We start from the raw sequence: 51,994 nt of genomic DNA, 5'->3' as shown, positions 1-51,994 counted from the left end.
ATCCCCTCTTTAAGACACTCTTGACCAAGTTTTTGATCACCGGTCTTAATTTTGTAGCTCAGTGTTAATTTCTATTTGCATTTCTATGAGGTGCCTTGGGATGTTTTACCTTGACCATGTGCTGGCCTCATGCAATTTGTATCTTGTTTTCTGTGAAGAAAGTATTTTCCAAGAGACTTTAGGAACAATTAATTTATTTCGGACAAAAACAGAAAATGCTGGAAGCACTCACAGGTCAAGCAGCATCTGTGGAAAGAGAAGTATTTTCCAGTTGAAGATCCTTTATCAGAACAGTTGGATGGATGGGAGGATGCACTGCACGTGAGAGCACAAAACTGTAAAGGGGTTATGTAATGAATAGGGGAAGTCAGAGAAACAGGAAGACTGTGGTATCAACTTAACTTAAATACAAAACAATAATTGTAAAGGTGTAAATAACATACATGCCACTACTTGCAACTATCAAGTGGCATAATCAAATCACTGGATCTTCAATTAGAAGAGTATTAGTAAAATCACCTAAATGGAAAAATTTTTACTCCCTAACATAATTAAAAAGTTTCTAATTTATTGCGTGAGGAATGAAATCCTTCCCCATGGATCTCTCTCATATTCCAGCCTGCCACTGTGCTAAAGGTACACATGGTATCTTAAGGGAATGGAAAAAGAAATCCGGGCTACCATTTTAAATTAAACTGGAGAAGTAAGGCAAGAGGGCCCAAGTTCAAACTAGAACAAAGTTAAATTTAACATTGGCAGCTGGAAGTTCTTCACACGTGGGATAATCAAAACATGAAATAAGCTGTCAAATGAAACTGTGGAGATGCAAAATTTAGAATCTCTGAGTAAATCAATGTTGTAATTGGGGAGGTGAGGGGTGGGTGGTGGAGAGCTGTAGATTCTGATTGGACAAATGGAATGAGCTGCCAGAGAAAGTGTTTGAGGCGGGTACAATAACAGTAAAAGACATTTGGACAGGTATATGAGTAGGAAAGGTTTAGAGGGATATGGGCCAAACCTGGGCAAATGGGACAAGCTTAGATGGGCATCTTGGTCAGCATAGACGTGTGGGGCCGAAGGGCCTGTTTCTGTGCTGTATAACTCTAAATGAAGTAATATAAGCTAAATTAAAATAAAATAAAAATGAGCTCCTGTACAGTACATTTCTTGCCACACTACATCTGTAACAGAATGGCCCAGGTTAGGTATGTACTTGATCACCTAGTTAATTTTTATCACACCTAATCTTTTGTACTTATAATTTCAAATTTACATGAACCACTATTTTGCTTCTCATGTACATTTTTATTTGAAAGGTAACTAATCACAAAAGAATCTCTGTGGTGTGACTGTTGCAAGGGCTTGATGGTTGAACGATGAAAGACTTGTTGCCACCAGATGACAAAATTTAAGATGACTCCCAACAAGAATTCTTGAACTAGATGCTGTTTTTAATGTAGAATTCTCTGGAAGTGACAGCAGTTGAGACAGAGATGGAAACAAAAGAAACTGCAAGCAGAGGTGATTAATTTTAAAGGAATTGGACCATATGTCTGCACCAGCACTCGGGCACCAGCACTCGGACACCAGCTTCCACCTCTGAAGTTACTCAATCTCTATCTCCCCTTAATTACGACTGAAGCCCCCCGCTCCCCCAACCCCATCCATGCCTTTGTAACCCCTACACATGGTAATACTACTGCACTGCTGGCTGCCCTCCCTAGGAAATCAACCATAAAAATTTCACAGCACAGGAGGCAGACATTCAGCCCATCGTATCACTGCCAATCCAAAAAGACCACCTCACCTTCAATCACAAACTCTACCTCCGCAGGTCATGACCCTTTAAGTGTGTGTCCAGTCAGTTGTTAAATGTGAAGGACTCTGCCTCCACCACCCTTTAATACAGTGAGTTCCAGATCCCAGCACCTGAGTAAAAATGAATCTCATTTCCCCTCTAATCCTTCTAATAATTAGAACATAGAACATTACAGCAGAATACAGGATCTTCGGCCCTCAATGTGCTGACATTTTATCCTGCCCTATGATCTATCTAACCCTTCCCTCCCACATAGCCCTCCATTTCTCTATCATTCATGTGGCTATCTAAGAGTCTCTTAAATGTCCCTAATGTATCTGCCCCCATAACCTCTGCCGGCAGTGTGTTCCACGCACTCGCCACTCTCTTGTGTAAAAAAAATTACCCCTGACATCCCCCTTATACCTTCCTCCAATCACCTTAAAATTATGTCCCCTTGTGTTAGCCATTGTCGCCCTGGGGAAAAGTCTGTCCACTCGATCTATGCCTCTTATCATCATGTACACCTGTATCAAGTCACCTTGCATCCTCCTCCTCTCCAAAGAGAAAAGCCATAGCTCACTCAACCTATCCTCATAAGACATGCTCTCCAATCCAGGCAACATCCTGGTAAATCTCCTCTGCACCCTCTCTAAAGCTTCCACATCCTTCCTATAATGAGGCAACCAGAACTGAACACAATACTCCAAGTGTAGTCTGACCAGAGTTCTATAGAGCTGCAACATCACCTCGCGGCTCTTGAACTCAATACCCTGACTAATGAAGGCCAACACACCATACGCCTTCTTAACAACCCTATCGACCTGCGCAGCAACCTTGAGGGATAATTGTATTAAATTTGTGTCTTGTCCTACTCTCCGTGAACTTGAGGTCATCCAGAATTCTCTACTTCATTCTCACGTCATCTTTATTTTTTGTCCCCTTGTTAACTAATGCATCGCTTTTCAAATGGTCATCAAATCCCATCATGATTGCTACCACTTATTACTATAATCCTCTCCAGCCCTGCAACCCTCTGACCTATTCCTGATCCCCAAATCTAGCTGTGTTCAGTTAAGTGCATATTCCTATATCACTGTAAAAGTAATCTACTGATTGGAACATTCATTGGCTAGCAAGAGCAAAAGGACCATTACTCAATATAAAAACTCTCCAAAGTGCGAATAGTGGGCATATAATCCAGCTGCACTGTGTCAACCAGTGAGCTGAAAGGAAGGAAAAATGGGTCAAATGGCAGGTGTCACAGCATACAGTACACTTAGAGAAAATGTATTCTGCAGTAAAACTCCAATAATCTACTATCTTATTGTTTGGAAACTCTGATGGTTCTGCCTGCTGTCCTGAGGAAGGGTCCTGACCCGAAACATTGACCGCCTGCTTTTCTCCACGGATGCTGCCTGGCCTGCTGAGTTCCTCCGGCATCATCATGTTTTTCATCTCGATTCCAGTATCTGCAGTCCTTTGTTTCTCTTGATGATTTCTGTATTCCCTTTAACTCACCAGAGCCTTGGTTCCTATGTTCTTTTCAAACTCACCGATGCCCCGGTTTCCACATTTCCTTTGACACACTGGGGCCTGGTTCCCACACACCGTCTGGCACACCAGGACCCTGGGTCCTGCGCTCCTAAACTCACCAGCTCCCCAATTTCAGCACTTCCTTTAAACTCACTGGGTTCACTGGGAAATATATTACTGCATAACATCTAAAAGGAAAAGTGACTTAAATGTATGTTAGAGAATTAAGTTAAAATAACATCAATAGTCCAGAAAATCAAGCAACATAAGAGACAGCAGATGGTGAAATCTGGAGCAACAAACAAATTGCTGGAGGAACTCAGCGGTTCAGGCAGCATCGGTGGAGGGAAATGGATGTTCGACGGTTTGGGTCAAGACCCTTTATCTAGACTGAAAGATAGAGGGGAGATAGCCAGTATAAATAGGTGAAGGGAAGAGTTGGTTCTCCTCCTTGCTTTCCAATCAGCTTCCAACATCTGCAGCCCTTTGTCACCTCCACCCATCACCTCACAGCCTCTGTCGCTGGTTCCACTCCCCCCTCCTCCATCTGCCCATCACCTCTCCTCACCTGGATCCACCTATCGCCTGCCTGCTCTTGCCTCACCCCTTTCCCTCACCTCTTTATTCTGGCTATCTCCCCTCTACCTTTCAGATGAGATGGTTTGTCTTGGCCTGAAACACCAACTGTCCATTTCCCTCCACAGATGCTGCCTGACCTGCTGAGTTCCTCCAGCAATTTGTTTCTCAGTCCAGCAATTCTGCTGGTCCAGCACCACCAAAATCCCAAACTGCTGAATTAAAGGAGGTTTACTGTATTTACTCCACATACAAGAACACCGTATACCTTAAAGGTTAACCACCAGGTCGGATCGGTGGTAAAGAAAGCGAATGCTATGTTGGCATTCATTTCGAGAGGTATAGTGTATAAAAGTAAGGAAGTGTTGATGAGGCTCTACGGGGCACTGGTGAGGCCTCATTTGGAATACTGTGTACAGTTTTGGGCCCCTTATCTTAGGAAGGATGTGCTGATGTTGGAGAGGGTTCAGAGGAGATTTACGAGGATGATTCCCAGAATGAAAGGGCTTACATATGATGAGCGTTTGTCGGCTCTTGGACTGTACTCACTGGAGTACAGAAAAATGAGAGGGGACCTCATAGAAACATTTAAAACGTTGAAAGGACTGGACAGAGTAGATGTGGCCAAGCTGTTTCCCTTGGTGGGTGAGTCCAGGACCAGAGGGCACAATCTTAGAATTAGAATCAGGTTTAAAACAGAGATGAGGAGAAATTTCTTTAGCCAGAGGGTAGTGAATTTATGGAATTCCTTGCCACGTACAGCAGTGGAGGCTAGATCATTGGAGGTGTTTAAGGAGCAGATAGATAGATATCTAATTAGTCAAGGTATCAAGGGATATGGGGATAAGGCCAGAAATTGGGGTTAGAATAGTTTTTTTCATTGCCCCCCCCCCATTTCTCATTTCTTTTTCTTTTTTTTCCCCTTTTCTTTGGAGCAGACTCGATGGGCCAAATGGCCTACTTCTTCTCCCTTGTCTTGTGATCTTGTACCAGCACAGTTGGTCCATAGTCTATTTTCTAAATAAAAACTGCATAGACTGCATTGTAGAATATATTACCCCATGATTTATTTTAATGAATTAAGGAGAGAGCTGAGGTTCTGTGAGGAGTCCCAGTGATGCTCCAGGACTCTAAAAATCCTCAAACCAGAACAGGTCACATAGGCCATGAAAGGAGCCACATAAAATGTAGGTTTTAATTTAAATCCCAAGCAGCATTACAATCAAAGTGATTGTCAAAGTAGATCACGTGTAGCTCCAATCTCCTTAAGTGATTAGAAAGTACCAGGAATTTGCGCCTCAGCAACCAGGGAGTGAGTGAAGCAAATGAGCAGATGCATTTTGTTCTGGCTGTGTGGAATCTGCAAATGACATTGAACTGCTGATTATCTGATGGAAGCCATGAAGCATTGAGTTGCTTTGAGGAATTACACATTTTTATTATGGAATACTCCGAACAGGAACTCGAGTACCCTCAGAAGCTGCTGAATTATATGAATGGATTTCTTATATCCAAGGTAAGCAAGGATTTCACAAAGCTGAGGAAGTGAAATCACGTCCTTGGTAACTTTTCAGTTGAAATGCATTTACTGGTCAATCAGACCCAACCCAACATTTTGGCTTTGTGTGACTATTAAATAGGTGATATAAAAATGGCAGTACAGTTTTATATTCTTCTCCCCACAGCTTAGCGTAAAGGTATTACAGCGCCAGCGACCTGGGTTCAATTACAGCTGCTGTCTGTACATTCTCCCTGTGTCTGCCTGGGTTTCCTCCGGGTGCTCTAGTTTCCTCCCACATTCCAAAGACGTACGGGTTAGGAAGATGTGGGCATGAACTCCCACCAGATTCCCATTTTGCATGATGTATTTGAGTCCAAAAATCTATCCATTCCAACCTTAAACATAGTCACCAGACTTACCATGTACCACCAGACTTAAGGGCAGCTTCTACCCCACTGTGATAAGACTATTGAATGGTTCCCTTATACGATGAGATGGACTCTGACCTCACGATCTACCTTGTTGTGACCTTGCACCTTATTGCACTGCACTTTATCTGTAGCTGTGACACTTTACTTTGTACTGTTATTGTTTTTACCTGTACTACATCAATGGACTCTGTGCTAACCCAATGCAATTGCACTGTGTAATGAATTGACCTGTACGATCGGCATGCAAGACAAGTTTTTCACTGTACCTCGGTACAAGTGACAACAATAAACCAATACCAATACCAAGGGCACCAAGTTGGTCTCCTCAGTATGTTCTCCTACCAATTCAATCATTTTTAAATCTATTCTTCTTGTAGCTAAGGAATGTAGCTGCCTTTTCACTTCATCTAGAAACCTCATGATTTTACAGACCTCAATTAAATCTTCCCTCAGCTACCTCTTCTAAAGAAAATAACTACAATCGATCTAATCTTTCCCCATTGCTACAATTTTGCACTTCTGGCAACATCCTTGTAAATCTCTGCATCCTCTCCATTGCAATCACATCCTTGCCCTTATGTGGTGACCAGAAGTGAACACAATATTCAAGCTGTGACCAAACAAGTGCATTGTATGCAATTTTAGCATTCCCTCTCTTGGCAAACAAAGGAAAGTATCCTGTATGAGTTTTTTCTATCCGAACTACTTAATTATCTCTTAGGTTATGTGGACATGGATGAAGTATAGTCACAGAACATATGTGTAAGAAATTAATAAATGTTGACCTTGCCAACAATAACAACATGCAGAAACCTGGACAAGAAGATCTAGTCTCATAGCAGTGTAATCTCCAGGCGTGAGTGACAGGAGAATTATCCAATCATTTTCATTCTAAATAGGATTAATCGTGTCACTCTATGCAGTCATTGGAATTGGTTTATTACCAAGGTACTGTGAAAAATTTGTCTCGCATACGGTTCATACAGGTCAATTCACTACACAGTGCATCAAGGTAGTACAAGGTAAAACAATAACAGAATGCAGAATAAAGTGTAACAGCTACAGAGAAAGTGCAGTGCAGGTAGACAATAAGGTGCAAGGTCATAACGAGGTAGATTGTGAGGTCAAGAGTTCATTATCTTACCAGGGAACCATTCAATAGTGTTAAAACAGCGGGATAGAAGCGGTCCTTGAGCCTGGTGATACATGCTTTCAGGCTTTTGTATCTTCTGCCCGATGGGAGAAGGGAGAAGAGGGAATGTCCGGGATGGGTGGGGTCTTTGATTATGCTGGCTGCTTTACCGAGGCAGCGAGAAGTGTAGACAGAGTCCATGGAGGGGAGGCTGGTTTCCGTGATGTGCTGGGCCGTGTCCACAACTCTGCAGTTTCTTGCGGTTATGGGCAGAGCAGTTGCCGTACCAAGCTGTGATGCATCCAAATAAGATGTTTTCTATGGTACATCGATAAAAATCGCAGAAGGTCTTCTGTGTTCACCATCGAGGGCTGACACTGTCAACAGATTCGGGACAGTTTACCATGCACAATAAAACTCCAATAATCTGGAACTCTTGGGACTTTGGTGGTGATTTTCCAGGACATTTTTAATTCACATTTTTATCAGATGTTCCACAGTAGTGTTAGGCATTTTCCAATGATTACACTTAAAGAGAGCACTGGAAATAGGGCCCTGGTGATTTTAAGGTGAGCATGAGAAACTGTGCCTATTGACTGAAAAGGGAGCATAGAAAATACTGCTGCAGTGAGCTTAAAGGTAGTATTGGAAATAGGGCCCCAGTGAGTTTAAAGGGAGCGTGAAAAATAGGGCCTCAGTGAGTTTAAAGGGAGTTCGAGAAACAGTGCCCATTGAGTGTGAAGGGAGCATGGAAATCAGTGCCTCAGTGAGTTTAAAGGTACCATTGGAAATAGGGCCCCAGTGAGCTTAAAGGGAATATGAGAAATGGGACCCTGGTGAGTTTAAAGGGAGTGCAGGAAACCAAATCCATATCAGAGTCATACAGTACAGACACAGGCCCTTCAGCCCACCACGTCCATGCTGACCATCAAATCCTATCTGTTCTAATCTCATTTACCAACACTTGGGCTGTAGCCTACCATGCCTTGGTGATACAAGTGCTCATCCAGATGCTTCTTAAATATAAAGTCAAATTCAAGTTTATTGTCATGTGCGTAAGTACATAACTGGACAGTTGCAATGAAAAATTTACTTGCAGCAGCATCACAGGCACATAGCATCAGATAAGCAGCATTCACAGGAAAACATAAATTAAACATAAATTATACACAATTTTTACAAGAAAGAACAAAACAGAACTAAGTCCATTTTAGTGCAAAGTGATCAAACTGGTCATGGTGTTGCTAAACTGTAGTGATTAGGGTTGTGCAGGTTGCTTCAAAAACTGAATGGTTGAAGGGAAGTAGCTGTTCTTGAACCTGGTGGTGTGGGACTTCAGGCTTCTGTACCTCCTGCCTGATGGTAGCTGTGAGAAGATGGCATGGCCCGGATGGTGGGGATCTTTGATGATAGGTGTTGCCTTCTTGAGGCAGCTTCTCATGTAGACACTACCGATGGTGGGGAGGGATGCGCCCGCGATGAATTGGGCTGAGTCCACTACTCTCTGCAGCTTCGTACGTTCCTGCGCATTTGAATTGCCATACCAGACCATGCTGAAACCAGTCAAATATAGAATATAAAATAATAAAAATAAATCATGACATGATTCTGGTTGCAGACAATGTTTGCTGCCTGCGAGTTGGGAGTATTTGATCTCCTGCAGGAGGCTGCTGTTCCACTCTCTTCTGATGCCATTGCAGAGCGTCTTAACACCAGTGCTGATGGCATGGAAAGGCTCCTCTCTGCGTGTGTCGGACTTCAACTGCTTGAAGTCAAGGAGCATCAAGGAGAAGGTACTCAAATTATGAATGTTTCTTGGCTACCAAAGTGTTTTGTGTGCGAGTGCGGTAGGAAATTGGTGTAAGCACCTTGTGATGTTTCATTCAGATTACCAAGGCTCCATGTGTTTATTTTAGATTTCATTCTCCTTATTTTTTTTTCTCCTTGGAGCAACGGAGGATGAGGGGGGACCTGATAGAGGTGTATAAGGTGATAAGAGGCATTGATCGTGTGAATAGTCAGAGGCTTTTTCCCAGGACTGAAATGGTGGCCACAAGAGGACATAGGTTTAAGGTGCTGGGGAGTAAGTATAGAGGAGATGTCAGGGGTAAGTTTTTTTACTCAGAGAGTGGTGAGTGCGTGGAACGGGCTGCCGGCAACAGTGGTGGAGGTGGATACAATAGGGTCTTTTAAGAGACTTTTGGACAGGTACATGGAGCTTAGAAAAATAGAGGGCTATGGGTAAGCCTAGTAATTTCTAAGGTAGGAACATGTTTGGCACAGCTTTGTGGGCCGAAGGGCCTGAATTGTGCTGTAGGTTTTCTATGTTCTATGTTATTTGCATTATTTTTAAACCACCTGTTGACTCACACTCATTAACATCTGCCTGTGCTAATTTAATGCACATTCTCTCTTAAGTAAATGGATTAACTTAATTGTTAAAAAGACACAAACATTTTGTACAAATATATCAACATATCCAATTAAAGTAATACCCCGAGGTAAATGAACCAACAAACCTCAGCTTTGCCCCCAAAACTTCTGAGATTCCAATTTTCTCATGCATCATACTTTGAGTACACGTCATAACAATATGTGGCCTTTGAATAAATGGGTATCTTAACACATTATTTATCCCTCAGGCTCTCCTGCTTCTGTGTTATTTCCTTTGTGTCCAGATCAGCTTTGTCCAGATGACAGTGGATCCAAACTTTCTGCAAATCTATCACAGCAATAGTTCCTTCACCAGGAGGAGTGATTGAGGCAGGAAACGGGAGCCCCACCTATACTTGGATCAGCACCAACTCCCTGTCCCGCACAGGAAGCCTGAACGCGACTGTTTTCGTCCCTGCTGGAATTAAAACCTAGTCTGCTGGGTCAGTTCAGTAGAAGGTCTCCAGTCCGAATATCCATGGAAATTTCACATCCAAATTCCGGACGCTCAGGCATTCCAAATTCTCAGAATGGATGAAAATCTACAGGTCAGGCAGCACCTGTGGAAAGAGAAACAAATAATGTTTCAGGTCAAAGTCCCTTTGCCAGAATTGAGAAAGAGAGAAAGCAACCTAGTTTTAAGTTGCATAGAAGGTAGGGGGAGATGGGTGGGTGGACAAAGCAAATATGTCTGCTAGAGGGCATAGTTTTAAGGTGAGAGGGGAGAGATTTAATAGGAACCTGAGGGGCACTTTTATCACCTAGAGGGTGGTCAGTATATGGAATGAGCTGCCAGAGGAAGTGGTTGAGGCAGGTACATTAACAACATTTGAAAGACACTTGGACAGGTACATGGATAGGAAGGATTTAGAGGGATATGGGTCAACTGCGGGCAAATGGGACTAGCTTAGATGGGAACCTTGGTCAGCACAGATGAAATGAACCAAAGGGACTGTTTCCATGCTCCATGACTCTATGATAAGATTAGACCAAGTTTGGTGTGGGGATAAGTAGCAGAGGGTATCTGTTCAATGGGTTAATGGGGTGGTTAGAGAGAATTTTTATTTTTATTTCTGTTTTTATTATCCCAACATGGATCAAGTTTCCAAAGTTTTTAGTTCAATTTACTGTGCACGACTGACCTCTCTGTCATAAGCACAAAGAATTAGGGTTTCACAAAATGTTTTATATTGTTACTATAGATCACTTTTACTTAAAAATCAGAAACTTAGAAATGACATTGAAAACCATGCAAATTATTGGCAAAACTCGTTAATCTATATTCTGAACATTCTGGTACTTCAAATTTTATAGAATCGGAGAGTTTCTTTGGCCCAACTCATCCATGCCAACCAAGTTGTCTTCCTGAGCTAGTCCCATTTGCCTGTGTTGGGCATGTATCCCTCTGAACCTTTCCTATCCATGTACCTGTCCAAATGTCTTTTAACGTTTACCTGCCTCTACCACTTCCACTGGAAGCTCGCTCCATATACCCTCCACCCTCCAATCTTTCCCCCTCACTTAAACCTATACCCTCTAGTTTTAGACTTTCCTATCCTGGGAAAAAGACTGAGGCTATCCACCTTATCTATTTCTCTCTTGATTTTATAAACCTCTATAATGTCACCCCTCAGCTTCCTTCGCTCCAGGGTAAGCAGTCCCAGCCTATTCACTCTGTCATCATAACTCAAGCCCTCTAGTCCCAGCAACATCCTTGTCAATCTTTTCTGGACCGTCTCAAGCTTAATCACATCCTTCCTATAGTGTGGTGACCAGAACTGCACACAATGTTCCAGGTGCGTTCTCACCAATGTCCTATACAGCCATAACATGAGGTCCTAACTCTTATACTCAGTTCCCTGCCTGGTGAAAGCAAGTGTGCCATACGCCTTCTTAACCACTTTGTCTACCTGTATCACCACTTTCAGGAAACATTTTCCTTTATCCCTGGGTCTCTCTGTTCTACAACAGTCCCCAAGGCCCTTTCATTTACTGTGTAAGCCCTGCCCTAGTATAACTTCCCTAAATGCATCGCTTTGCACTTGTCTGAGTTCAATGCCATCTGCCATTCCTTTAGCCACTTTCCCAGTTGACCTAGATCCTGTTGTAACCTTAAACAACTGTCCACCACACCACTAAACTATATTTGGCCCATATCCCTCCAAACCAACTCGTGCCAGCTATATTTTCATTGATATATATGGCAAACAGCAGTGGGCTCAGCACCAACCCCCTATGGCACACCACTAATCACAGGCCTCCAATCTGAGAGACGACCCTCCACTACCACCCTCTGACTCCTTCCACCAAGCCAATTTTGTATCCAAGTGGCTAGCTCACACTGGATCCCATGTGGTCTCACCTTCTGGACCAGTCTGCCATGTGGGACCTTGTCAAAAGTTGCTCCAAGGAACTCTGACTATGATGAACTTACATTGGAAAATTGCAACTGCTAAATAGAAAAGACATTCAAGTTTCTCCTTTGATATACATCACATGACATATGAGCATATGTTTTTTCTTCAATGTTCAGCCTTGTACAGTAATACAGATTTGTCCAGAATCTATTTGACCAAGACAAGTCCCAGGTCTCTGCATCATTCAATGGCATACTATTCACAAACCATCTACCATTGTTTTTCCTACATTACTGATGCCGTCAGGTAAGAAAGCCTTAGGTTTTTAGTTTCTTTGGTAACTTTTCTATTGTATTAGAGTTCATATATAAAGATGCATTAAAACAAGAAGGATTTCAAATGATTGTTGAATATGCAGGAGCTGCCAATCACAGTCAGGCTTGCCAGCATGTTTGTGCCAGATAAGCTAAGGTATTTGCCAACAAGGACAGAGAGTTCTTTATAACACTTCAAGCATCTCATTGTAGCTGGCTCAGAGGTAGGGCTGCCTCATCTCCAATCCAGCGACCTGGGTTTGATCCTGACCTCCAGTGAGGCATTTGTATGTTGACTGCAGGGTGTTTCCTGGTTGCTCAGGTTTCCACCGCCCCCCCCCACCCCTGTTCCCCCCACATCCCAAGGCTGTGCTGGTTGGTAGGTTAATTGGCTGCTGGGTGTTGAGAGAATAGGGAAATGGGAGGGGAGGGAATGGGCATGTGAGAAAGAATTCATTACAGGGGTGGGATAGGCTTGTTGAGATTTCTCTGAGAGACTACATAGATTCAATGGGCCAAATGGTCTCCTTCTTTGCCATAAAGAAATGGAAAATATGACGTGACAATTGAGGAAACCTGGCTTTAAATGTCTGGAAATAAAAAAAAGAACACAAGACCACAACAAAATAGGGGCAGGAGCCACCAACCCCTCAAGCCTGCCCCACTATTCAATATGATCGTGGTTGGTCTATGCTGGCCTCAACTCCTCTTCTTCCCAGTTCCCCATAACACTCAATTTCTCAATCATTCAAATATTTATCTATCTCCATCTTAAATATATCTAATGATCTGGCCTGGAGGGCAGAGAATTCCAGAGATTTACTTTCTTCTGAGAGAAGGAATTTCTACACACCTCAATTTTAAATGACCGGCCCATTATCTTCTAACTATGTCCCTCGTTTATGACTCTCCCATTAGTGAAAACATCTCAGCATCTACCCTGTCAAGCCTTCTTAGGATCTTATGCGTTTCAATAAGGTCAGCCCTCATTCTTCTAAACTCCAGGAAAACAATCGCAAACTGTCTAGCCTCTCTTAATAGGACTGAGGATACACAACAGGTCAGGCAGCAATGGTGGAGAGAGAGAAACAGAATTAATGTTTAAGGTTGAAGACTTATCCTCTACCACTAGCTTCTCAGGAGAGATCTAACACCATTTCTCTTCTTTATGCCACTTCAAACTGACCAGTCTTAATTCTGACTCTAACTGAGTCTTTCTTACTCAGGGCTTGTGTCTGTTATCTATCCTCTGCTATTCAATGTTAAATTTGTCTTTATTTAAATTCTCTTTTAATTTCACATTTAGTCTTCTGCTCAACATTCCCACAACCTGTGAGACTACTCACTTGACGTTCTCCAACAATATTGTGGAATGCTTTGCTGAACTGTCCATGGAGTCATACAGCACGGAAACAGGCCCTTCAGCCCATCTTGGTCCATGCCGGCCAAGATTCCCATCTAAGCTAGTCCTATTTGTCTGCTTTTGCTCCAAATCCCTCTAAATCAACCCTATCCATGTACCTATTAAAATGTCTTTTAAATGTTGTAATTGTTCCTGCCTTACCACTTCCTCTGACAGCTCATTCCATATATGCACCACACTCTGTGTGAAAAACTTACCCCTTAGGTCCTCTTTAAACATTTCCCCTCTCACCTTCAACTTTTGGTAAGACAAGATAAGATATCTTTATTAGTCACATGTACATCGAAACACACAGTGAAATACATCTTTTGAGTAGTGTGTTCTGGGGGCAGCCCGCAAGTGTCGCCACACTTCCGGCACCAACATAGCACGCCCATAACTTCCTAACCCGTACGTCTTTGGAATGTGGGAGGAAACTGGAGCACCCGGAGGAAACCCACGCAGACACACGGGGAGAACGTACAAACTCTTTACAGACAGCGGCAAGAATTGAACCCGGGTCACTGGCGCTGTAATAGCATTGTGCTAACCACTACACTACCGTGCCTGCCCCCGTATGCCCTCTAGTTTTGGACTCCCCTAGCCTGGGAAAAAACTGTGATCACTCACCTTCTCTGTGCCCCTTATACCACTATAAGGTCCCTTCTCAGCCTCCTACACTCCAGGGAAAACAGCTCCATCCCATCCAGTCTCGCCTTATAACTCAAGCCCTCCAGTCCTGACAACATCCTCGTGAATCTTTTCTGCACCCATTCCAGCTTAACGACATTCTTCCTATGGCTAAGCAACCAGATCTGCAGATGATACTCCAATTGTGGTCTCATGTGGTAGTGAAAGCAGTTTCAACAGGAGCTTTCAGAAGGCACTTGAGTTCACACTAAAATTGATATGGAAAATTCTGCAGGGCTACGGCGTGGGGTCAAGGAGGTGACAATGATCGGAGAACTCTTTAAAAACCTGACATGGACCCAATGGGACAGATAGAGTCTTTGCTGGATGATTCTACAAGAGTGCATCCAGCAAGATAGAAAAAGGAGTAGAACCTGGACTTCACCCAAAGAAACTAAGAACCTCTTTAGCTCATGAGAATGCTTATTATAGGTATTGATCCATCATTTCAGTGAGAATTTATCTTTCAATATTCTGCTTCAGGGAAGGGAAAAGCCAATATAAGCGAGCATTTGGTGTCTCCTCAACTGAACTGTTTGAAGCTCTCTACAGGTATGTGTTTACACTGCTGTGCTAGTCTTTGGATTCCTTGACAACTGAATTTTAATACAGTTTCTAGAAAATTGATGGAATATTCCTTTATCTCAATTTTGAGACTGACATGCAATGTTCCTCCTACTGTGTTCATTCATCTAATAAGTACATAACCAAAATGTTCCAGGAAACAACTGTTAGAGGTAGACTGATAATAATCAGCTCCCAAAGCCTTCTTATACATAGAACATGGAATATGGAACAGTATAGCCAAGAAGAGGTTCTTCAGCCCACGATGTCTGTGCTGAATATGATACCAAATTAAACTAAATTCCTTTTGCCTGTACATGATGCATATCACTCCATTCCATGCAGATTTATGTATCTAAAAGCCTCTTAAATGCCACTATCATAGCTGCTTCTACAATTACCCCCGGCAGCCCGTTCCAGGCACCTACCACTCTCGGCACAAAAATTTTGCCCCGCACATCTCCTTTAAACTTCCCCCCACCCTCACCTTAAATGCATGTCCTCTAGTATTTGACATTTATACCCTGGGAGAAAGATTCTGACTGTCTACCCTATCTATGCCTCTCATAATCAAGGACAGCTTCTGTCCCACTGTGATAAGACTATTGAACGGTTCCCTTATACGATGAGACGGACTCTTGACCTCATGATCTACCTCGTTGTGACCTCGCACCTTATTGTCTACCTGCACTGCACTTTCTCTGTAGTTGTGACACTTTACTCTGTACTGTTATTGTTTTTACCTGTATCTCAATGCACTCTGTACTAACTCAATGTAACTGCACTGTGTAATGAATTGACCTGTACGACCGGTATACAAGACAAGCTTTTCACTGTACCTCGGTACAAGTGACAATAATAAACCAATACCAATACCAACTTCTATCAGGTCTCCCCTCAGCCTCCGACATCCCATAGAAAACAAACCAAGTTTGTCCAACCTCTCCTTATAGCTCATACTCTCTAATCCAGGCAGCATCCTGGTAAAACTCATCTGCACCCTTTCCAAAGCCTCCATATCCTTCCTGTAATGGGGTGACCAGAATTGCACACAAGGTAGTTTTGCCACTGTTCAAAGGTAATCAAAAACATGGTGTGTACTGATGGCAGGAATCTATGCGAGCGTTCCATGTTGATACTAAAACTGATCAATTGTTTCACAACATTGTCCAAAACCTCCTCCCACCTCTTCAGAATGATGGATAGAAAACCTTTACAGAGCTGTGTGTCAGTTTTAGCTCAATGGGTTGCACTCCCAACTCTAGGTTGGAAGATTGAACATTCCCAGAATGGGACTTGCGCTAAAAAATCCAGGTTGTGTGTTCCAACGCTGTTCTGAGAGAGTGCAGCATTGTCCTTTTCACAACATGTTAGACTCTCAGATCTTGTTATATTGTCAGCTGGTCTGCTTTAAAAAGGAGGGGAGGAGTTACTCCAAGTGTCCTGATCCATTATCTGGTTATAATCTCATTACTGTGAGCATTTACTATACGCAATCTCCCACTTTCCAACAGTAACTACACTTCAGAAATGGTCATTGCCTTTAAAGGACTTCTGGATGTCCTAAGATCATAAAGGATGCTATAAAATTTTAAATGTTTTTATCCTCTTTTTTTATACCTTCTTGAACTGCCTGAATTAGTGTTGTTATCATCTCCCAGAGCTCGCAAAGCTTGTAATGGGAGGAACAGAAGAAAGGCAATCTAATTCACAACCTGGACCCTCCACTCAGTTGAGTCTTGGCTGATTAGATCCTTCCAGTTTTGTTCCACAGCCCACGGTACCTAATCTAACAAAAGTCTATCAATCTTAGATTTGAAATTTTCAATCGATCAGCAACCTTAACAACCCTCTTGGGAGAGAGTTTCGTCTTTCTGCTGCCCTTTATGTAAGGAAATGCATCTGTGCTGAATGGGAAAAAATCTATCTTAAAGTTTTACTCCCTTATTCTGGATTCCCACACCCATTGGTGTAGGTAGTCTGTGATCATTACCCACCACTATATCTAAAGAAAAATGCAAAATGAATCGCAGTCGCAGTGGACATGAGGTTAGGAGATGAACCATCTCTCAGATGGTTTTATGGCCTTTTCTAGGAACCCAGCCAAAATGACCTTAGCCCATTGATTTTGTTGCTATCTTACAGTCAGGAACTGCATAAGCAAGTCCCAATGGATTAAGTAACACAGTTCTACAGGGTGTGCAAGAATGGGGAGACCTGGGTGTACATGTGCATATAGCTTTGAAGCTGACAGGTCATGTTGAGGGTGTAGGGGAGTCATAAATCGAGGCATAAAGTCAAAAAAAACATTAAATTATATTGCACCAACATAAAACTCTGGTCAGGCTACAACTAAAGTATTGTAGGCAATGCTGGTCCCTAATATTAGGAGGAATATAAAGGTCTAGGAGAGAAAGCTGAGAAAAAAATCTGAGAATGGCTCCACAGATGAGGGATTTCAACCATAAGGTTAGAATGGAGAAGCTGGGATAGTTCTCTTTGGAACAAAATAAATAGAGGAAAATTGCTAGATTCTTACCGGATCATGACTGCTTTAGACTTATAAGACTAATAAGATATAGGAGCAGAATTAGGCCTATTCAGCCATCGAGTCTGCTCTGCCATTCAATCATGGCTGATATCTTTTTTTAACCTCATTCTTCTACCTTTCCCCATAACCCTTAACTCCTTTACCACTCAAGACCCCATCAATCTCTGCCTTAAATACAGCCAATGACTTGGCCTCTACAGCCCTCTGTAGCAATGAATTCCACAGAATTCACCGCCCTCTAGCTGAAGAAATTCCTCCTCATTTCAGCTTTAAGGGACATCCCTTTATTCTGAGGCTGTGCCCTCGGATGCTAGACTCTCCTACTAAGGGAAACATCCTCTCCACGTCCACTCTATCCAGCCCTTTCAGTATCCTGTAGGTTTCAATGAGATTCCCCCCCCCCCCATCCTTCTGAACACACTAAGTACAGGCCCAGAGACATCAAATGCTTCTCATAGGCTAAGCCTTTCACTCCTGGGATCATTCTTGCGAACCTCCTCTGGACCCTCTCCAGGGCCAACACATTTTTCCTTCAAGAGAGGGCCCAAAATTGCTCACAATATTCCACATGCGGTCTGACCAATGCCTTATAGATCCTCAGCAGTACATCCATGCTTTTATGTTCTAGTCCTCTCGAAATGAAAGCTAACATTGCATTTGCCTTCTTTACTACCGACTCAGTCTGCAAGTTAACCTTTAGGGAATACTGAACTAAGACTCCCAAGTCCCTTTGTACCTCTCTTCCCATTTCGAAAATTCTCTACGCCTTTATTCTTCCTACTAAAGTGCATAACCCCACACTTCCCAAAGCTGTATTCCACCTGCCACTTTTCTGCCCACTCTCCTAACTTGTCCAAGTCCTTCCCCTTAAGGGGAGAAAACAGAACTGTTCCCTTTGGAAGGTAATTCACGGATCAGGAAGCACACTTTAAACCCCTCCTCCGTCTGCCTGTCACCTCTCCTCATCTGGATCCACCTGTCGCTGGCCAGCTCTTGCCTCACCCCTTCCCTTCACCTCTTTACACTGGCTGTCTCCTCTCTTTCTTTCAGTCCCGATGAAGGGCTTCAACTCAAAACGTCAATTGTCCATTTCCCTCCACAGATGCAGCCTGAGCCGTTGAGTTCCTCCAGCATCTGTGTGTTGCAGCATACTTTAACTTTGGGCAAAAGATACAAAAGAGATGTTAGGAAAGCATAAGAGAGTAGTTAGGATTTGGAATTTATTGCCTATAAAGATGTCATAACATTAGTGCTTTCAAGAAGGAACTTGACGGGCACTTGAGAGGAAATAATTTGCAAGGAAAATGTTTGGGGAATGATACTGATGGGGTGCTTAAGATTTAGTCGGTCAAGTGACCTCTTTCTGTGCTCCAACATTTCTATGCTTCTGAGAGAACCTTAAATAGCTCTGCAAGAATGTTAGCTTATTCCATTCTTGGACAGTTATTCCTTGTCTGTTATTTTAACTCAGCTGTTAGCCATTTAGTTTAAATGGGTTGATTAAAATTACAATTAAAATAATAGGAAAAATAAATGGCTTGTGAATCGCGTTTAGTTTTCCTAAAGCAACTTGTCAGTAAATTAATACAATGATGCAACAGGTCCGAGGATGAAATGTTGAAGTTTATGCAGCTGATGACTCAACCTGGAATATATGTGGGAAGGATGTGGTAACAGCCTTTGATCTTTCAGCTTTTACAAACATCTTTGATCTTGGAGGTAAGTGACTAATAAGTACCAACTAATAAATACCACATGTGCCTTTCCCAAAATGATTACTGAAAGAAATTATGCAGAGAAATGCCAACTAAATGTTATTTTTATATCCTGTTACTAGACCATGCCCCTCCTACCTATGGGCTTGTTTAGTTCCCAACCTTCTGCTTGTGGCATCAATTAAGAGATTACATTTCCTTTTTGTCACATCCTCAAATGAACATTTTTGATAAAGTTTAACACTACAACTGTCACTTAGAAGTTTTCATCTAAATGTTCATTGAATCCTGGTCCAGCAAAGCCTGACTTCCAATTTTTTTAATCCTGGTGTTCAAGTTCCTCCATGTCACAGCCCCTTTCTATCTCCCGGATATTTCGCGGCCCTTCGAGGTCTCTATTCTCCTCCATTTAAGACTTGAAAAAATAAAAGCAGACGATTGCTAGAGATACTCAAAAGGTCCTGACAGAATCTGTAGAGAAACAAAGTTAGTATTTCAGGTGCAACACACACAAAATGCTGGAGGAACTCAGCAGGTCAGGCAGTGTCCTATGGGAGAAATAAACAGTCGACGTTTTCGGGTCGAGACCCTTCATCAGGACTGGGATTTGTTCATATTTCAGGTGACAAGTTGAGTATCTCCAGCACTTTCTATTTCAATTTAAGGCTTCTAAACCCCTGTTTTCCAATGCCATCTCACCCCTCCTCATTGACAAAATATACTTTGGTCTCTCAGGAATTTCTCTTCTGAATTTTTCCAACTCACTGCCTCTCTCATCCTGAAAACCTGTCCCTTTGATGAAGTCTCTCCTCATGCCTCTTTGCATGAGTCAAGGTTAAATTTATCTGGTAATATTCCTATGAAGTACCTTGGAAACATTTCATCGTTCAGGGTGCTGTTGGTGAGTTTGGACCACTCCATGGTTTTGACATGTCAAAGATTGACAGGTAATATTTATCAAGCATTATATTAGAAATAACATTACACCTTACAAAGTTTGAGAACTCATTTCCACCTTCAAAATGGACAAAGTGCACACTAAGGTAAAAAAGAATCATTTGCGTTAATTTTATTTATTTGATCACAGGACATGACGTGAAATAGTAAAAAACCATCCATTGTCCATCTGTAAATGCCCTCTTGCCTTTTAATGGAGTCATACAGTGTGCAAAGAAGCCCTTAATACCACCAGGTCCTCACTAGCTATCATGTACCCATTTACACTAATCCTACACTGATCCAATTTTATTCTCCCCAATTTCCCATCAGCTTCCCCCAGATCCTATGCTACACTGGGGTAATTTTACATTGGACAATTAATCTGTCCTTGGGATATAGGAGGAAATTGCAGCACCAAAAACTGCACAGAGTCGCAGCAATTATGCGGAAACTCCACACAGACAGCTCAGGAGACCAGAATTGAACCTGGGTTGCTGGAGCTATGAGACAACACCTCTATCAGCTGTGCTAATACATCACTGTGTTTCACAGGACGTTATAGGTCAAGAATCTAGAGCTACATATAGATCAGTGTAAAGACAGCAGATCTAGTTATAAAGATCTAAGATAATATAAAATATCTTTATCAGTCACATGTACATCGAAACACAGTGAAATGCATCTTTTTTGCGTAGGGTGTTCTGGGGACAGCCCACAAGTGTCGCCATGCTTCTGGCGCCAACATAGCATGCCCACAACTTCCTAACCCGTACGTCTTTGGAATATGGGAGGAAACTAGAGCACCTGGAGGAAACCCACGTAGACACGGGGAGAACGTACAAACTCCTTACAGACAGTGGCCAGAATTGAATCCGGGTCGCTGATGCTGTGATAACATTAATGCTAACCACTACACTACTGTGCAATCTAGCATCTAGTCATAAAGGCTCTTGCAAAAATCTGGTATTTTCAGATCACTATTACTGATGTTCACTTCCTATTTTGGTTTATTTAAATGCTTGAATTTAGATTCCCCAGCTATTGTGGTGGAATTTGAACTTTAGATGATTAACTCAGTTTTTGGATACTAGTCCAATAATTTGACCATTTCGGTTTGTAAAATGACATCAAGAAAAAAGGTTAGAATAACAGAATGGGATATTTTGAGAAAGAATTAAAATTTAGACAAATTGCAAAAATGATGAGAAATGTAACAGACTGAAAAGTTCAGTAAAGCACACCAAAGCTTTTATGTTGGACATATTTTGCTGGTTTAAATTTTAATGTCTTGTCATATTGTGGTAACAAAGCAATCCTTTGAATAGTTTGTTCACATAAATATTTTATTAGTGCCAGAGGCCCGATGAACTAATTAAAACCAACCTATGAATTATCCTAAATTCTAAATAGAAAAGTATATTTTCTTTCCTTTTATAGGGTGCACTGGTGCAGCTGGCGAAGGAATGTATCTCTGCATATCCACAGTCAAGAGTAACAATCTACGACCTTCCAAAAGTCCTGGAAATGGCAGGAAAACATTTTGTGTCCCAAGATGAAAAGCAGATTCTATTCCATGAAGGTAATTAGGACCATTGTAATGACTGAATGGCAAAAGGACATCACAGTCATAGAGTCATGGAGTCATACAACACAGAAACAGGCCCTTTAACCCAACTGGGTCCATGCTGACCAAGATGCCCATCTAAGCTGGTCCCATTTGCCTGCGTTTGGCCAATATCCCTCTAAACCTTTCTATCCATGTACCTGTCCAAGTGCCTTTTAAATGGTGTTATGTACCTGCCTCAACCACTTCCTCTGGCAGCTCTTCCATATACTGACCACCCTCTGGGTGAAAAACGGAGACACAAGAAATTCCTGCAGATGCTGAATCTGAAGGAACTCAGCGGGTCAGGCAGCATCCATGGAGGGAAATAAAACAGTCGACATTTTGGGCCGAGACCCTTCATCAGGACTGGAATGGAAGAGGGGCAGAAGCCAGAATAAGAAGGTGGGGGGGGAGGGGGAGGAGCACACGCAGGCAGGGGACAGGTGAGTCCAGGTGACAGGTGAGTTCAGGTAAGAAGGGGGAAGGTAGGTGGGTGGGGAGGTGGGGGAAGATGCAATAAGCTGAGAGGTGATGGGTAGAAGAGACAAAGGGTTGAAGAAGAAGGAATCCGGTAGGAGAGGGCAGTGGACCATGGAATAAGGATGGGGGAGGGGAGGAGAGGAGATGGCAGGTCATCAAGGCAGGGGAAGGGAGCCATAGGAATAAGGGAAGACAAAGGAGTGGGGGGAGGGGGGGGGGTAAGACAAGAAAGGGTGGGGTTACCGAAAGTTAGAGAAATTGATGTTGAGGCCATCAGGTTGGAGACTCCCAAAGCAGAATATGAGGTGTTGTTCTCCAACCTGCATCTGGGCCTCAATGTGGCAGTAGAGGAGACCATGGATACACATGTCAGTGTGTGAGTGGGATGTGGAATTGAAGTGGGTGGCCACCAGGAGTTCCTGGCTGTTGCGGCGGACGGAGTGAAGGTGCTCAACGAAGCGGTCCTTCTTCTTCAGCCCTTTGCCTCTTCTACCTATCGCCTCTCGCTTATTACATCTACCCCCCTACCCCCCCACCTACCTTCCCCCTTTTCACCTAATCTCACCTATCACCTGAACTCACCTATCACCTTCTGCGAATGCTCCTCCCTCCTCCCCCCACCTTCTTATTCTGGCTTACGCCCTCTTCCCTTCCAGTCCTGATGAAGGGTCTCGACCCGAAACGTCGACTGTTTATTTCCCTCCATAGATGCTGCCTGACCTGCTGAGTTCCTCCAACACTTTTTCTGTATTGTTTCCGGGTGAAAAATATAGGTCCCTCGGGAACCTTTAAATCTGTCCCCTCTCACCTTAAACCTATGCCCTCTAGTTCTTGATTCACGAACCCTGGGAAAAAGACTTTGTGCCTTCACCCTATCTATGCCCCTCACGATTTTTTTACACCACCCCTTAGTCTCCTACGGTCCGATGAATGAAGCCCCAGCCTGCTCAGCCTCTCTCCATAACTCAATGCATTTAGTTTACCTTCTAAATTTTTGATAAACCCTCAGATTCATAGAGTCAAACAGCATGGAAACAGGCCCTTCAGCCCATCATGTGCATGCCGGCCATCAAATATGCATCTATACTAATCCCATTTACCAGCACTTGGTCCACAGCCTTCTATGCCTTGGTGATTCAAGTGCTCGTCTAAATAGTTCTCCAATGTTGTGAGAGTCTCTGCCTCCACCACTGCCTTAGGCAGTGGATTCCAGACTCCAACTATTCTAAGTGTTCTTTCTCAGATCTCCACCATACCTCTTACTATTTACCCTAAACCTGTGCCCTCTAGTTTTAGATAACTCTGCTACTAGGAAAAGTTTCCTACTATCTACCATATCTATGCCCCTTATAATCTTGTATAGCTGTATTAGGGCTCCTCTTCGTCTCCTCCACCCCAGAGCAAACAAACCCAGCCTATGCCTCGTAACTGAGACGCTCCATCCCACACAACACCCTGGTGAATCTCCTCTGCACCCTTTCGTGTAGTGTGGCCACAGAGCGGTACGCATCCAGCTGTGACTGTGGGCAACGTCACACAAGGTAATGAGAGTGGATTACTCTCACCATAGTCACCAATCTCTGTCGCTTAATCTACAGCACTACCAGACGTGAGGTGGGAAAACTGCTGGTAGAGGAAGGCTTTGGAAACCAAAGATCTTAAGTCATGTTCCCCCCAGGCACTGCATTCACCAAATATCTTGTCTCAAATTGCTCTTACATGGAACTCTAAAATGCTGTTTTGGTGATTAATTAAGACTCACAGTCTATGCTTCATTTGTTAACTCCACTACCAAGGTATGTGCATTTCTGGAAAGCAAGCTCTTAGAACATTCACTTTCATTAAAAAGTGAGTGAAACCTAGAATTAGTCTCATAAATGAGTAGAATTCAGGGAGTGGAAGGGAGTGGGGAAGAGAAGGAAAAGGGAAGACAGAGAGATTGGAGATGATTTTTCACTCTTTTCTTCAGTAAAGGAAGTCTTGGGCATTGAGTATAAAGGTTGGGAGATCATGGTGCAGTTGTACAGGATGCTGGCGAGGCCACACTTGGAGTATTCAGTTTCGGTCGCCCTGCTATAGGAAAGATGTTATTAAACTGGAAAGAATGCAAAAAATATTCACAAGGATGTTGCCAGGACTTGAGGGACTGAGTTATAAGGAGAGGTTGGACAGGTTAGGACTTTATTGCTTGGAGCATAGGAGACTGAGAGTTGATCTTATAGAGATGTATAAAATCATGAGGGACATAGAGTGAATGAATTCAGTCTTTTCCCAGAGTTGGGAATCAAGAACTAGAGGGCATAGGTTTAAGGTGAGAGGGGAAAGATTTAATAGGATCTTGAGGGGCAACATTTTTACACAAAGGGTGGTATGTGCGAATTGCCAGAAGAAGTGGTTGAGGCAGGTACAATAACAACATTTAAAAGACAGTTGGACAGAGACATGGATTGGAAAAGTTTATGGGCCAAATGCTGGTAAATGGGACTAGCTTGGATGAGGCATCTTGGTCGGTATGGACCAGTTGGGCCAAAGGGCCTGTTTCCGTGTCTGTATAACTCTATGACTCTGAAATCCAACAACCCCGTCACTCCACGTTCTCGATTTACATCAGACCACAAAATCTTATCTAAGAGGATCTCACCAGTTCTCTCACCTCTGCTTCTCACTTCTCTCATCGCAAACTAGTCCCATTTCTGAGGTCTCTTTCAAACTAGGTATGAATGTACAAGGATGTACATAAAAGACCATTTGGTTCATCAAAATCATTTTGTCTTCTTTTAACATTAACCCTAGTCACTGGGTTCCCCTCTCACTTTAACTTGCCATCCCTAGCCATGCAATCTGCCAGGGTCTCATTTTTCCATGTTAGTTAAACCATTTCAGGAGTTTGCATGGTTAACAATTGCTGTCAATTTTGTAGGAAGCCATATCATATAACATGAGCTTGGGACCTCTTTCTTCTCCATCTTGCTGACCTGTTTTTCCTGACTCAATCTACCAGTTACTTTACAATGATAATACTGTCTGAACTACTTTGGATTCAAGTTTAATCCTATGCATTTGGTAGGAACTGGGCAGATGGGCATTTAAAATTAGCTGGCTAACTTACCTGTCCAGTTACCACTTAAGAAGGTGGCAAATGCAGCAGCCTGAAGCTGGAATGCTGAATCCCCACATGGAAAATCTTGGATTCCCCTGCTCCAGGCTCCTTACCACTCTGTGCATAACTCTATCAGTGCCCCAAATCTATCCGAGTGCCAGCATGCAGATACCAAGGTTTCTCAATGAAATAAAAACAGAAAGTGCAGGAAACCTTCAGCAGGTCAGGCAGCATCTGTGGAGAGAGAAACAAGGTTAATATTTCAGGTTTGAGACCCTGCATCAGAACTCAAGATAATCAGACAATTTTTCAATCAATGTCACCTTGTCTGCTCCCAATATTTAAAGCCTTTATCTCCTTATTCAGATTTACAAGCTAAATCCACTTTCCTTTCCCACATCATTCTCAGGAGATGGCCACTGCAGGCAAAGCTGGCCATTTGCTGCCATAATTAAATTGTCTTTTTTCCCTTTAATACATAGTCCTTAGGACATTTCAAGCTACTCTTGGTAGCAGAAGTGATTAAGGTGAAAAATTCTCTCCTTTTACATTATGTTTGTCAAATGCTGTTCTTGCGAAACATTCTGGATCGAGTTATGATGTAAATATGTACATTGCTGAAACCAAGAAAGAGAAATGACTTGCTCTGGTAAGGTGACCACCGCAGGAAGTCCCGAGTTTTGGGAGTGGACAATGGTGGGGGTGGTATTATTGATTTTGGTGTCATTTGATAAAGACTGGTGCTAAATATTGAGGAATGTTTGCCTCTGGCTACCATTAATAAACAAGTGTAAGAATATTCATTACTAGTTGGAATCTTCTCTATCTATTCAGTTCCATTGGCTTCCTGATTCTAATGTAACCAATCTCTGCAGGTAATTAAAACTGGCACTGGGAGCCATGGATGAGTATAGTCACTGATAATCTGAGGTAGTATAATCCGATCCATATTTCAAGTGACGTCAAATTGTCATGTGCACAAGTACAGTGAGGTACAATACAATGACAAGCTTGCTTGCAGCAACATCACACGCATGTAGATTACAGACACACATGGAGCATAAGTTATACTTAAATTACACAAAGACAGCGAAGAAGACAAAAGAGACTGACAAAACAAGACTTTAAGTGCCAGCAAAAAAAATACAGTTTACATAGAAACATAGAACACTACACCACAATACAGGCCCTTCGGCCCACAATGTTGTGCCAACATTTTATCCTGCTCTAAGATCTCTCTAACCCTTCCCTCCCACATAGCCCTCCATTTCTCTATCATTCATGTGTCTATCTAAGAGTCTCTTAAGTGTCCCTAATGTATCTGCCCCCACAACCTCTGCCGGCAGTGCGTTCCACGCACCCACCACTCTCTGTGTAAAAATAACTTACCCCTGACATCCCCCTTATACCTTCCTCCAATCACCTTAAAATTATGTCCCCTTGTGTTAGCCATTGTCGCCCTGGGAAAAATTCTCTGACTGTCCACTCGATCTATGCCTCTTATCATCTTGTGCACCTCTATCAAATCACCTCTCATCCTCCTTCTCTCCAAAGAGAAAAGCCCTCGCTCACTCAACCTATCCTCATGAGACATGCTCTCCAATCCAGGCAACATCCTGGTAAATCTCCTCTGCACCCTCTCTAAAGCTTCCACATCCTTTCTATAATGAGGTGACCAGAACTGAACACAAACTGAACACAACTGAACACAGTTTCCACCGATCCTCCTCCTTACTGTTACTCAGTAAATCTTTGTTGGGAAATAAATGTATGTTAGGATAGCATTGGTCACACATTGCACAATAAACACTGAAAATTTCCTTGCTGACCCTTCTATGCTCGTTGGCAAATCAATGAGGCTCCGGTTTGGTGGTGAAAGTGGACCTTTACTTGAGAGCTGCTGCTAGGGGAGATACAAAGCATGAACATAATGGGGTTAAAAAGACCATCTGGTCCATTAAAACTGCCCCATGTTAGAGATGTCTGGAGCATTGCAACCAGACTTTTCTGAGTGCCAATTCCAACTAACCCATCACACCTCCTCCATCCTACCACCTCCCACCTCCCCATTAACATGTAATCCTCTGGGATAAGCAAAAATGAAATGAGAAAGAAACATGGCAAACTAAGGAAGAAAATACTCTGGAAAATTCCTCTAGGGAGGACAAAGCCAAATCATTAGATCTCATGAACCTTGTAATCTTGTTGGAACCAAGTGCACAAATGTTAGCGCCTTTAGGAAAGGAGCATAAACTACTGTGGAAGTTTTAGTTCTTTGTTTAACATGGTTCCTCTGTCAACAGATTTCTACCTTAATGCCACACATTCTCTCCAAATACAGGAGACTTCTTCAAAGACCCCATACCTGAAGCAGACCTTTATCTTCTGGCTAGAATACTTCATGACTGGACTGAGGATAAATGCCTGGAGCTTCTCACCAAAGTCAACAAAGCTTGTAAACCAGGTAGGTATTCCAAAAATAAAGGGTTATATGACTTGTCTGAATCCTGAAGAAAATGAACCATTTGTATCTTTGATGCTGCTGTTGAGATTTGATATCCACCACCCTCCCAGTGAACTCTATGACTCTACAACCCCTGCAACACATCTCAGGGAGTGTGCTGGAACTGTTGAACATCTGGTCCAGATGTGCCAGGTTCCTCCTCCAGCTCCTAATGTTACTTTGTTCTGAGTGGAAAATATTGGCTGGGGAGTTGGAGCCAAAGAGAGCAACACAAAAGGCACTGGAGGAACTCAGCGAGTCAGGCAGCATCTATGGAGGGAAATGGGCAGTTGATGTTTCGGGTCGAGACCCTTCATCTGGATTGGAAGAAAGGAGGAGATAGCCAATATAAAATGGTGGAAGGAAGGGGTGGAGAGAGAGCTAGCAGGTGATAGGTGGATCCAGGTGAGGGAGGGTGATAGGCAGATGAGGGCAGGAATGATGTCAGAAGCTGGGAGGTGATAGGTGGAAGTAGCAAAGGGCTGAAGATGATGGAATATGATAGGAGAGATCGGAGGATCTTGGAATAAGCGAAGGGAGGTGGGGAGGGGAACCAGTGGGACAAATGTGTGGGTGACGGGCAGATGGAGAGGGAGAGGGTGGGGGAGAGGAAAGACATTATATAATGGGGTCCAGTTGGATCAGGAGGAGACAGAAAAAGAAAAAAAGAGGCAAAGAGACAGAGGGGGAGCAGTTACCAGAAGTTTGACTCCATTGTGTTTCTATGGAGCTAAAGAGAATTAGTTGCCTAATTCATTGGAAGAACATTAAGCAGCATCCCAAAGATGGGGATAGGGATGGAGATAGCATAGTGATGAAATGACTGAACCAACAACCTCGAGGCCTAGACTAATGGCCCAGGGACATGAGTTCAAATCCAACCATGGCAGCTGGGAAATTTAAATCCAGTTAATTAAATATCGGGATTGAAAAATTCAGGGACTGGATGAAGGGACAGCAAAGGTGCCAAAGTGGTGCAGTAGGTATTCTTGGTTCCTCACAGCTCCAGGGACCCAGTTTGATTCTGACCTTGGGTGGTTTTTGTGTGGAGTTTGCCCATGGTCTCTATGGGTTTCTCCCAGATGCTCTGGTTTCCTCCTACATCCTATCCATGTGCTGGTAAGTTAATTGGCTACAGTTAATCACTTTTTCATGTAAATGGAAAAAGAATCAAAGGGGATGTGGAAGCTTTGGAGAAGGTACAGAAGGATACTGTCTGGATTAGAGGGTATGAGCTATAAGGAGAGGTTGGACAAACTGTGATTCTCTGGAGAGTCAGAGATTGAGGGGAGACCAGACAGAAGTTTATAAGATTATTAGTGGCATAGATAGGGTAGACAGTCAGAATCTTTTTCCCAGAGTAGAAATGTCATGTACTAGAGGACTTGCATTTAAGGTGAGAGGGGGAAAGTTTAAAGGAGATGTGTGGGGCAAGTTCAGAGAGTGGTGGATGCCTGGAGTGGGCTGCCAGGGGTGGTGGTGGAAGCAGATACAATGGTGGCATTTAAAGGCTGTTAGGTATGCATGGAATGGAGGGATGTGGCTTATTGTACAGAAGAGATTTAGTTTAATTTGACATCATGTTCGGCGCAGACATTGTGGGCCGAAGGGCCTGTTCCTGTGCTGTACTGTTGTGTGTCCTATGGGAGTTGATGGGCATGTAAGAGAGGATAGGTTATAGGGGCACAGAGTAAAGGAGAGGTAGAATTGGACTGATGGTATTATTCTGATGGGAGCTAGTATGCACCACAATGGGCTGAATAGCCACCTTCTGTGTAACAGTAATTAATTTTGGTGACCATGTAACTCCTAGATTTCCATAAGAACTTGGCTTGTTCACAATGACCTTGAGGATAGGAAATTCTTATTCAATTTGACATAAATATGTGTTGTAAAATGGTATAGCACGTCACCGGATTCAGGAGTAATTAGAGATAGATATTAGACGTTGGCTTTACTAGTGATGCTCACATCCTGTGAATGAATAAATTAGAAAGAAAGCTCATCTCCCCGCCCTTTCCTGTTTCTAATTAGGTGGCGGAGTGCTGTTGATTGAAGCCTTGTTGAACGAGGATCGGAGAGGCCCCATCACCACTCAGCTGTACTCTCTCATTGTTTGGTACAGACAGAGGGTAAGGAACGAATGGCCTCAGAGTACACCGGCCTTCTGGAGTCTGCCGGATTCAAGAATGTGCAAATCCGAAAGACAGGGAAAACTCTAACGATACCATCCTGGGCAGAAAGTGAACTGTTAAGACTTACTTATCACCCTTCCCAAACATGCTTGTTGAAAAAAATTCTGAAGGGCACAGCTATAACTAGAGAGATGTCCACCTACAAAGTGCTTCTCATTTACCCTGAAATAAAATTCTTTTTAATGTTTACCAGCTAATATACCAATCATTATTCACTGACATATGACTATAAATATATTCATCAAACTATTTCTTCCACAGTTCCATTGGAGATTCATCAGGTCTTCATGACACTTAGAGCCATAGGTCATAGAGATGTACAGCATGGAAAAAAACCCTTTTTGGCCAGACTCATCCATGTTGACCAATACTCTAATTCCCATTTTTTCTGCATTTCGCCCATATCCCCCATTCCTTTGCCTATTCACAAACCTGTCCAATGCTTTTTAAACACCATTAATTTTACCCGCGCTACCAGCTCCTCTGGAAGCTTGTTCCATATACTCACTGCCCTCTGTGTGAAAAAACTTACTCCTCAGATCTCCCTTAAATAGTTCCCTCTCACCTTCAACCTCTGTCCTCTAGTTTTAACACCCCTACCCTTGGAAAAAAGTTTGTTACTTTCTACCTATCTATGCCTTTCATTAATTTTCTAAGCCGCTATAAAGTCACCCCTCAGCCTCCTGCGCTCCAGTGAGAACAATCCCAGCCTATCTAATCTCTCCTTGTAACTAAGGCCCATTCATTCCAGGCAACATCCTGGTGAATCTCTTCTGCACTCATTCTAGTACTACCACATCCTTTCGATAGTGTGGTGACCAGAACCGCACACAATAATCCAGGGTAGCCTAACTAATGTCTTGTATGGCCACTACGTGATATCCCAACGTCTTATACTCAAAACTGCGGCCTATGAAGGCATGTGGGCTAAACGTCTTCTTCACTACCCTATCCACCCGTGTCGCTGTTTTCAGGGAGCTATGAAGTTGTACCCTCTGTACATCAACACTTCTAAGAGACACAAGAGACTCAGATACTGGAATCTGGAGCAACAATCTGGGGAGGGACTCAGTAGGTCCTGACCGTGAGTTCCTCCAGTAGATTGTTGTTTGCAACGCCTCTAAGACTTTTGCTGTTACTATATTTGTCTGATCAATTTTAGACAACCCAAATACATTACCTCACACTGGATTAAATTCCAAGGTGAAAAGGACACACTGCTTTGGATCTATTACCTTTTCCCATTGCAGACAAGCATTCATAACAGTAAAACATCACACCTGCAAGAGATACTCACTGTGTGAAGTATTTTGTGGTGAAGAAAGGAAACTAGGGCAGCAAACTCAAAGGAACGCACCACCTACTCGTTCCTGTGCTGACCTGGAGTACATTGCTGACCCTTCATTATTGATGGTTTAAATCCCAGCATCTTACACAACAAGAGCCTGGGAGTACTTCCATCAGAACTGCACCTCTTCAATAAGATGGCTCATCAACACCTTCTCAAAGGGATGTAAAATAAATGCTGGTCTTGAAAGCAATGCTCAGATTCTGGAAATGATTTTTTTAAATCCAAAGCTTTATTTCTTGTATAACCTTCTCTGTAAAATCACTGTCTATCTCATGGTGAAAGATGAAGCAAATGCATGAGTTTCCCAAGTTTGGGCGACCTTGTAATCACTCTCGGCAAAGACTTGAATGAATAGCAATCAGAGAAGTGTTAACCCTTCAGACAAAGATTACAGCGATTGTTATTCAGCAGCTGTGGCTCGGTGGTACTGCTTGAAGTCTGAGTCAGAGGATTGTAGTTTGAATCCCACCCCAGAGATTTCAGTATAAAGTTATGCTGATGCAGATACTCCTTCGTTGTAACTTAAATAAGACCAACATAATTGGTCTAAAGTTGCAGAATACAACTCTTGGAGTCACCTTTTTTTAACTAATCCCTTTCAAGTGAACACTGCCCTCACCGCCCCCTCCCTGCCACCACCCAGTCTTAATCATGATTTTGATGATCAACTGTCTCCCATTCATGAGCCACCCCCCCCCCCAACGCACATTTTGCACCTTTTACTCCCACTGTCACTTCCCATCCAAGAAACAGTGAAAGGTATAATCCATGCCACTACTTTTGATGGAATCACAGAATCTACAGCACAAGATGAGAATGAAAAGACAACAGCTCAAGAGTCTTGTTTTGCACAGTCTTTCTTTTCTCTTCACACTCTTAAATAATTTAAGTATATTTTATGTTTAATTTATGTTTTTTTGTGTTGTCTGTACTTTTGTGCCTGTAATGCTGCTGCAAGCAAGTTTCTCATTGTACCTGTACCTCTTAGTACTTGTGCAGATGACAATAAATCTGACTTGACCTGACTTGATAGAATGCCCACCTTGGCCATTCTCACCAGTAGGATTTTCTGAAGCATTACCTCACGGATGCTGCCTGACATGCTGAGAATTTTTTGCATTTTCTGTACTTAAATCCATTGTCTTTTCATTCTCATTTTGTGCTGCAAGAATCGGCGATTCCATCAAAATAGGGACATGGATTAAACATTCCACTGTTTCTCTCATCACAGATTCTGCTGAGTATGTCCTGCACCTTCTGTGTTTATCCTGTAGTGCAAACAGAGGATCAAGGCTGATACACAGTGGTTTATGGCCTGTTAATAAAGTCATAGAGTCAAACAACACAATGGGAACTCTGTTTCTGAAATCTAACCCAATAGTATGCAGCACCTCATATTCCGCCTTGGTAGTCTACAACCCAATGTATGAACAATTGAATGTTCAGAGAGAGACTTCCCCTTGTGCTCAACGTTCACTCTACCAGTCTTCACATCCAGCATACTATCCTTCGTCATTTCCGCCAGCTGTAATCTGATACAACCACCTGTCACATCTTCCCTTCCCACACCCTTCTGCTTTCCACAGGGACCACTCTCTCCGTGACTCCCTGGTTTCCCCATCCCGACCACCCGCCCCTCCCCATCCCCTTACCACCCTCCAGGTACCTAAAGAGCCCTTCCAGCTGGGTAAAGATTCAAATGCACCTCCTCCAACCTCGTCTACTGCATTCAGTGCTCTTGATGTGCCTTCCTCTACATTGGCGAGACCTAGTGCAAACTAGGTGACTATTTTGCGGAACATCTGCACTCAGTCCGCAATGACCATTTTGAGCTTGCAGTCACCTGCCATTTCAACTCCCCTTCCCACTCCCACTTCCTATCTGTCCTTGGCCACGTTACTGCACCGGTTAGCACAACACTACTACAGCGCCAGCGACCCAGGTTCAATTCTGGCTCTGTCTGTAAGGAGTTTGTACGTTCTCCCCATGTGTCTGCGTGGGTTTCCTCCGGGTGCTCCGGTTTCCTCCCACATTCCAAAGGCGTATGAGTTAGGAAGTTGTGGGCGTGCTATGTTGGCGCTGGAAGTGTGGCAACACTTGCGGGCTGCCCCCAGAACACTAGATGCAAAAGGTGCATGTCACTGTGTGTTTCGATGTACATGTGACTAATAAAGATATCCTATCCTATCCTAAAAGAACAGTGCCTCATATCACAAGATCACAAGACAAGGGAGCAGAAGCAGGCCATTCGGCCCATCGAGTCTGCTCCAAGGAAAAGGGAAAAAGAAATGGGGTGGGAAAAAAAGAAGAAAAGAAAAAAAAAACTATTCTAATCACATTTTCCAGCCTTATCCCCATATCCCTTGATCCCCTGACTATTTAGATATCTGTCTATTCTGCCTGGGTGGTCTACAACCCAGTGATATGAACATTGAATTTTCCATTTTCAAGTGACCTGCACCCCCTGTGCACCTTTCTCTCTTCTTCTGATCCACCCAGGTTCTCTCACCCCTCTTTGCTCCAAACATCCCCTCCTCAGCCTCCTGTCACCCAGTTTCATTCTCCTCCCCTACCTGGTTCCATCTGACCATCACTCACACACTTTACCTACCGGGTCTGCTATTCCCTGCCCCAACTGGCTCCATTTGCCCTTCATCCCTCCCGCATCTGGTTCCACTTATCACCTTCCAGCCTCTGTCTCTACCTCCACCTGATCTCCCCCCCTCCACCACCCCACCACCCCCAACCTGGCCCCAACTGCCCATCACTCCCTTTCTCACTTGGTTCCATCTTTCCCCTGACAATCCCTGCCCAGGAATAAGAGTTGGGAAGTTGCAACTTTACTAAACATTGGTTAGGTCGCACTTGGAGTATTGGTTGCAATTTTGTTCGCCACAGTATAGGAAGGATGTGACTGTGCTGGAGAGAGTGCAGCGGAGATTCACCGAGATGTTTCCTGGATTGGATGACTTTAGTTATGGGGAGAGATTGGATAGGCTGGGCTTGTTTTCCCTGGAATGAAGAAGGCTGAGGGGTGACCCAATGGTAGTAATATAAGATTATAAGAGGCATAGATGTGTTGGGATGTAGCTGAGTGGGAGTGCACATGCTTCACATGTATGAGGTCCTAGGTTCAATTCCCAGCATCTCCAAGCTGGTGATCGTGAATTTTCTTGTGCTGGTGGCACGGTAGTCTAGCGGTTAGCATAACTCTTTACAGCAACAGCGACCCGGGTTCAATTCCGGCCACTGTCCTATAAGGAGTTTGTACGTTCTCCCCGTGTTTGCGTGGTTTCCCTCCGGGTGCTCGTTTCCTCCCACATTCCAAAGGCATTCAGGTTAGGGTTGTGGCATGCTACGTTGGCACCAGAAGCGTGGCGACACTTGCGGGCTGCCCCCAGAACATTCTCATCAATGCAAAAAGACGCATTTCACTGTGTTTTGATGTACATGTGACTAATAAATAAATATCTTATCTTATTGTAGATAGTTAAAATCTTTTTCCCATGGTAGGTATATCAAAAACAAGAAGACATAGGTTTAAGATGAGAAGAAGGAGTTTTAAAAGGGCTTTGAGGAGTAATTTTTTTACATAAAGAGGGGTTGATAGCTGGAATGCGCTGCCAGAGGAGGTGGTGGAGTTTGGTACAATTACTGTGTTAAGATGCATTCAGAGAGTGAAAAAGGTTATCAAAAATTACAGAGGGATCTTGATCAACTAGGTAAGTGGACCAAGGAATGGCAAACGGCTTTCAATTCGAATAAGTGCAAAGTGTCACATTTTAAGAAGACAAACCAGGGTAGGGCTTATACAATGAATGGTAGCACCTTGGAGAGTATTGTTGAACAGAGGGACCTAGGAGTGCAGGTACATAGTTTGCTGAAAGCAATGTCACAGGTAGACAGGGTGGTAAAGAAGCCATTTAGCACGCTGGCCTTCATCAATCGGGGCATTGAGTATAGGAGTTGGGACATTGTGTTGCAGTTGTACAAGACAAGACTTGGAGTGCTGTGTACAGTTTTGGTCGGTCTGTTATAGGAAGGACATCATTAAACTGGAAAGTGTGCAGAGAAGGTTCACAAGGATGCTGCCAGGATTCGAGGGCCTGAGTTATAGGGAGAAGTTGGGCAGGCTGGGACTTTACTCCTTGGAATGTAGGGTGTTGGGGGTTGACCTTATAGAGGTGTATAAGATCATGAGGCGTAGAGATAGACTGAACACATAGAGTCTTTTCCCAGGGAAGGGATGTAAAACTGGATGTCATAGGTTTGTGAGAGGTGAAAGGAACTTGAGGAGTAACTTCTTCACACAGAGGGTGGTGGGTGTATGGAATGAGCTGCCAGAAAAGGTGGTTTAAACAATATTTAAAAGACATTTGGACAGATACATGGATGGGAAAGATTTAAAGGGATATGGGCCAAACACAGGCAAATGGGACTAGGCTTGGTGGGCACCATGGTTGGCATGGACCAGTTGGGCCAAAGGGCCTGTTTGTACTATATTACTCTACGACTCTCTGTGAGTCTAGACAGATAGTTAAACAGGCAACACATGGTAAGAATCGGACGTATGTGAGCATATGGATTAGTGTAGACAGGCCAAAAAGGTTGGAATAGACAGAGTGGACCTGTTTCTGTGCCGTAGGATTCTTGACACATGATTGCGCTCTCTCATTTTTGAGTTGGAACTGCACATAGATGAATTGCCACTAGAGGGCGGACACAGCTAACTAACCCTATCTGTGAATTCTCCAGAGGGTTGACAGAGGTGGTGGGGGGAATGTCAGACCTTTGCCCATCCTTCAGATTGTCTCCAAAGTCTCCAGTAACAAAAACCTCCAGCTTTATTGTACCTCAATCAAAATTCAAACTCTGGGATACATCTCAGGGCAAATGACTCAAGGCTTAGTCAATAAGGAAGATTTTAAGAAGGAACTTTAAACAGAATCAGAATAGGTTTATTACACTACATATGCTGTGAAATTTGTTGTTTTGTGGCAAGCAGTACAGTGCAAGACATAAAAATTACTCTAAGTTACAAAATAAATAAATAGCGCAAAAGAGGAATAACGCGGTGGTGTTCATGGGTTCATGGACATTCAGAATCTGATGGCGGAGGGGAAGAAGCTGTTCATGAAACATTGAGTGAGGGTCTTCAGCTCCTGTACCTCCTCCCTGATGGCAAGTAACGTGAAGAGGCAATGTCCTGGGTGGTGAGGTGCCTTAGTGATGGAATGCTGCCTTCTTGAGGCACCGCCTCTTGAAGATGTCCTCGATGTTGGGAGGATTTACAAGGATCCTACCGAGATTGGCAGGACTTGAACTATAAGGAGAAGCTGGATAGGCTAGAGATTTTTAAATCTCAAAAAATACAGATTTTAAAGTCCAAAGTTCGATCAGCTATCCCAGCATGTTGAACCCAGGATCTCCCAGTCCGTGTAGCTCGCTGCTTGGTATGTTCAATCGCTATGTCAGCTGTGATCTCTGGTTCTTTTTTTAATATAATGATATACCCTGGGTGCACAGCAACAGATAATTCCTGTATTATTGTTCCACCAGCTCATTTGCTTTCTGAAAGATAAAACAGTACAAGGACAAAATTTACAACAATCTGCCTGCTGCTTAATTACATCTGGAATTTACAATACCGATCAAGGCAAACCAATTTAAGCATGAGAATTCCATAATCTCATTCTCTCCCACGTAGCATCAGATCGTATTTAATACTAGTGTGTAGGGATTAGTAAATTAGTTCTTCCTATCTTCATTGATCTTATCTAACTTATCTCTCAACCAGCGGGAATTCAGACTTCTAGGACTCCTGAGACGATCTGTTTTCAAGAGAAGGATTAGGAAATGGTTGGGATTGAGCATTAACTGTCAAATCTTTCCTCACTCCTTTAACCTCGTAAATATTTTCCTTTTTTGAATCTACTGATAAACAGTTCTTGTCGAGTGAAATAAATTTTACCACCTTTTCTTTAGATGTCATTGGCTACCCATAGAAGACAGAGGGGTGGTGGTATATGGAGCCATTCTGCCTGGAGGTCGGTGACCAGTGGTGTTCCGCAGGGATCTGTTCTGGGGCCCCTGCTCTTTGTGATTTTTATCAATGACTTGGATGAGGATGTGGAAGGGTGGGTTAGTAAGTTTGCTGATGATACAAAGGTTGCTGGTATTGTGGATAGTGTAGAAGGTTGCTGTAGATTATAACAGATATAGATAGAATGCAGAGCTGGGCTGGAGAAGTGGCAGATGGAGTTCAACCTGGATAAGTGTGAAGTGATACACTTTGGGAAATCGAATATAAAGGCAGATTACAAGGTTAATGGCAGGACTCTTAGCAGTGTGGAGGAACAGAGGGATCTTGGGGTCCACATCCATAGATCCCTCAAGGTTGCCACGCACGTCATAGGCTTGTTAAGAAGGCGTGTGGAGTGTTGGCCTTTATTAGTCGGGGCACTGAGTTCAAGATCCGCAAGGTGATGTTGCAGCTCTATAGAACTCTGGTCAGACCACACTTGGAGTATTGTGTTCAGTTCTGGTCACCTCATTATAAGAAGGATGTGGAAGCTTTAGAGAGGGTGCAGAGGAGATTTACCAGGATGTTGCCTGGATTAGAGAGCATGTCTTATGAGATAGGTTGAGCAAGCTAGGGCTTTTCTCTTTGGAGAGGAGGATGAGAGGTGACTTGATAGAGGTTTACAAGATGATAAGAGACATAGATCGAGTGGACAGTCAGAGACTTCTTCCCAGTGAAACAATGGCTAATACGAGGGGGCATAATTTTGAGGTGACTGGAGGAAGGTATAAGGGGATGTCAGGGGTCAGTTTTTTACACAGAGAGTGGTGGGTGAATGGAACGCACTGCCGGCAGAGGTTGTGGGGGCAGATACATTAGGGACATTTAAGAGACTCTTAGATAGATACAAGAATGATAGAAAAATAGGGGGCTATGTGGGAGGGAAGCAGTAGATAGATCTTAGAGCAGGATAAAATGTCGGCACAACATCGTGGGCAGAAGGGCCTGTACTGTTCTGTAGTGTTCTACGTTCTATCTTCTATGTTCTATGTCATTTGTGGTCTTTGAGGTTGTAACCCTACAGGGTTTGATCTTTCCCTCCTTGCTTTAAGATTATAATAACATAAGACAATCTGAAACACAGCAAAGCTACTTAGCAGTACTGTAGACAGTTTACGGACTATGAATTCAGGATATACTTGGTAATGATATACTTGGTACCTTCATTTCCCACACTGAATCAGTTGTGCCCTTGAAATAACACTGTCATTTAGTATAACTACTGAGTTGACTTGGCTCAGTCCGTACTACTCACATAACAGGTCAAAAAGTTGTGGAAACTTAAGTCGAACACCAAGAGCATGTTATCCACGCTGAATCTCCAGTGGAGTGCAGGCTCTCAATCCCAGGTCATTACTAGTTTCTCCATTGAAAGAATGTCTTCCTCACATTCTCCTTAAATCTATGTCTGTAGTCCTTGAATTTGCTGGATTAAGTTCCAAATTTTGTTTGTTGACTCTGCTGTGGATTTACAAAGATGAAAGCAGAAATGTGACAGTGTATGTACTAGGAAAAAATGAACAGGATGGGTGACTTTTCTCTTCAGAAAGCTGAGGGCACTGTGGTGTAGCTGGTACAGCTGCTGCCTCATAGTGCCAGTGACCTGGGTTCAATCTTGATATCGACTGCTGTCTGTGTGGAGTTTGTACATTCTCATTGTCACAGCGTTGTTACATTCCTCTATCAAAAGTAGATCCTTCCTTTAGTTATGGTACCGGATCTGTGCATAATATTCCAGCTGTAGTCTCACAAGTGCCCTTCTGAGTCCAAATACAACAAATTCACTGATTCCTTGCTAGTTGCAGTTGAAAGAACATCTCCAACAGATCAGTCAAACATGATTTCCTTTCATAACACTTTGCTGATTCTTCTAAATCCTTTAATTCCAAATGATCTGTTACCACTTCCCCAATACAATGGATTAGACTCATCGGGTCACAAAGTCATACAACACAGAAACAGGCCCTTCAGCCCACTACGTCCATATTGACCATAAGGTACCCATCCATACTAATCTCATTTACCAGCACATGTGCCTTGGTGATTCAAGTGCTCATCTCAATACTTCATAAATGTTTTCTTGCATTTTTTTCTACTAATGATGTTAGGCTAACTGGTCTTCAGATTCAGATTAGTTTATTACACAAGAACATAAGAAATAGGAGAAGGAATAGGCCATTCAGCCCATCGAGCCTTCTCTGCCATTCAATAAGATCATGGCTGATCTGGCCGTGGACTCAGATCCACCTACCTGCCCTTTCCACATAACCCTTAATTCCCCTACTGTGCAAAAATCTATCTAACTGTGACTCAAATATACTTAATGAGGGAGCCTTTACTGCTTCCCTGGGCAGAGAATTCCATAGATTCACTACTCTCTGGGAGAAGCAGTTTCTCCTCATCTCCATCCTAAATCTACTCCCCAGAATCTTGAGGCTATGTCCCTTAGTTCTAGTCTCACCTACCAGTGGACACAACTTTCCTGCCTCTATCTTATCTATCCCTTTCATAGTTTTATATGTTTCCATAAGATCCCTTCCTATTCATCTGAATTCCAGTGACTATAGTCCCAGGCAACTCAATCTCTCCTCATAGGCTAGCCCCCCTCATCTCTGGAATCAACCTGGTGAACCTCCTCTGCACCGCCTCCAAAGCCAGTATATCTTTCCTCAAGTAAGGAGACCAGAACTGCACGCAGTACTCCAGGTGTGGCCTCACCAGTACCCTGTACAGTTGCAGCATAACCTCCCTGATCTTAAATTCAATCCCTCTAGCAATGAAGGCCAACATTTCATTTGCCTTGTTGATAACCTGTTGCACTGGCAAACCAAGCTTTTGCAATTCATGCACAAGCACTCCCAAGTCCCTCTGCACAACAGCATGCTGCAATCTTTCACCATTTAAATAATAATCTGATCTTCTATTTTTCCTGCAAAATGGATAACCTCACATTTACCAACATTGTACTCCATCTGCCAGACCCTTGCCCACTCACTTAACCTATCAAAATCTCTCTGCAGACTCTCTACATCCTCTGCACAATTTGATTTTCCACTCAATTTAGTGTCATCAGCAAACTTAGATACACTACTGTCCGTCCCCTCTTCCAAATCGTTAATGTATATTGTGAACAGTTGTGGGCCCAGCACCGACCTCTGTGGCACCCAACTCTCCACTGATTGCCAACCAGAGATACATCCATTTATCCCAACTTTCTGCCTTCTACTGGTTAACCAATCCTCTATCCATGTTAATACATTACCCCCAACTCCATGCATCCTTATCTTATGGATAAGTCTTTTATTGTCATATATTGTCATATACACCATGGTGCAATGAAATTCCTTGCTCATGTTTAGCTCACAAAGTAAACAGTATACACAGTAATAACATATACAACACTAAATGCAACAATAGCGGAAAACAGCAGAATGATGCAAAGATAGTGGTGCAATCTGAAGTAGTGCAAAAAGAAATGCTAAAGTGACAGTAACAGAATAACCAGCAGAGGTAAGATAAGATAAAATATAAGATATCTTTATTAGTCACAGGTACATTGAAACACACAATGAAATGCATCTTTTGCTTAGAGTGTTCTGGGGGCAGCCCACAAGTGTCACCAACATAGCATGTCCACAACTTCCTAACCCCTACGTCTTTGGAACGTGGGAGGAAACCAGAGCACCCAGAGGAAACCCACGCAGACACGGGGAGAGAGTCCAAGAATGTGACAACACCACTGGGAAGTGGATGTGAAAGAGGTCACTGGTTCAGAAGTCTGATGGCAGTGGGGAAGAAGCTGTTCTTAAATCTGGGTGTCCTGGATTTCAAGTTCCTGTATCTCCTCCCAGAAGGTAGAAGAGAGAAAAGGGAACAGCCAGAGGTGGCAGGCATCCTTGACGATACTATTAGCCTTCCTGATGTAAAGCACCGTGAAGGTGGACTGGATGGAAGGATGTGACAAGCCTGTGATGGACTGGGCTGTGTTTACTGCCCTCTGCAGGTTCCATCGGTCCAGAGCAGAGCAGTTGCCCTACCAGGCTGAGATGCAACCCATCAGGATACGTTCTACATCACATCTGTAGAAGTTTGAGGGAAGTCTCGCGGACATCTGAATCTTCTCAGATGCCGAAGAAAGTATATAGACTGATGTGCTTTCTTGATCACTGCATCAGTGTGCAGGGACCAGGAGAGGTTGCTGGTCATATGGATGCCAAAGAACTTGTGGCTATCGGCCCAGTTCTGTCGATTAGGACAGGGTTGTTTTCACACCTCCCGCTCCTTTTGCTTCAGCAAACCACCAGCTTTTTCATCTTGCTGATGTTAAAGGCTAGGTTGTTGTTCTGACAGCATGGCACAAAGTTCCTGTACTACATCTTATCATTGTTGTTGATCTGGCTGATATCATTGAACTTGAAGATTAAGTTGACATTGTATCTGGTCACACAATCATGGATACACAGGGAATAGAACAGGGGACTGAGCACACAACCCTGGGGAGCAGCAATGTCTATTATTCGATTATTACTTCTTTCTCCGATCTAGAGTCATCAAATCATAGTGTCATACAGCATAGGAACAAGCACCTCGGTCCACCATGTATGTGCTAACCATCAAGAAGTTATCCCATTTACCAGTACTTCATCCATAGCCTGCTTTGTGTTGGTGCTTAAGTGCTCATCAGGATACCAATAGAAGGTATATTTGTCTGCTTTGGTTATTTTGCTACTCTGCACTATCACCTTATCCTTGTTCTTTAACTTTCTTAATATCCCTTCACCAGAACCCCCAACTGTTTAGTTTAAGGAATAGTGACATTGGGGACCTTGTTACCATGCGAGTTGTGTTGATGTATTGAGAAGGAGGCGTGTAAAGCACTTGAAGGAGAAAGGCATGGAGGGTTACCCTGACAGACGGAGGCCCAAGAGCAGCATAAATGCTGGCATGGACTATTTGGGCTGAATGGTCTGTTTCTGTGTCATATTTTCATGGCCCTTGCTCTTTATTTGTTTACCTGCACTGCTCTTTCTCTGTAGCTGCTACATTATGTTCTGCATTCTGTTTACTTTTTACTACCTGTTTAGCATGGTCTGCCGAGATGGAGAAAAGCTTTTCACTGTATCTCAGTACACGTGACAATAATAAGCCAATAAAAATAATCATTTCCAATGCAATCCTCTATGGAAGGTTTACTATGTTATAATTATTAATTAATTATTATTATGTTGTTAAACTAGGATCAATGGTTAACTGATTTAAAGAAGGAAAGAATTTACATTAATATAACATCTTGAACTGCATTAAGATGTCCCAAGTCTGAATAAATCAGCAGAGTACCATTAATGACCTTTTAAGTGCCAATGAAATAGGAGCAGGAAAAAGCCCTTTCGACCATGGTTGATTCTCTACCTCATCTCCTTACTTCCCTCAGTTCCTTTAATCTAAAATCTATCCATCTAAAAATCCATTCATCTCAACCTTGAATACATGCAATGACGCAGCATCAAAACCGTCAGAGTGAAAAGAATTCTCATCTCAGTTGTAAATAATCAACGCCTTATCCTGAGACACAAGAGACTGCAGATGATGAAATCTGGAACAACACACAAGATTCTGTAGGAACTCAATGGGTGAGGCAGCATCTGTGGAGGGAAATGGACAGTCGACATTTTGGGTCGAGACCCTTCATCTGGACTGAAAGACCTCCCCTCTGTCTTTCAGTCCAGAGGAAGCATCTCAAATCCGAAATTTTTTTTCAAATTTTTTTTTCAAAAAAAAAAATCAAAATCTAATTCAACTTCCAATGCTTATTCTGACATGTGATTTCATTTGGAGATCTTTCTCTTCTCTAGGTTGAGCCAGATTGCGATGCATCCCATGGGAGAAGAGTCAGTTGATATACACACTGTCTCAGGAAGCATGGTTAAAAGAGCTAATGTTTTCTGCAACAGGAAGAGACAAGATTAGCAGCTAAAAGGATAAGATACGCAAAGCATCTTTGTAGCATGAGAGCAGCTTCCTTGAAATATCAACAGTGCATTCTTATTTATTCAAATCCATGTTACATTTTCTGGAACAGAGCATTTTCAAGTTCATTTAAAAACACATATACACACACACAAACGCACACGCACACACAAACACGCGCATGCAAGAAGACCACTGAATTAAGTGACATTTATTTACTTAGGCAAGCGGAGAAGCGCAATATTCTTTTTATACATTTCTTCCTGCAGCCATAACCCAGAGGAAGGGATGCTAAGGTTACTCGTCAGATCCCATGGATTTTTCTCCCTCTTCAATCCGTTCCTGTTTTCATTCACCAAAGGGAGGAAACAAAGATGCATCAGACGCATCAGAGAGATTTCTGTCGCTTTCCCCTTGAAGGGGTTTCTTGGGCTGTCACACTGGGCAGAGTTATTGAGATAAATGCTGGAAGGAGCCTTCCAGTGGAGTTTGGCAGCTATCATCAGTACAAGTCTCTGCAGAAATGACCTGCCCAATGGAAATGTCATCTGAAAAGTTCACTGAGTTTAAACGATAGACATCTGCATTTATTACAGTCCGTGAATTCCTGTTTACAGTACACTTGACAATGAACTGCATTTGGGAAGGAACTTGGGCTCTGGGAGTGAAACACTTCATTCGGAGGGGACAATTTTAACGTCTTCAAGAGGAAGTGATTAAGTATGTCATGCTGACAAGCAAAACTCCCACAAACAGCAATGTGATAGTGTCCAGCTAATCTATTTTAGTGATGATGGTTGGACGATAAATATCGGCCAAGCTGTGAAGAAAAAAAATTCCCTTGCTCTTTTTAATCTGGGACTTTTTACATACAACTGAGACAAAGGCACAAACTGATGTCTCAGCCAATAGCTGCCTTCCCAGGCAGTGCAGCACACCCTCAGCACTGCCTAAATGTTGTGCTTACATCTCAGATATGAGATTTGAACCCACAGCTATCCAATAACATCCAAGCACTCTTCGGTAACCTGCCTCCAAGGGAGCATTCATGCTGGCTAGTCTAAACCATGAATGCCAGCAACCTATTCAATCCATATTGGAGGGATGTAACTCCACCAAACATTGGATTAGGTCCTTGTTTAATATTCACATTGATTCTGCCAGGGTCCTTTGCATAGAAATGAGAGCTTTGGCTGGTTTATACAATCTCTGACATGGATGATATACCTAATTAAATCATCCTTATAGAGCCACATTGTGCTTGCTCCCCCATGCTAATCCATGAGCACACTCACACATGGGATGGGCTGTGCGGGAGACCTCCACTGTGTGACACTTCTATGAAACAGAGTGAGCCACATATAGTGATCAGGCATCAAGAGACAGAACCTGAAGCCTTTCCCCCAGTATCCCCGATAGCACTTGACAGATCGTTGTTGTTCAAAGCATTTTTCAAGACATTTCTGAATGTCTCTGATTGATAGAATCATTTGCAATGGTTAAAATAGGGGAAAAAACTAAAAAGAATAAAATAGAAAAAATAATAAATTCCACAAGAATTACATCACATGGCTGTTAATTGTTTAAATAGAATGGAATAAAGAAAAATAAACAAAAATCTTAGCTAAACTTTCCAATTTAATGAAGGTCAGTGAACCCTTCAAATGAATAGGCCTGCCAGTTATACCTACTGACTAGTCTAAACCATACAATACAACTCCATCACCGCTCTGCTGCATGAATTTTGGGGTAAAAAATTGCTTCTGTTTAAATATCGCTTTCAGAATCTCAGGAGGTCCCAAAGTGAAATCGTCATTGAACCGAAACACTAACTCTCTTGCTCTTTCTGCAGGTGTTGTCTGAGTTTTTATTTCCATTTGCAGCATCTGCAGTAATGCAGTGCGTACATATCTGGTCACCCCATTACAGGAAGGGTGGGGAGGCTTTGGGAAGGGTATAGAAGATGTTCACCAAGATGCTGCCTGGATTAGAGGGTATGAGCTATCAGGAGAGGTTGGGTTGTTTTCTCTGGAGCCTCAGAGGCTGAGGGGAGAGCTGACTGAAGTTTACAAAATTATAAGAGGCATTGATAGAGTAGACAGTCAGAATATTTTTCCCAGGGTAGAAAAGTCAAATATGAGAGGGCATGCATTTAAGACAAGAGGGGGAAAGTTTAAAGGAGATGTGCGGGGCAAGATTTTTATGCAGAGAGTGGTGGGTGCCTGGAATGGGCAGGGGTAGTGGTGGCAGCAGATAAGCAGCCTCCCCTCCTTGGACTCTTGTCTTTACCTCTTGCTGCCTTGGTGAAGCAGCCAGCATAGTCAAAGACCCCACCCACCCGGGTCATTCTCTCTTCTCTCCTCTTCCATCAGGTAGAAGATACAGGAGACTGAGGGCACATACCACCAGGCTTAAGGAAAGCTTCTACCCCACTGTGATAAGACTACTGAACAGTTCCCTTATATGATGAGATGGACTATGACCTCATGATCTACCTTGTTGTGTCCTCGCACCTTATTGCACTGCACTTTCTCTGTAGCTGTGACACTTTACTCTGTACTGTTATTGTTTTTACCTGTACTACCTCAGTGCACTTTGTACTAACTCAATGTAACTGCACTGTGCAATGAATTGACCTGTATGATCAGTATGCAAGACAAGTTTTTCACTGTACCTCGGTACAAGTGACAATAATAAACCAATACCAATACCAATACCAATATGATAGTGGTGTTCAAGAGGCTGTTAGATAGGCACATGAACATGGAGGGAAAGGAGACATATGGATCATGTGGGAGCAGAAGAGATTTAGTTTAATTTGGCATTATGTTCGGCACAGACATTGTGGGCCAAAGGGCCTGTTCCTTTGCTGTACTGTTCTATGTTCTACATTCTACGTATTTTGATTTCCTGTTTTGGGAAGTTTAGTAATGTAGGCTCAGGATAGATTGTGTTTCCTCATGTGAATTTCAATAAGATCCTGATCAAGGTGTTTCATCTAGTCTGCATTAGGCTGGATTGGAATCCAAGCTCCTGTCTGAACAGTCTGTGTCAAGCTTGCCTTTCTTCACCACCCTCAGATCGAGCATGAGTGCCCTGCTTCAGAGGTTGAACTACAGTTTATTCAGAATAATTCAGCTCTCTGAACAACAATTGCCACTTCAAAGTCTCTTAGAAATCTGGGAGCACCATTATCACACGGATGTCAGTGGTTCAAGAAGAAATCTCACCACCGCCTCCCCAAAGCAACAAGTGATTGTCAATAAATGCCATGTTGGTCAGACACAAAGTTAAAAAAAAAGAAAGTATGCCTTGAAATTCATCCTCAGTCAGAAATGTTAAACCGTTGTTCATGATCACATCAGACCACTGTTCTAGGGTTCCAAAATCCAATTCATTGATTCAGTTGAATAAATTTCAGAGACAGAGTACAATGCACTGACACAGATAAGATAAGATATTTACTTATTAGTCACATGTACATCGAAACACACAGTGAAATGCATCCTTTTGCGTTACTGAGAATGCGCTGGGGCAGCCCGCAAGTGTCGCCACGCTTCCAGCGCCAACATAGCATGCCCACAACTTCCTAACCTGTACGTCTTTTGGAATGTGGGAGGAAATCGGAGCACCTAGTGGAAACCCAAATGCCTAATGTTACTGACTGGGGTTTAACTTCAAGGCAATGTAACTTTGAATTCTCAATTTCGGAGGACAAGAATTGTCTGATAAGAGTCTCAGACATTACCAGAGAAGGCTAATCTGATCCATTCCAAATTGTAAGCAGTTTTTTCAGTATTCAAACAACCAGATATCTAAGCATGTGCCCAATGCAGAGTTAAATCAAAATTTATCACCCAAGAACAAGAAATACAGCCCACCTGGTCTATGCTGGGTTTTATGTTCCATTTGTATCTCCTCCTGTTAGCAACTAAATTAAAATGCATTCCCCCAAAAGCTGAACCTGCTGAGAATGTACCCTACTGCTTCTAACTGTATTGAGAGGTCTTTCTGTTCTTTTATCCAACTTTATCTTAAATATGTAGGTGATCCACCTCAACTAATCCATGTAGATGTGGGCTCCACATTCTAATCATTCCCGAAGTATTGAAGTTTCTTTGGAAATCCACTTTATTCTTATAATTGTGATTCATGTTGATGAAGGATGAAGGTGTATTCAAAATGCTGGAGTCTCAGTTGAAAAAGGTTGCTCAGAGTTTGGAAAAGTGACTCTTCCAAGGGCATTCTACTATCTTATATCTACAAATCCAGAAGGAATTGCAGCCAGCAATGTGTTTCAACCCAACATCACGCTTACCATACAAAGCCTATTTCTGTGTCACTCAATGACGTGCTTGCTTCTTTCCTTTCACGATAATTCCACCAGAGAGATTTTGCTTTCAGTAAGCAATATCTCAACCCAACAATCTAGGGACAAAAGATGTTTAAATTCCTGAAGACTTCTGCAGGTCTGTTTGCGACTGGTAAAGGCCATGCTGTAGAAAGTTACATGATAGGGAGATCAGCCAGAGGACTGCCCTGAGAATGATAGATGTTTGGACAGTACAGGAATCAAACAGGCCATTTGACCCATCAAGTCCATGTTGGCTATCATTCATCCACTTACACTAATCCTACACCTCCAAAGTTCTTCCAGATTCTGCCAACTTACAGTAGCCAATTAACTTACTAACCTACAGATCTTTGGGATGTGGGAGGAAACTAGAGGGAGAACATGCAAGCTCCACACAGATAGCACCGGAGGTCAGGATTGAACCCGGGTTGCTGGAGCTGTGAGACACAAGCTCTACTAGGTCTGCCACCTAACAGTGATTGACAAGATGGACCATGATCTTATTGAATGGAAGAGAATACTCACGGTAAACACACTTCCATTGCTTACCAAGGTTTGTTCCTACAAGCTTATGGCATGGTTCAGTGAATGGTGTGTGCAATAGTTCTTATAATGAGTATCTTCAGTGCATCATTGCTGTGACCTTCTCAGATCATCACAGCCTAGTATGGAGGCTCCAATGCACAGGATTGTAAGAGGCTGCAGAGGGTTGTAGGCTCATCCAGCTCCATCATGGGCATAACCCTCCCCACCATCAAGGACATCTTCAAGAAATGGTGCCTCAAGAAGGCAGTGTCCATCACTAAGGACCCTCACCATCCGGGACATGCCCTCTTCACTTTACTACCATCAGGGAGGAGGTACAGGAGCCTGAAGACCTACACTCAGTGATTCAGAAACAGCTTCTTCCCCTCCGGCATCAGATTTCTGAACGGTCCATGAACCCATGAACACTACACGACAGTGTAACGGTTAGCATAACGCTATTACAGCGCCAGCAACCCGGGTTCAATTCTGGCCTCTGTCTATAAGGAGTTTGTATGTTCTCCCCATGTGTCTGCGTGGGTTTCCTCTGGGTGCTCCGGTTTCCTCCCACATTCTAAAGATGTATGGGTTAGGAAGTTGTGGGCATGCTATGTTGACGCCAGAAGCGTGGTGACACCTGTGGGCTGCCCCCAGAACACTCTACGCAAAAGATGCATTTCACTGTGTGTTTCGATGGACATGTGACTAATAAAGATCTTACAAAAAGTTATCTCTTTTTGCACTACTTATTTATTTTTGTAATTTATAGTACTTTTATGTCTTGCATGTACTGCTGCCTCAAAACAACAAATTTCATGTCATACGTCAGTGATAATAAATCTGATTCTGATGAGGGAGAAAATAGGATGTGAGGAGAGAAAGAGTAAATAACAAAGAGGTACAAGCTATTAATACAAAATTCTGAACACCAAGTGTAAGTGGGAGAGAGAGAGAGACTGGCCAAGACAACCTGCTTTGCAGGAGCATTAATGCAAGGTGCCAGCATTCAGAATATTTAATTCTAAAAGCAGAGCAGTTAACTGTTTGCCCGACTGCTCCTGGCTTCCCTTGTAAACAGTTAGTTAGCAACGAAATTAAAATGCATTCCCCCAAAGGCAGGACTTGCTAGGAATGTGCACCAGGATCATCTACATCTGAGCAGAGGATGTGGCTCCAACTTGTGTTGGGTTTACGCTGGAGATTGACTGGAATATATTTCCATCATGGCTGCTTTATGAGTGATTGTGATTGACTCCCTTACTCAAAAATGTTAACAGCCCTTTGGAGGAATCTCTCTCTCTCTGCAAGTGACCCATTATATTTATGATAACCTTCACTAATCTTACCAAAGTGGAGATTCTGTTGTTAGGAGCTCCTGAGCATTTGTCGCAGATTACCCTGTCAAGGTTTCACTGACTTCAGATCACTTTCTACACCTACCCTTTGCATATACTGCTTCAACCTCTGCTCTGAACTCACATCAGTCCTTCAGTAGGCAAGACTTATTTTCCTTTTTAATCTTGAGTTCTGGGCAAGGCCATCAGAATATGGCTGCTCCACATTATTCAAAGGCGAAGACTCCAATTGCACACAGACTCAACACATTTTCTTGGTATTAACCCTGAACATGTTCTATGGTGTAACAGGCAATTGTATGTGACATTAAATATCATAAAGCCCCATGCAGAGCCACCTGAAGACACAGCTGATAACACATGTTCACAATTCCATACTGCATTAGGATAGAACATAGAACGTAGAACATAGAACATTACAGCACAGTACAGGCCCTTCGGCCCACAATGTTGTGCCAACATTTTATCCTGCTCTAAGATCTATCTAACCCTTCCATCCCACATAGCCCTCCATTTCTCTATCATTCATGTGTCTATCTGAGAGTACCTTAAATGTCCCTAGTGTATTTGCCCCCACAACCTCTGCTGGCAGTGCTTTCCACGCACCCACCACTCTCTGTGTAAAAAAACTTACCCCTGACATCCCCCTTATATCTTCCTCCAATGATGTCCCCTCGTGTTAGCCATTGTCACCCTGGGAAAAAGTCTCTGACTGTCCACTCGATCTATGCCTCTTATCATCTTGTACACACAGAAAAATGAAAGGTTGGAACCCATTCAGCAATATTAAGTAGATTCCCTGCCAGGTTACATCCTGCCTATTCTGTTGAGTGAAGGAACTGTACTGGGATGTGTAGATGTTGAGTCTAATCTCTTGAGCCATTCTGCTCTGGAAATATACCGGATTCTGCCTGGAAACCAGTGAGTCCCGAGTGGTCAGGTCAGTTGAGTGGCTAGCTCTGTAGCTGGCTCCAGTGTTCAGGGTTGCCCTCAACTCCGGTTGCAGTGAGGCTTCTCCATCTTGATACTTCATCCCCTTTTCAACAAAGGCGAACGTTCCACTTCCCTTCCAACTGATGTGATTTACCTGCATACTGACATTTTATGTTCCATGTATGAAAAACAGATCCCATTATGCAGCAATGTTTTGTTGTCTTTCTCCATTTAAACAATATTCTGTTTTTCAATTCCTCCTATCAAAGCACACATTCCCCCACATTATACTCCCACTGCCAGATGTTACTCACTTGCTTAGCCGATCTGTTTCTTCGTAGACTCTTTGTGTGCTCCTCAAAATTTAATTTCTCACCTGTCTTTGTCATAGAGACATAGAATTGTACAACCCATATGTGTCCATGCTGACCAAAATGTATAATCAAGCTAATCCCATTTCCCAGAACTTGGCCCATATCCCTCTGAACTCTTGTCATCCATATACCTGTCTACATACTTCTTAAATGTACCTAATGTACCTGCCTCAAAACCACTTCTTCTGGTAGCTGTTCCATGTATCTACCAACCACTGTGTAATAAAGTTGCCCCTCAGGTTCTTATCAAACCTTTCACCTCTAACCCTAAAACTAGATCTTCGAGTTTTCAATCCTCCAACCCTGGAAATAAGACCGCTCACTCTATCTATGCCCCTCTATGAGATCACCCCTCAGTCTCCCACGTTCCAAAGAGTAAAGGCCCAACCTGTCTAACCTGTCCCTATAACTCAGTGCCTCAAGTACTGGCTACATCCTGATAAACCTTTTTGCACTCTTTCCAGTTTAATCACATCCTTCCTATAACAGTGAGACCAAAACTGAACACAAAACTCCAAGTGTGGCCTCACCAACGTCTTGGACAATTGCAACATAATTTCCCAACTTCTATATTCAATGCCCTGACTAAATGAAGGCCAGCGTGCCAAAAGCCTTCTTCGTTGTCCTGTCTGTGTAGCGGTTAATGTAACACTCTTACAGCACTAGTGACCCAGGTTCAATTCTGGCTGCTGTCTGTAAGGAGTTTGTACGTTCTCCCCACGTCTGCGTGGGTTTCCTCCAGGTGCTCCGGTTTCCTCCCACATTCCAAAGACGTACAGGTTAGGAAGTTGTAGGCATGCTATGTTGGCGCCGGAAGTGTGGTGACACTTTCGGGCTGCCTCCAGAACACGCTACGCAAAAGATGCATTTCACTGTGTGTTTCGATGTACACGTGACTAATAAAGATATCTTGTCTTATCTTTTCTTGTCTTACCTGTGACTCCACTTTAAGTGAACTATGTACCTGTACTCTAAAGTCCTTCCGTTCTACAACAGTACCCAGGGCCCTCCCGTTCAATGTAAAAGTCCGACCTTGATTTGTCCTTCCAAAAAGTAACACCTTGGACTTATCTGAATTAATTTCCGTTCGCCATTCCTCAGCCCACCTACCCAGTCAATCAAGATCCCATTGCAATTCTTGATACTCTTCTTCACTGTCTATGACACCACCTATTTTAGCATCATCTGAAAACTTACTAACTATTCCTTGTATATTCCCAGCCAAATTAT

The 51,994-nt window shown here is 43.0% G+C and overlaps 1 protein-coding gene across 1 annotated transcript; it reads left to right on the top strand.

Annotated features, from left to right (window-relative positions):
* The first annotated feature begins 5,351 nt into the window (after positions 1 to 5,351).
* On the top strand, positions 5,352 to 45,086 carry LOC127576122 (acetylserotonin O-methyltransferase-like). Its single transcript, XM_052026509.1, is given in 12 exon segments — positions 5,352 to 5,426; positions 8,593 to 8,767; positions 11,941 to 12,070; positions 14,654 to 14,722; positions 18,887 to 18,921; positions 18,924 to 19,004; positions 21,377 to 21,390; positions 21,392 to 21,518; positions 27,467 to 27,589; positions 29,663 to 29,737; positions 29,740 to 29,871; positions 45,076 to 45,086. Coding segments are annotated over 12 exon segments (1,047 nt in total).
* Positions 45,087 to 51,994: the final 6,908 nt, after the last annotated feature.

This window comes from Pristis pectinata, chromosome 11 (assembly GCF_009764475.1).
Source record: "Pristis pectinata isolate sPriPec2 chromosome 11, sPriPec2.1.pri, whole genome shotgun sequence".
NCBI classification, from domain to species: domain Eukaryota; kingdom Metazoa; phylum Chordata; class Chondrichthyes; order Rhinopristiformes; family Pristidae; genus Pristis; species Pristis pectinata.
Note: the sequence above shows the minus strand (reverse complement) of the source record. Positions and strands in the feature narration are given on the sequence as shown.